This window comes from Melanotaenia boesemani, chromosome 16 (genome assembly GCF_017639745.1).
Source record: "Melanotaenia boesemani isolate fMelBoe1 chromosome 16, fMelBoe1.pri, whole genome shotgun sequence".
Classification (NCBI taxonomy): domain Eukaryota; kingdom Metazoa; phylum Chordata; class Actinopteri; order Atheriniformes; family Melanotaeniidae; genus Melanotaenia; species Melanotaenia boesemani.
In genome coordinates, this window is record NC_055697.1 from 3,309,625 (window position 1) to 3,381,505 (window position 71,881).

The window sequence follows — 71,881 nt, forward strand, 5'->3', positions numbered from 1 at the left end:
TCCCAATCACGCCCCTCCAAGTCTCGTGGTCATTGCCCATGTGAGCATCGAAGTCCCCCAGCAGAACAAGGGAGTCCCCGGAAGGAGTACTCTCCAACACCCTCTCCAAGGACTCCAGAAAAGGTAGGTACTCTGAACTGCTGCTTGGTGCATGAGCACAAACAACAGTCAGGACCCGTCCCCCCACCTGAAGGCGGAGGGAGGCTACCCTTTTGTCCACCAGGGTAAACCCCAACGTACAGGTGCAAAAATCGGGGGACAATGAGCATGCCCACACCTGCTCGGCGCCTCTCACCGGGAGCAACTCCAGAATGGAAGAGTGTCCAGCCCCTCGACGCCTGAAATTAAAAACCAGTTCACTATCTGTAACAGATCTGGCTCTAAAGAGATTTTTTTTAGAGATTTTTGATGAAACCTGTGGGCAGGATGTCCAAACAGCAAGAGGAGTTCAACTGAAATAAGATGTTGCCCAGATCTTTGCTGTTAATGGGATTAAACTGTGTCATGGTGTTTAAACTGGTTTTCATGAACACAGTATGTCTGTTGAACCTGCTGCTGATGAACCAACTGCTTGTCTGATATTCTGGATTTTTTCTGTGAAGAATTTGGCAAACTCATTGCAGCCTTGGTGGAATAAAGTTCAGGTGCTGCTACTGACACAGGAGGGTTTGTTAATACGTCGACAGCAGCGAATAAGACCCGAGCTTTATGATAGTTTTTGCTAATAATGTCAGAGAAATAGGACTTCCTTGCAATCCTCAGTTGTAAATTATGAGAGTGAAGTTTCTCTTTATACATGTCAAGGTCATTGGCTGAAGCCCCTGACAAGGCAGGTGTTAAAGAGAAGACCTGGTTATACATCCCACTCATGTTTTCAACTACAACGTTCTGTGATCACCTCCATTGAGACATTAGTGTGAACAGGAACTGTACGCTCAAAGAAAACACAGTAATGATTAGACTGGCTCACATCACACACAGTAACCATGGAAACGTCCAAACCCTTGGAAATCAGTAAGTCTAGAGCAGGGGTAGCCAACGTTGGTCCTCGAGGGCACCAATCCGGCAGGTTTTCCAGATTTCCCTGCTCCAGCACACCTTACTCAAATTAAATAGATCCAACAGCCTATAAGGATCTCCACAATGACTCGTTAGTTTAAGTCAGGTGTGTTGGGGCACGGAAATCTGGAAAACCTGCCGGATTGGTGCTCTCAAGGACCAACGTTGGCTACCCCTGGTCTAGAGTGTGTCCTTTAATGTGTGTGGGCTCTGTTATATGCTGTGTCAGCCCAGCGTTGTCCAGACTTTTACTCAGGTCTTTAGTCCCCTTATCCTGAGGGTTGTCTACACGGATGTTAAAATCAACAACAATAATTACAGTCAGAATCTACACAGATTGTAGCAGCAGTTTACTCATTATAAAATGCTGTGCAGTGTCCTGGTGGCCAGTAAATTTCTATAAACATTTATCTGAGAGCGTTCAGCTGAAGAGCCACATATTCAATAGAAATAAAACTTCCAGGAGACAACTGTATAATAAATTCAAGAGCAGCTGTACTGTTATCTTGGTTTAACCAAGTTTCAGTTAAAAACATCAAATCAGTGTTGGGCTCAGTAATAAAATCATTAATTAAAAATGTTTTCCCTCTTCCACTGAGCCGCCACCTTATCGTGGTGAAGGAGTTTGTGCGTCCTGACAATCCTAGCAGCTATGTTTTCGGGGGCTTCATGCTCCTGGGAAGGTCACCCATGGCAAACAGGTGTCATAGGGAGGTACCAGACAAAGTGTGGCTCAAATCACCCCTATGCTGATGACAAAGCAAGGACCAGGGTTTCCCTTGCCCGTTCGTGGTTCACCGGGGCCCCCCTTTGGAGCCAGGCCTGGAGGTGGGGCCTTTGCCAATGGGGCCCGGTCAGGCTCAGCCCGAAAGGGTGACATGGGCCTCCCCTCCCGTGGGCTCACCACCGGCAGGAGGGCCTATAGGGGTTGGGAACAGTGTGAGGTGGACGGCTGCCAGAGGCGGGGACCCTGGCAGTCTGATTCTTGGCTGCAAAAGCTAGCTCTAGGGACGGGGAATGTCAGCTCTCTGGCAGAGAAGGAGCCTGATCTGGTCCGTGAGGTTGAATGAATCGGGCTAGATATAGTTGGATTCACCTCGATGCATGACTTGGGCCCTGGAACCACTATCCTTGAGAGGGGCTGGACCCTCTTCCATTCTGGAGTTGTTCCTGGTGGGAGGCACCAAGCAGGTGTGCACATGCTCATTGTCCCCTGACTTGGCGCCTGTATGTTGGGGTTTACCCCGGTGGACGAAAGGTTAGCCTCCCTCCATCCTCAGGTGGGGGGACAGGTTCCTGACTGTTGTTTGTGCTTATGCACCAAGCAGCAGTTCAGAGTACTGTGATGGAAATTATTGTGTGATCTTGGCCTAAATTTTATTAGAGCTGTCATAATTTGAAAACATAATTGTAATGCTTAGGATATGATGATTATGTGGCTTTTCATCATCATGTGGCCTCTTCACACTAAAAACAAAACTTACAGATGCTGGCCAGTTCTCTTGTAGCTTCCCCTTTTTCTGTCTACTAGCAGGGTGAAATAAAAGGCAAGGATCATGAACTGTCTCAAAGTTTGTCTAGTTTCATTTTATGTAAAACTCTCTCCAAATAGTTCAGTTTTACGAAGAACTCTCTCTACGTTGCCCCTAGCAACAGCTATTGATAGATATCTCTATTAAGTCATGATGATGATGATGACAGTTGGTAAAGGCGTGATCAGAAATCTATATAACTGTGTGACACTTCCTTGTTTGTCAGAGAGATCTCTCTGCATGCTTGACTGCATGATTTTTTTTTATATATTTCTCTTTGCTATAATAAATTTGTAAAAGACAGCTTGACTTGGCATCATTTTTGATTCTCCCCACGAAGATTTTTTCCAGCACAGTACCTACCCTTTTTGGAGTCCTTGGAGGGGGTGTTGGAGAGCACTCCTCGTTCTGCTGGGGGACTTCGATGCTCACATGGGCAATGACAGCAAGACTTGGAGGGGCGTGATTGGGAGGAATGCCCCCCCTGATCTGAATCCGAGTGGTGTTTTGTTGCTGGACTTCTGTGCTCGTCATGGACTGTCTATAATGAACACCTTGTTCAGACATAAGAGTGCCCACATGTGCACTTGGCACCAGGACACTCTAGGCCACAGTTCGATGATAGACTTTGTAGTCGTATCGTCGGACTTGTGGCCGGACACTCGAGTGAAGAGAGGGGCGGAGCTGTCAACTGATTACCACCCGGTGGTGAGTTGGCTCAGATGGTGGGTGAGGATGCCAGTCAGGCCTGGCAGACCCTAGCATGTTGTGAGGGTTTGCTGGGAATGTCTGGCGGAGTCCCCTGTCAGAAAGAGTTTCAACACCCATCTCCGGCAGAGCTTTAACCCTGTCCCGGGTGAGGCGGGGGTCATTGAGTCCGAGTGGGCTGTGTTCCGTGCCTCTATTGTTGAGGCGGCCAGCCGCAGCTGTCACTGTAAGGTGCCTGTCGTGGCAGTAACCCCCAAACTCATTGGTGGACACCATCAGTAATGGATACCGTCAAGCTGAAGAAGGAGTCCGGGCCGTTTTGGCCTGTGGGACTCGAGAGGCAGGTGATGGGTATCGGCGGGCTAAGCGGTGCACAAAAACTCAGGCATGGGAGGAGTTTGGAAAGGCCATGGAGAATGACTTCCAGACGGCTTCGAGGAGATTCTAGTCCACCATCATGGCTGCCGTTATACACGCAGCCTGGACCCTCCACACATCATACATCCGAAACATGAAGGTGGCATGGTGGTACAGGAGGGGCTGGGTGCCCTCCCTTTAGCTGCTCAGGTGGGGGGGTCTATGAGGGGTCTGGGGTGTAGATCTGAGACTATCATCAATCTCTCCATCATCTGCTTAGTGAATTTAAGGTGAGGGGAGGGGGGAGAAAGGAAGAGTAATGACGCCGATGACCTGTTGGGGGTTTGGTTTCGTGAAGGTCCACCTTCCTGGTTCTTGGTGCTGTTGAGGGAATTGGGGGCAAATAAAGACCTTTCCCCTTTCCTCCGCTGATGTCTCTGTTTTTGGAGGCTCCTCCTCTGGGTTTCCACTGGGTTTGGTTGGTCTATCCTGGGAGATAACTCCTCCTGGATCACAGTCTGGGCACCGAATGCAGAGGGATGACGCAGGAAGTGAAAAAGGTTGGAAGTGAACAGTTTCCCCCCTGACTTGTTAAAACTTAATCCATTTGCCTTAAAAAGATTACTGTGTTCCCAAATAATGTAAAAATTATTAATAAAATGCAGTTTGTTGTCAGCACATGCCGATATAAGCCAGTTATTCAGTGGCAGTAATCTACTGAATCTTTCCTGTCCTCTTCTGATGGCGGCACAGGTCCACTGATAAAAACAGCTGCTTTCATAGAACAGTCCAGTAAAGTCCCAGATTGTTGTTTCTCATATTTGGGTGAATCCTCTCCTGCAGGTCACTGATCAGATCCTTTGGAAAGCAGAGGACTTTGGTGTTCTTTCCATTCATCCACTGAACATCATTTACAGTTGAATCACCAATAATCAGAGGGACCTTTTCCTTTCTGACTGGTTTTTAGTCCTCACCTCGCAGTCCTGGGATAGATGGTCGTCCAGTAAGGATCCAGAGTCTTCTGATAGCGGAACAAATCTGTTCTGTAGTTCCACATTCAGGTGCGTTAGAGGTTTCTTGTCAGTCTTCCCAGTCTGGGTTGTCCAGTGCTGTTTCCTAACATGTAGAGGGTAAAAGAGGTCCTTTGTTTTGTAGGGAGTGGAGGCCAGTCGATCTCATCATAGACTTCAGCTGGCTGCGGTGGCCTGTGATACGTTGTCTTCCCTTTTCCAGAAGGCATGGTTTACTTTTTGGCTTTGCACCGAGACAGTTCCAGGGAGGGTTGTTACCCGATGGTTTTATTGTAATTCACAGAGGCTGCCTCTTTCTTGGTCGTGTTATCTGTGCCTTTTAGCCGTCTGCTAGCTTTCTCATCTCCGCTGTTTTGAATCAATGGCAAGGTTGTTTAATGTCCACATAGTCCATTTACTTCAATATTGACTTCAAGGCAGCAAACTTTCACCTTCAGCGCTGTTATCTACTCAAACAGGTCTTGTTAGTCATCTGTGGAGATGGAAGGCATCTTGCTGCTCATTAGCCTAGTGTTAGCACCTTTCCAAGTCTTAGCTTTAGCTGAGTGCTACGTGCAGGTTTTAGCTGTGTATAGGCCAAGCACACGGAGCACTGAAGATAAAAGAGCTATGAAAAAAGTCTCCAGTTTCAATCAAAAATGCTTTAGTCCCAGTGATTCATAGGTAATAAAAACCTACTGTGGTTTATTTGTAAATAAAAAAGGAAGGGAAAAAAATCTGCAAAAAATAAAAAAATCAAAGCAAAGAGCAAGCACAGCAGCAAGCAAATGTACAACGAAGCACTTGTCCAGCACTTGCTGCTCCAGAGCCGCAGGTTGAACACCCCTGATTTAGAGTTTGTAAACCAAAATTTACTATGTCCTCTTCATATAGCTGTAGGCTTTCTTTTAGAGGATACAGACATTTTGCACATAACAATGTGATTAATCATGATTAAAACTTAAAAATTCGAATCATTGCCCAGCACTATATATTTATCCTGTATATATATATATATATATATATATATATATATATATATTTGTATGTATTTGACCCACCATTCAGTTGGTCAGAAATAATTTGAAGATGCTATAAAGTGTTTATCAGAGCTGTTTAAGGTAAAAAACCCTGTGAAAGTTAAACTTTGTGTACTTGGAACTGTGTTCAGACAAACACAGAAACAAACCAAAATGCTGGACTTTGGACTTCTTCAAGCCAGGAGAGCTACTGCACTACGCTGGAGGAGTATGGAACTTCCATCTTTGGGACTCAGATTGTATTGGAAAGACTAACATATATTGCCAAAGGGAAACAGAAAGATTTTATAAATATTTGGGAACCGTATATGAGCATTATAGAAACTGGAAACAGGGTCCTCCATGAAACGAAGATGTATTTTTAGCTTTTATGGCTATTTCTGTGTTTTAATTTTGAAATATCGTATTTTGCTTTCTATACTAAAGTTTAAGTTTAATGTGTGTTTATATGTGAGTGTTGGGGTAACTGTAGCAGTTTGTAAGTTGAGATGTTTGTGTTTACATAAAAAAGAAAATCCAATAAAAAAAAAATCACAGGTATCGGATCGGTACTCGGTATCGGCACCTAAACCTAAATCTAAACCCCAGTATCAGGACTGGTATCAGACAGGAAACAATGGTATCCGAACATCTCTAATCTGGAAGGTTGTTCATCCTACAGCTAGAATTTATGAATGTTAAGACCAGTTAATGACCTGATGATTTTTTTTTTTTTTTTTTGTCGCTGGTTACTCTCTTCAGAAAAGTTATCAGGAAATATATTTTATTATTTTATTAAAGTTCCTGCTTCATACTAGATGTTATGGGACTGGATCTTTAATATAGTTAGATTATAGAAATCCAGACAATATGTCTCAGAGGTAACAAACAGAAGATACTAGGCTAGTTAGCCTTTAGCTATAAAGAGGAATGATTTAATCAATCTTATTTTGCAGTCGTGATCTTTCAGTGTAAATCCTCTAAATACTGTACAGAGGGAGCTGCTGGAGCCGTCCAGCGTGCTGCATAAAGTAAGTAAACTAGTTTGAACTAGTTAATCTTAGCAGCAGCTGTTAAGCTTTATTTTCAGGGTAAAATAGGAAATTCACAAAACTGGAGAGAACTTCTGGACTAATCTGATCCTGTTCCCGGTGGATGAGATTCAGTCCGACTCCCCCGTCCCGTCCTGTAACAAGGTTATTGAGTCCTGCCACCAGCCCATGTTTCCAGTAAATTCTGAATCTATTAATAGATTCTGTGTGAGAGAAAAAGGGAAGGTGTGTTGGCAGGCAGAATAAAACCAGATCGTGTTGGCAGACACTTGTCGGGACCGTGGTGAGGTAGGTGCTGCTGCTGTCTGATACTCAGCTGAGCTGAATGTTTGGCTGCTAATTGTTGGCCTGCTGTGTTTCTGAGCAGCACTTCCTGCTGGTTCAGTGCTGCCTTCTAGGACTTCTTCCTGTTGAGTTTTGATGGAAACATGGACTGACCAAACATCTGATCTCATTGATCAGTTTGATGACTGAACTCCAAATATTTGGTTTTTGTAGAACGCCAGGAGACAGAACTTCATGCTGGGAGTGTGTGGAAGTAGAAGCCACACGTTGATCATAATATCTTGGGTAAAAGAGTTCTGGGATCATCTGAAGTTTAGATCATCGTGTCCACATATTCAGAGCTGGTAGAAACTGGTAAAAGCTGGTAGAAACTAGTAGAAGCTGGTAGAAGCTAGTAGAAGCTGGTAGAAGCTAGTAGAAGCTGGTAGAAGCTGATAGAAGCTAGTAGAAGCTGGTAGAAGCCATGGTTAATGTTTGAGATGTTTCACTAAGTTTGATAAAGAAGATGTGTTTATGTTTATCAGTTGGTCACTCAGTTATTTTTAATCTACAACACCACTGCCCTCTTCATCTGGTCCGCCTTCTAGTACTGGGTCGTCCTCTTCCTCTGGTCCGCCTTCTGGTACCGGGTCGTCCTCTTCATCTGGTCCGCCTTATAGTACTGGGTCGTCCTCTTCCTCTGGTCCGCCTTCTGGTACCGGGTCGTCCTCTTCCTCTGGTCCGCCTTCTAGTACCGGGTCGTCCTCTTCATCTGGTCCGCATTCTAGTACCGTGTCGTCCTCTTCATGTGGTCCGCCTTCTAGTACCGGGTCATCCTCTTCATTTGGTTCGCCTTCTAGTACCGTGTCGTCCTCTTCATGTGGTCCGCCTTCTAGTACCGTGTCGTCCTCTTCATGTGGTCCGCCTTCTAGTACCGGGTCGTCCTCTTCATTTGGTCCGCCTTCTAGTACCGTGTCGTCCTCTTCATCAGGTCCGCCTTCTAGTACCATGTCGTCCTCTTCATCTGGTCCGCCTTCTAGTACTGGGTCATCCTCTTCATTTGGTCCGCCTTCTACTACCGTGTCGTCCTCTTCATCTGGTCCGCCTTCTAGTACTGGGTCATCCTCTTCATTTGGTCCGCCTTCTAGTACCGGGTCATCCTCTTCATCTGGTCCGCCTTCTAGTACTGGGTCATCCTCTTCATTTGGTCCGCCTTCTAGTACCGTGTCGTCCTCTTCATCTGGTCTGCCTTCTAGTACTGGGTCATCCTCTTCATTTGGTCCGCCTTCTAGTACCGTGTCGTCCTCTTCATCTGGTCCGCCTTCTAGTACCGGGTCGTCCTCTTCATCGGGACTGCCTTCGAGTATCGGGTCGTCCTCTTCATCAGGTCCACCTTCTAGTACCGACTCGTCCTCTTCATCTGGTCCACCTTCTAGTACCGGCTCGTGCTGGCTCGTCCTCTTCATCAGGACCACCTTCTAGTACCGGGTCGGACCTTTTTAATCCTGGTGTGATAGATGAAGCAGGTGGTGGAAACCTTCCTCAGAGGTTTTCTCCATATTAACATGACAGCATCACACAGTTGCTGCAGGTTTGTCGGCTGCATCCATGATGAGAATCTCTCGTTCCACCACATCCCAAAGCTGCTCTACTGGACTGAGATCTGGTGGCTGTGGAGGTCGTTGGAGTCCAGTGAACTCATCGTCATGTTCTAGAAAGCAGGTGGAGATGATCTGAGCTTTGTGACATGGTGCATTATCCTGCTGGAAGTAGCATCAGAAGATGCTCCACTGTGGTCATAAAGGGATGGACATGGTCAGCAACAATACTCAGGTAGGCTGTGCTGGTTAAACCAGGCCACGTTGGTACTAAGGGGCCCAAAGTGGTCCAAGAAAATCTCCCCCCACCATTACACCAGCAGCAGCCTGAAGCGTTGATCCAAAGCAGGATGGATCCATGTTTTCATGATGTTTCCAGCAGATTCTGAGCCGATCATCTGAATGTGGAGCTGAAATGGAGACTCATCAGACCAGCAATGTTTCTCCATCTTCTATTGTCCAGTGTTGGTGAGTGTGTGTGAATTGTAGCCTCAGTTTCCTGTTCTTAGCTGGCAGGAGGCACCCGGTGTGTCTTCTGCTGCATCCTGGTCCAGACAACTGCTGCTCTGGATATTTTCTCTTCTTCAGACCATTCTCTGGAAATCCCAGTAAATACTCAGACCAGCAACCATGCTACTTTCAAAGTCTCTTAAATCCCCTTTCTTCCTCATTCTGATGCTCAGTTTGAACTTCAGCAGGTCTTCTTCACCACGTCTACATGACTACTTGTTGCCATGGGATTGGCTGGTTAACAGGAAGTTGAACAGGTGGAGCTGATACGGGGGACTATGAGTTTATATAGATGCTAGAAACATGCTATCAGCAGGTAGAATATTATTTCCTATATTTCTGTTCACATTTTCTAACATGAAAATTGTTGGGGAGTAAATGTGAACCGCTTTTCATCCCCCTACTGTAAGTGAAACTCTGAACTCCAGCCTCGTCCTCCACTGTGGCACAAACACTGAAATGGTGAGCCAATAAAAAGTTGGAGTTGGATTGTTTGTGTCCAGCCAGGCAGCAGGATGTGCTGTCACAGCTTTTGTTTGGGCAACATATTTAGAACCTCAGAGACAAAACAATGTGAACGACGTCATTACAGCAGATCATGGGATGATGGGTTGACCCTTTCAAACAAGCACACAGCAACAATGTGCTCCCTCCACCCTGCTCGTCAATTACCGCAAGCTAAACTCTCCACTGTGTTGCATTCACTGACCAGTGTTATCACGGCTGACCCTGCTGCAGGAAGACAGAGAAACAAACATGGACATGCTCACAAGCGTATTGTGATTCATTTCCTGCTTTAGTTTTTTCCACTCTACCTTGTGTGGGTCTAAATTTAGCCCAGTTCAACCAACGCTGGCAGGAAAACTAAGTTGGGAAAGAATTGGAGGAAGTCTAGTGGTGGTTTAGACAAACAGACTCACACAGGGAGATCTGAGGAGTTGAGCCCAGCTTTACTACAGGAGGCTGAGAAGGACGAAGAGCTTCAGAGGTCCAGCTGGAGAGCTCCGCTGGCTGTAGCTGCTTGGATTAAACTGGCTTTTTATTGCAGATCTACATGTGGACTTTATAAAACACTGGATCCGTGAGTTGTGCAGGTTGATCTTGGTGACTGATGAGGTAAGGATGAGGTTCAAATCACTGCGTGTTGCTTCCACTTTGCACATTGATGAAAATGTATAGACTCTACTGTTTTTGTTTGTTGGTGTTTGTGTTGTTGTCTTAACTGTGCTGCATGGGAAGCCCACTAACATGAATACAATTAGTATTTATGAAGTATTCTTGCAATTTAACATAAATACATCATCTCAGTGGGTTAAATTTCCACAGTTCCCCAAACAAAAACATGTGAATTTTTGCAGGCGCTGCACAGTCAAATAAGTAAAAGAAGCCACACTAATATTTGACTGGACCTCCTTCAGCTTTGATTTGAGTGTAAACTGTAAATAAATCAAGAAACCAATGATTTATAAATCCTATCAACATATTTTATCCCCAGTAGAAGATCAACAACACATCAGATGATGAAACAGACATTTCACCATGTGATGAAAGTATGAGCTGATAGTGAATCTGATGCAGCAACATGTCTGGAAAAAGTTGGAACAGGAGCAACAAAAGGCTGGAAAAGTAACTGGTACAAACCAGAAACACCTGAAGGAGCATTTGACAACTAATCAGGTTAACTGGCAACAGGTCAGTAACATGACTGGTATAAAAGGAGCATTTCAGAGAGGCAGAGTCTCTCACATGGAAAGATTGACAGAGGTTCACCAATCTGAGACAAACTGGATCTAAAGCTGTGGAACAATTTTCAGATAAAAGTTCCTCAGGCTGATGATCCACCATCTACAATGTAAAATATCATCAGAAGATTCAGAGAATCAGAAGGAATCTCTGTGTGCCGGATGCTGGTGATCCTCTGCATTAAAAGCAGACATGATTCTCTACTGGAAACCACTGCATGGACTCAGGAAGAATTCCAGAAACCACTGTCTCTGAACACAGTTCACCCTAAAACCCAGAAATGCAGGTTAAAGCTCCATCATGCAGAGAAGAAGTCAGATGTGAACAGAATTCAGAACCAGCGCCATCATCTCTGGACCAAAGCTCATTGGTCTGAGGCAAAGTGGAAACCTGGGTGAAGATGTGAACTAGTTTGTGGAAAGCATGGACGGCGTGTCCTGCAGACTAAAGAGGAGAGGGAGCATCCAGCTTGTTATCAGTGGACAGGTGAAAAGCTGCATCTCTGATGGGATGGGGCTGCATTAGTGCCTATGGCGTGGGCAGCTTCCACATCTGTGAAGCTCCACCAATGCTGAAAAGTACATGGAGGCTTTAGAGCAACATCTGCTCCCATCCAGACAACGTCTCTTTCAGGGAAGGCCTTGCAGATTTCAGCAAGACGATGCTGAACCACATCCTGCATCCATCACAGCAGCATGGCTTCACAGGAAAAGAGTCCGGCTGCTGAACTGGCCTGCCTGCAGTCCAGACCTTTCACCAGTACACAACATCTGGAGCTTCATGGAAGCAGGAATCCAGCAACCAAGGTCCAGGACTGTAGAGCAGCTAGAATCCTGCATCAGACCAGAATGGGACAACATTCCTCTCCTAAAACTCCAGTAACTGGTCTCCTCACTTCCCAGGTGTTTCCAAATATGTTAGAAGAAAAAAGAGATGCTACACCGTGCTGAACACCACCCTGGAACTACTTTTTATACCATGCTGAACATCACCCTGGAACTACTTTTTACACCATGCTGAACATCACCCTGGAACTACTTTTTATACCATGCTGAACATCACCCTGGAACTACTTTTTACACCATGCTGAACATCACCCTGGAACTACTTTTTATACCATGCTGAACATCACCCTGGAACTACTTTTTACACCATGCTAAACGTCACCCTGGAACTACTTTTTATACCATGCTGAACATCACCCTGGAACTACTTTTTACACCATGCTGAACATCACCCTGGAACTACTTTTTATACCATGCTGAACATCACCCTGGAACTACTTTTTACACCATGTCGAACATCACCCTGGAACTACTTTTTACACCATGCCGAACGTCACCCTGGAACTACTTTTTCCACCATGCTGAACATCACCCTGGAACTACTTTTTCCACCATGCTGAACATCACCCTGGAACTACTTTTTACACCATGCCGAACGTCACCCTGAAACTACTTTTTACACCATGTCGAACATCACCCTGGAACTACTTTTTTCAGGCATGTTGTTTCATCAGATTCACTATTATATATATAGCTCATATTTTCTATCACATGGTAAAATGTCTCAGTTTCATTATCTGAAATGTTGTTGATCTTCTACTGGGGAAAAAAGATGACCTGATGAGGTTTATAAATAATTAAATTCTTATTATTTATGTTTTACGCAGTGTCAGAACCTTTCAGGCAGCAGACTGGATTTGTATTTTGATCCTTTAACAGTCCTGTTTCAGGTTATCCATGAGAAAATCAGATCCTGATAAATGTGTTTTACTTTATTTTAGCTGAGTCAAAACTTACCGGGTCAGATTTCAGTGGAATGTGGAGTTCACCATATTGTGCTGTATATGTCAAAATGAGTCCTGGTTTTGCTGCTTTGACTTCAGACTCAAAGTCCAGACATCCTGATAACGAGATTCAATTATTTATTTGTTCAGATGTTTTCCAACATGCATGTCTAAGTGTTTCCTTGTCAGTAAAAGGGTATTGATATTAGCACACAGTCATTGTTGAATTGTTAAATGTCACATCATTATTCGCCCAGACTTTCACCATCCCAGCATGCATTGCAGCTCTTTGTGGCAACAGATGAAGCATTCATCACCTCCTTGCAACGTTGTTAACACCATGCTGCAGGTGCAAACAGCCACAGCCAACAAATGTATCACCTAATCAGAATAATTTCTTCATTGGCTGTCTCCTGCGTAGCCACCGATGGAAATCTGACTCTGGATTCATTTATTCATCCCGTCAGGAGCCTGGCAGCAGTCGCATGTGGTTTTACGGAGTAACACACATCCAGTCATCTCCAAAACAAACCTGCTGACATTTTAGAAAATATCAGCCTGAATGAAAGCAGCTGTTTCTGCTTTAGTCTCATATTTATGGCTTTTTACACGTTGCACGGTTGCTTGTGTTTTGAACAGAACTGAATTGTGTTTCTTTTAAATCATCTAAAATAAACTGGCATTAGCTGGTGCAGAAAGCATCCTGGTTCAACCCTACAAGAGAAGTTATCAAAAATGATTTAATTCACTGTAGAAACACTAATAATGTTCCAGAAAGAAGTGAACCCAAAGCTTGTATATTGTTCAAAGAGTGCTTATTACGCTATAAAACCCCCTTCCTCTTTTTCTAAACTTTTCAACACAGAACAGCAAAAGAGAGACCTGGTTTCTGATTCTGGCTCTGAGTCTCATGCTAGCCCTTCTGTAAAGAGCTATTCTATCATGAAGACGTTAAGCTTTATTTTTATTGTCTCAGGGTAAAAGCTCATCCAGCCCTTTGGTGCAGGCATATGCATTTACTTTCATTATGAATGTCAACATCATGTGGAGTGTTTGATAAAAACAAGTGTCCTCAGATGAAGAGGCTGTTATCAGGCATTGGTAAATCAGCGCAATGACGAGTGAAGCCTGATGGAAAGGAAACCAGAGCACAGTGAAGAGCAGCAGCTCTGGTAATGACGTGAAACTGTGAGCTCCCCTTCCATCTGAGTGATGAACAACAAAGCATCCTCTCTCTGCAAATGTCAAGAGCTTCTGTGGAACAGTAGCCAGGGTCATTAATCTGCAGATGAACATGTGTGTCAACAGAAAGTAATAATAGCCCGTATGGGTTTACCTCGGAGCTACTGTTGGACTGTATGACAGCCGATTCATCGCTCCGTTTGAGACAAGAGTAGCACAGTTCAAACAAAGTTGAATCTCAGCTGTAATTTATGGCCGTTGCATGCGAGTGTGTTTCAGGTGTATCTCACATACATCTGATGTCATATTCTGAAAATACACAAGCTGGACAGCTAGAATGTGACAGACTGAATGACTGCAGGTTGGTTCAGAAACACATGCAGAAGCACACGAATGATAAGCTGACAAGTACAGCACTGACCTTATATGTGTATAGCAACCCCTCTTCTTCTAACAGCCATCTGTAAAAAGTAGTTCCAGGGTGACGTTCGGCATGGTGTAAAAAGTAGTTCCAGGGTGATGTTCAGCATGGTGTAAAAAGTAGTTCCAGGGTGGTGTTCAGCATGGTGTAAAAAGTAGTTCCAGGGTGGTGTTCAGCATGGTGTAAAAAGTAGTTCCAGGGTGGTGTTCAGCATGGTGTAAAAAGTAGTTCCAGGGTGGTGTTCAGCATGGTGTAGCATCTATTCTTCTAACATATTTGGAAACATCTGGGAAGGGAGGAGTCCAGTTGCTGGAGTTTTAGGAGAGGAATGTTGTCCCATTCTGGTCTGATGCAGGATTCTAGCTGCTCTACAGTCCTGGACCTTGGTTGCTGGATTCCTGCTTCCATGATGCTCCAGATGTTGTGTACTGGTGAAAGGTCTGGACTGCAGGCAGGCCAGTTTAGCAGCCGGACTCTTCTCCTGTGAAGCCATGCTGCTGTGATGGATGCAGGATGTGGTTCAGCATCGTCTTGCTGAAATCTGCAAGGCCTTCCCTGAAAGAGACGTTGTCTGGATGGGAGCAGATGTTGCTCTAAAACCTCCATGTACTTTCAGCATTGATGGAGCTTCACAGATGTGGAAGCTGCCCACGCCATAGGCACTAATGCAGCCCCATCCCATCAGAGATGCAGCTTTTCACCTGTCCACTGATAACAAGCTGGATGCTCCCTCTCCTCTTTAGTCTGCAGGACACGCCGTCCATGCTTTCCACAAACTAGTTCACATCTTCATCCAGGTTTCCACTTTGCCTCAGACCATTTAAATGAGCTTTGGTCCAGAGATGATGACGCTGGATCTGGATCCTGTTCACATCTGGCTTCTTCTCTGCATGATGGATCTTTAACCTGCATTTGTGGATTTCAGGGTGAACTGTGTTCAGAGACAGTGGTTTCTGGAAGTCTTCCTGAGTCCATGCAGCGGTTTCCAGTAGAGAATCATGTCTGCTTTTAATGCAAAAGATCACCAGCATCCAGCCTTGTCCCATGCACACAGAGATTCCTCCTTGATCTCTGGATCTTCTGATGATATTCTACACTGTAGATGGTGGATTTTCAAAGTCTAAGTAACATTTTTCTGAAATTGTTCCAGTTTTTAGAGCCAGTTTGTCTCAGATTGGTGAACCTCTGTCCATCTTTCCATCTGGGAGACTCTGGCTCTCTTATCAGCTCATATTTTCCATCAGATGGTGAAATATCTCAGTTTCATCATCTGATATCATGTTTATCTTCTCCTGGAAATAAAATATGTTGATAGGATTTATAAATCATTGTGAAACAAAAACATTCTCTAAATTCCTGAGCTTACATCTGGAGCTGAGACATGCTGATAAAAGTCTGTAGCATTATTTACGCTGTCTCTACAGCATACATATGACCAGGCAAAGCTAAAGAATTATGATGCAGGCTATTTAACACATGAGTCATCTACAACTGTATCTGTGTGTGTTTCCTTAGGATGTATGGATGCTTTATTTAAAGCTGTTTCAGTATCCAGAAGGTTTCAGTTCCAGATCTTCTGTAAACTGTGCCCCCGGCTTATTGTAGATGATCCAATCAGCTCAACCATTTTACACTCAAACCATGTCCACACAGTAAAAGAACAGCTGTTAAAAAAAGTTGAGTTAACTTAAAAAAAATAAAGCACCCGGATCCAAAGCTTTTTGAGTAAACTCATGGAAGAGGTTCTGGTGTTGTGTGAAACTAAATTAAGAGGGTAACCCAAGGTAGAACTATCTAACAAAGTTAGGACATATACTGAGGTCCTCTTATGTCATTGAACTGAAACAACTGATGGTTAAGTTGAAATTATCTAGAAAGTAGGGATGTGCACGACTAGCTAAGTATTCAAAAATCAACTGTTTTTGTTTGGAGGAGAAGCCGAAGTCTTTATAGCCTTGTGTTAAAGGCATGTTGTGGCCCATTTGAGACAGAGCTACAGACAGACACCAGCTGGTCTGAATTAGAGAGGAAGTTGTGAGAAACTTCCTGTTTAATAGTAAATATTTTGCCACCAGCTTTAGCAATAAACACCACACAGCTCTTCACGTTCCAGCAACCCCAAGTCTCGAAGCTAGCAGCTGCTGGGTAAAGAGAAGGGAGCTAACCTGGAAGCAGATGCTGCTAGCTGCTGCTGGGTAAAGAGAAGGGAGCTAACCCTCAAGCTAGGTACTGCTAGCTGCTGGCTAAGGAGAAGGGAGGTAACCCTGAAGCTAGCTGCTGGGTAAGGAGAAGGGAGCTAACCCTCAAGCTAGGTGCTGCTAGCTGCTGGGTAAGGAGAAGGGAGGTAATCCTGAAACAGGAAGGAAAACCTCCAGCTTCAGCTGCTATTTATTATTTAATTCAGACTTCCTGTGCTGCACAGTGGTTAGCACCGTTGTCTTGCAGCAACAAGGTTCCCTGCTCCCTTTCTGTGTGAGTTTTTCTCTCTGTAATGGACCGGTGACCTGTCCAGGTGGACCCTGCCTCTCACCTTGTTGCCGCTGGGGTAGAATCCAGCTCCCTGTGACCCTGAACTGAAATGTGTGGTATTGAAAATTAAATGGATGCATGGACTTTGAGTTACCCTCTTAATTTAGGTTCACACAACACCAGAACTCTTTGGGTTTACTCAAAAAGTAGCTGGATCCCTTACTTTTTAAAGTTCACTCAACTTTTTTTTTTATTTTTTACTGTTTCTGTTTTACAGTGCAGTTCCTCCAGGACTAACACAGCCAGAGTGGAGCTGAACTGTGCAGAAAAACAGCAACAAACTTGTTATTATAGATGCATTTTTCAGCTTTTCACCTGCAGATTTACCAGCTCCACATTCATGCTGTGAACCTACTGTTCTACCAAAGCCCAAAGATTCAGATGGAGTCATGTTCATGACTTCTGCAGCCATTAGAAGATGCTGGTAAACAACAAACATGGAGAGGATGTGCAATTAGACAGTGATTGTCAGGTATTAAAGAGCCAGGAAGTGTGGTAAGAAAACAAGTCTGATATTATTGTACAACCAGCAGCAGCCTGGTCTGAAGCATCAATATTTGAAGAAACACATTTTCAGTGGATTTCACAAGTTACATTACATGTCCAAATGGTCAGCATTTATCTGAATTATTCATGCTTTCTGAATATGCATTCAAATGTTTAGGCCAGAGGCCATGAAGACACTCAGAGGCTCTTTGGCTCCACATCCCTCTCTGTCCATCTGTTTGTCTGCTGACTCAACACCATCTTCTTTTAAATGGAACAATAGAGCTAATCTATAGTCGATTCTACCTGGCTCAGACTCTCCTTTCCTGTAGTCTCATCAGGCCAGTTGATCTGTGAGTCGGTAAATGAAAACAGTTAAGGTCCATTTATGCTCGACGCAGAAAACAGAGATGCAGATGGAGGACAGTTTCGTCCATCTTCTACGTTGGATACGCATATAATTCAGGGACGTGATGCGACGCTTGATGTAGCAGACGAAGTAATACCACTCTGAACTCAGCACTGCCCGCTAGTGGAGGAATTGACTTAACAACCATGGCAACACATAATACGCATGGAAGTATGAGGACAAGGATGTATGACAGCATTTAAAACTGATGTTGCTATTTATGTATGTGAGGAAACATGGGCCTTTGGACTTGGCATACAGAGAATCAGGCACAGGGTCACTGTCAAGGGTCAATCAGTATATGATGCAGAAAAAAGGTCTAAAATAAGACTATGGCAGCGGCTACAGACTTGATAGCAAATGAGTGGGCTAGTTAAAGCCTCATTTCTGCTGCCTTTAATAGTCATTCATTCATTATCTTGACCGCTTGTTCTGTTACGGGCCGCAGGTGAGCTGTAGTCTATCCCAGCATTTTAACAGGTGAGAGGCAGGGTACAGCATGTACAGGTCACCAGTCTGTCGCAGGGCCAACACAGATAGACAAACAACCATTCACATGCACACTCTCTCCTAGGGAGAATTTAGAATAACCAATTAACCTAGCATGCAAGTCTTTGGGTGGTGGGAGGAAGCCGGAGAACCTGGAGAGAACCCACGCATACACAGGGAGAACATGCAAACTCCACACAGTAAGGCCACCACCCCCCAGGTTCAAACCTCCCCCCAGCCGAGGCTCGAACAGGCGACCTTCTTGCTGTGAGGCTGCGGTGCTAACCACCACACCACCGTGCAGCCCCCTTTAATAGTCAAATGTTGTCTAACGTCACATGCTTCCATGCATCCCTTACGTTAGCATGGTTGTTAGCCACCAGAGGGCAGTTCAGAGTTTTGATGTCAGTTCAGACAATAACAAACATGGAGATGATGGAGAATCATGATAGAGGCAGAGCAGTAGACGGAGGTGGTCTGTGAGGATATTAAATACTTCTTGGGTTCTTCTTTGTTTCTTTCACTTGTTGCTCACCAGCTACACTGCTCAACACTGCCTCCACGGTTTCTTGTGGTACTGCTCCATTTGCTTCAACTGGCTATGCATCCGAAAGTTCTCTGAAAACGGGCTGAGATACAAACGTAAAGGATGAAGCAGAAAGACAGAACCTGAAAAAATAAACCTCCATCAGGACCAGAACCAGGAAGGAAAACCTCCATCAGGACCAGAACCTTGAAGGAAAACCTCCATCAGGACCAGAACCAGGAAGAAAACCTCCACCAGGACCAGAAACAGGAAGAAAACCTCCATCAGAACCAGAACCATGAAGGAATAACTCCATCAGAACCAGAACCAGGAAGCCAGAACCATCTCCCTGGACCAGTTGGGGGTGGAGAGGACAGGAAAGAGGGGATACCTGCAGAGAAAGAAGAGAAACCCAGAAAGTGTCATGTCATCCCTTCATGGTGGGCTTTCTTACCTGGGAAGATGTGATAGTTCTATTTCCAAATGCATTGAACACGGAGGATTAACCGCTTAATGCCTGAATTTATTTACAAAAATATCAAAACAAAATAGATACAAAACTAAACAAGAATAAAATAAAATTAAATATTAAATAATTTAATAACAATTGATAGATAAAATATTTTGAAAATAAATACAAAACTAATAGTAGATAGCTATAAATAAATAAATAAAATAATTTATTAGATAAATATGTACTGGGTCTGGCAATGGGAAAGAATTTAACCAACTTTTATCAGTCATTTTTATTAAAGCCCACACAAAATCAGAAACTTTATGTCTCTGTTATAATTTACTTCCAGGGACACTGATGGGTGATAATAAAAGCAAACTCACCATGAGAAGATGAAGGCGGGGTTCATCACGGATGCAGAAACAAACACAGCTTATTTAAAGCTAATGAAGGACTGTGGGACTAGCAGGAATAATGACAGGCACATGAACACACTGCCACAAACACAGAGGGAGATCTGCTTATGCAATCCTGCCAGCTGTTTGAACATCTGTCTGTATCAGCAAAGTCCAACCTGTTCAGTCTCTTCTGAACATCGTCTTCATTCCCAGACCGGGTCACATTTCTGTCAAGCAGCTGCTGGAGTTTAAATCTGACCTACAGGTCAAATCTCTCAGCTGCAGCAGGATCCATTCCTACATCACTGCTGGGGTTTCAGGTGTGTATCATCTGAAAAAGGGAAACATTTAGCCATTAAAATCCAAATATTTTTTATCAGGACTCAATCAGAACAGAGTGTTATTAAAGAAATACACGTGAACTCAAATCACAAAGTTCTACATTATTCATATAATTTAATCTCAGTCTGAAGGCTGGGACTAGAATCAGCGTCAGTGGAAGATCCTGACGACTTGTGTGTGAAGTCACATGGCAAGCTGCTGCTGCTCCAGGCTGCTGTGTTTACCAACAGGAGGCGGAGGCTGTGGAGGAGGTCAGAGCGGAGTACGCTCCACCATGGGAGTCGGTCTGAGCTGGTCAGCCTGCAGCAGCAGCAGCACTTTATCACTGCATGGACCATATTTAGTTTGGATAAGAGCCCACATGCTGCTGTTTGAGCGGTAAGAGCGGATTCTGTTATTTTGTAGTTCCTCAGATTTCTTGTTTACTCTAAATAATCTTGCAGAAAGAAGCTCAGTGCTTAGTTTGTTTTCCTTCGTAGTGTTTCCGAAGAGCAGATCTTATGTTTACAGCCCAGCACTGGCTGTGTTTGGACCAGTATCCTCGCTATGGCTTTGTATTTGTATTAGACACATTTACCTTCTGTGTGTGTGTGTGTGTGTGTGTGTGTGTGTGTGTGTGTACCCCTCAGCCATGCATGTCATTGGACATGAGGACAGAATAATGCATGTGTGAACGAGCGCCGCAGACACTGTGACCCATTGTCAAGCAGAACAAGCACAAGTTCTGCTAAAGGGCACCGCTGATTAGAACATGTGCAGCTCAGCGGTGAATCCAGAAGCAGGAGAAACACAGCAGCAACTGACATATAACACGTTAATGTTTGAAACACCATGCAGGCGATGTGATGTCCACACTTTCAGTTTCAGAAAGGCCTCTTTGTTGTTGGCTTGTCGGTGTGTCACGCTGTCATGAACTTGTCATGATTATCCTCTTCTTACTTTTACTCTCCTCACATATTAATTCATAGCTTCAGCTGGAAAAGTAACTTGACTGTTTACAAATCCCACTCCCCTTCGAGACCAAGTACGCATGGAAAAGTTCAGGTGTTTATTTAAGTCGTGTGATCACAGAGCCTCAAACAGCAGGCTTATTTATGCACAAAGAAGCGTTTGAAAAACATCAGTTACCTGAAAGTGCAACTGATGTTTGAGAACAGGAACTGAATCCTTGAAGGGTCAAATTTAATCTCATAAAGGGTAAATAAGGCAGATAAATGTCTGCTGCTATTAGCACCTGAAGGCTAACGGTCCCAGGAATGACTTAAGGTAGTCCTAGGAATGAGCAAACTAGTCCTAGGAATGAGTAATGTAATCCTAGGATGAGTAAAGTAATCGTAGAAATGTGTAAAGTAATTGTAGAAGTAAAGTAGTTCTAGTAAAGAGTAAAGTAATTCTAGGATGGGTAAAGTAGTCCTAGAAATGAGTACAGTAATCCTAAGAATGAGTAAAGTAGTCCTAGGAATGAGTCAAATAATTCTAGCAATAAGAAAAGTATTCCAAGGATGAGTAAATTAATCCTAGGAACAACTAAAGTAACTGTAGGATAGGCAAAGTAGTTCTAGGAATGAGTAAAGTAATCCTAGAAATGAGCAAAGTAATCCTAGGAAAGTAAAGTAACTGTGGTACAGTAGAAGGTAAAAGTGAACCTGAGCAGTTTTCCAGGTGTTTAATAGGTGTTATGCAGGTAAATATCTCAGGAAGATATCTGCCAATAATGATGATGATGATGATGATGATGATAATGATGATGATGATGATGATGATGATGACGACGACGATGGACTATCAATGGTCAGAGTCAGGAGGATCCAGGGATAGCTGCCACATTCACCTTAGAAACACCATGAGGATCCAGAAAGAAGTGAAGCCCAAGATAGTCTATGATGGGAAGAGTGAACCCTTCACTATAAACCTTCTTCATTGCCATGGAAACCAGCAAGACCTTCATGGTTCATGTCAAACAAAGGCAGAGTCATAGGAGAACATGTTAACAGAGTTTTTAGAGCTGGAATCAAATTTCACCACAAACAGCAACAGTAAGACCTGGTTCTGGTTCTGGCTGCTAGCTCCAGAGTTTCTGTCCCACCGTGATGAGACAGACGTCTCTGGAACCAGCAGAGTCTCTGCTGTCATGTGACTCCTGGTTTGTGTGGAGAAATTAGCAGAAGCTCTAAAGTGGACAGAGCTGTTCTGGTTTCTACATTCCCATAAAACTGCTGGGGTCTGAACTGTGTTTGGTTTGGATGATGATGCTTGGTGGAGTCTTTTAGCTGAGTTTCTCCTTGTCATGTTGGTATGCTACATGTTAGCATCGCTGCGTCCTTGTGTTTGCTAACATCTTCTGTACAGGCTAGTCAATAAAGAGTCAAACTTTTAAAACCTGAGACCCCCCTCCCCAATGGGGGGACTTTAAAAACAGCAGGTGTCAAACTCAACCAAAATGTCCACTTTAGAGACTAGTCCTAAACTATCTGGACGTAAACCTCTTTAATTTTGTTTTGCTTCACTTGATCAGAGTTGCAGAGATATTATTCCCATATTGTGCTGTGATCTGATAGAGGTTTACATCTGCAGCTGCATAAATCCAAAGAGATATTCAGAGTCAGATCGTGTTTGCTTTAGGCAAATCTGATTTTTTTTTCATTTGTGCTATGTACCATCTTCATTTATTCGTCATCAGTAACACATATACTGATATTTACACATCTTGTCTGTGGGCTCAGTATAAAGTCATAAAGATGTTGCAGCTGTAAATGAGTGTTTACAAATCATTTCAGAGTTTATCAAATTTATCATCCTGCAAAAAAATCTGCTGGAAAAATTCCAGTTTAAATGTTCAGAAAGGCTCTGCATGGCTGTAAAGAAGACTTGTATTTGTGGAAAATAATGCAAGTTCTTTTGCAAACATCCTGTCCAGTCTGTGAGACTCTGAAGTTGCATCTGAGAATTTTGTCCCTGTCTTTTTACTTTTATCTTTTTTTTTTTTTTTTTTTTTTTTTTTTTTTAACTTGTCCTGTCCAGCATCATAGCAAGCAAAATGATAATCTGGTTGCTGTATCGTGTTGAACAAATTTGCTCTACCAAGGGGAGGCCTATGGGTAAGGCTCCTCTTGATAATGTGATTAATGTATTTATTTATTTACTTTGAATCATGGAATCTATGTAATCTTGCTGGACCTGACCGGAGGGGACAGAAAAAGATGGAAAACAGCAAAAAAAGAGCAAAAGGGAAAGAAGAAAGGAGACAAAAAGATCACAGACAGAAGGAAAACGTCCCTTCAATCCACACCATCACCAGATAACAAACTGTTACACCTGTACATGAACACACCAGAAAACTTCCTACAACTTTTATAAAAGCAGAAACACACACACAGAAAAAAACAAACAACAAAAAAAAAAAAAAAAAAAAAAAAAAAAAAAAACAGGGCTGCCAGTCATTAAGAGTTTTTAAATAATAACCAAATCAAATCAAAAAGACATAACAGCGACCAGATACTAACTCACAGGAAAAATACAATTTTTTTTTTTTTTTTTTTTTTTCCTTTCCCTTTAATAATTATCGCTTAATATTAAAGACCCACTAGACAACTCAGTGACTGTGTCAGCATGCAGAGCATGAGAAACAAGGAATGATCAGTGATGAAGAGCGGCGTGTGAGATCATGCAAATGCGACCTCGCCTCCACGGAGGCCAGAGGCAGACCAGGGCCTGGGCCGGGCCCTCAGCAGCAGACCCGGAGCACCAACCCATGCCACCCCACCACAAAGACAACTCCAGCCCCACCCGAAGGGCGGCAGAGGAGAGCCCCAGCAAGAGCCCCCCACAGTCCCGGGGCACAGGCCCCAGTGGGCCAAGATCAGCAGCCGCCAGCCCCGCCAGGGACCGGCCCACCCAGGGCAGCCCAAGCGAAGGGCCCAGGGCCCCAGGAGCCCAGAGGCGGCCGCCCCACCCCCCAAAGGCAGAGGGCCCGCAACATGCCCAGGAGGACCAGGCCCCCCCAGACAGCCACCTGGCGTAGGCCAGCACACACCCCGATGTTCCAGCCGCACACCCCGGGAACCAGGGTGCTATCGGCCCCCTCCCCCCACTCCCCATCTACTTCAACCTGCATCCCATATAACCCCACACTCACACCCTCCCCCGTGCCGCACCCACAATCGCTCACCACCACACAATCACGCCACACCCAACCCTCCCACCATGCCCCGTGGGGGACACCCCAGGCGGACCAGCGGACAGCGGGCCCCAACCCCCATAGAGCCAGCAGCCCACCAGCGCAGCCATCCCGGGACCCGGCCCCGGGGCAGCCCCCCCCCCCCCCCCCCCCCCCCAGCCACACACAGGAGGAGCAGGGGCGTAAGAGGTCCCCAATACCCTCTCCCTCCCCGCTCCTGACTGTTTATGTAGTGTGTGTTGTGTGCAATTAAAATTGAGGGGCAGTGACTGCAATGAGCCGCGAGCCGGGCCACCTAAGTGGCCCCGCCCGCCATGCACCGCATGCCATGCCCCCCAGGTGTTGTTTGTGTGTTGTGTTTCTTGTGTTTTGGTGTCTTGGTGCAATTAAAACTGAGAGGCGAGCAGCCATGGGGTGCATCCAAGGAGACCACTGAATGGTCTCCTCCGTTCCACCCCGCATGGCTCCACGCCTCCCAACTCCCTAAGTGTGTGTGTGTGTGAGACAGAGAGAGCGGGAAGTAAGAGGGGTCCGGGGATGTACGTCCAGAGGGAAGCAAGACAGGGCAAGACAGGCCAGGAGAGGCCGCCCCCCACGACCGGGCCATTCAGGGACCGCAGCCAGTGAGCCGCCACCCACCCCAGAAAGTTCCCACCCTCCCACACCCCTAACGGGGAATGAGAGGATGGGGACAGCGGCAGACCCACGGCCCACCACCCCCAGGCCTGCCCAAGCCCCCCCCCCACAAGTGCACTTAACCCCGCCCCAACCACACACAGAAACACATGCACACACCTATTTCCTTGCATACTCCTACTCATCATAACTCACCTATGCCCTCTCAGCCCCACCCAAAAAATTTAAACACTCGCACAGCATCCAACCCTCCCACTCTCACTCCCCAGACACACCCCCACTCATCCTAACACATGCATACGCACGCACACAAACATACCCCCCCATTCACACAAACATCCACAGTATAGACACACACACAACATACAAGCATCCCTGTCTCACACCCCAGCACCTCCCCCTATAATCCCCCGAATCCCACTCAGCCCTCCTTCAAAACCCTGTACCCCCCCTGCCCCCGGGCCATACCCTGGGTCCCAGGGTGTCAACCAGACACCAGGGCATGCACCAACCCACACCATGGCAGCACATCCGGGCAGGCCCAGACCCCAGGCACATACGGAGCCCACCACCCCAGAGGGAGGAGGACCACCCCCAGGCACCAGAGCCCAGAACCCCCACCCAGCCCGCCCCAGAATAGCCCGGCCACCTGGCTCAGGACCGACGCCCACCAACCCAGGCACCACCAGTGGCCTCACCCCCCGCCACGAGACGACTCCAACTGCTGGCCCCCACAGCCCCCGACGGGGACAGACTCAGAGCCACCCCCACCGCAGAGCAGCCCGGTCCCGCATCACGGGCAACCACAAAGAACCCGCAACCACCAGTCACTCCTGGCCATTTCTCAAACCCCCATAACAACGAGGTCACAGTCCTCCACCTACACTAAGTGATGGAACTAAGCACAGGGGACCAGAAGGAAGGAGATTCAGCCGAATAGTTATTTAAGGAGGCAGACATTGTCTCATTACTGATGTGGTCAACTAAGAGATTCCTAAACTGCTGAATACACAGATTATTTTTGTTTTTCCAGTTCACAAGGATAGTTTTCTTTGCGATGCATAATGCTGTGCGTATCATGTGTGCAGAGTTAATTGCCATATTAATGTCACCCAAGTCACCTAGTAGACATAGTGCGGGGATTATAGGAATATTACATTTAAACCATGTTGACATGTCCACACATACCTGAAGCCAGAACCTGCGGACAGGTGTGCAGGACCACAAGGCATGGAGGTAGTTATCTGGTGTGTTTTCATTGCAGTGTGTGCAGATGTTTGATTGTGACAGACCCATCCTGAACATCCTTTGTCCTGTATAATGAGTTCTATGCAGAATTTTGAATTGCATTAGTTGCATATTTGAATTTTTAGTCATTTTAAAGGTGTTTAAACATATTTGTGACCATTTATCTTTATTAAAGTTACTGGATAAGTCACCCTCCCATTTTGAAGTTGGAAGACAGATTGAGTCTTCTAGTTTAGATAATAGTCTATATGTTTTTGATAATAGCTTTGGGGCATTGAGATTCATGAATTCTGCCACCCTAATAGGTAGCTGTAAGTTTAATTGATTAATGGTATATTTTTTACATATAATAGATTTAAGCTGGTGATATTCTAAAAATGTTTTGCTACTGATTCCATATTGTGAAGTGAGAATATTAAATCATAAGAAGTTTCCATTTTCTATTATATGTTCTAACTGTTTTATTCCTTTATTTTTCCATTGAGTAAAATTGATAAGCTTTTTGTTTTGCAGGATGTCAGGGTTGTTCCAGAGGGGTGTAAACTTACATGGAAAAAGTGAGGATTTGGTTATTTTTAGAAAATGCCACCAAGCCACTAAGGAGGAACTGATATTGATGCTTTTAAAACACTTATGTGTTTTGATGGTTGAGCTGATGAATGGCAGATCAGAGATAAACACATCCTCACACAATGCTTGCTCTACATCTAACCATGTTTCATCCAGACTGCTAGGTTTAAGCAATTTGGAGATATACTGCAGCTTGTTAGCTAAGAAAACATGATTAAAGTCGGGTAGCTCCAATCCGCCTCTATCTTTAGTCTGTTGTAAAGTTTTTAGACTGATACGTGAAGGCTTATTTTTCCATAAAAATTTAGATATATGTGAGTCCAGTGACTTAAACCAACTGGAGGATGGTTTAGTGGGTATCATTGAAAACAGGTAGTTTACTTTAGATAGAACCATCATTTTAACTGTGGCAACCCTCCCCATGAGTGATATGGGTAAGCGCCTCCACCGTGAGAGATCATCCTCTATTGCTTTAAGTAGCTGGACATAATTTAGCTTTGTTAGTTCTGATAGCCTGGGGGAAATGTTTATGCCTAGATATCTAATGTTTCCAGACTGTATTGTAGTATTGGGTATGTTTTGTAGGTCACAGTTGATGGGCATAATAATAGTCTTAGACCAGTTAATAGAGTATTCAGATATTGATGAGAATGTGTTAATAAGTGTGGTTGTCTGGGGGAGAGATGTCGGTGAGTTCTGGAGGGAAATTAATACATCATCAGCATAAAGACTTATCTTGTGTTCTATATTTTTAGCATGGATTCCTTTAATCTCTTTATTTTGTCTTATGGCAGCAGCTAGGGGTTCAATAAAAATAGCAAAGAGTGATGGAGAGAGTGGGCAGCCCTGTCTGGTGCCTCTCTGCAAACAGAAGCTTGGAGAGGTTTGATCATTGGTCTTCACACATGCATTTGGGTTGTTATATAATATCTTTATCCAATCTATGAAAGATGACCCAAACCCAAATTTGTTCAACGTTGCAAATAAAAATTTCCAGTTTACTCGGTCAAACGCTTTTTCTTCGTCTAAAGAAATTACTGTGGATTCCAGATTATGTAGAGTAGAATAATCTATGATGTTAATTAATCTACGCATGTTAGTAGAGGAATGTCTACCTTTAATAAAGCCTGTTTGGTCAGGATGTATTATTAGAGGGGTTATTTTTTCTATTCTTCTGGCCAAAGCTTTGCTAATTATTTTGAGATCTACATTTATAAATGAAATTGGACGGTAACTGGATGGAAGTGTCGGGTCTTTACCTGGTTTTAATAGTAGAGTAATATTGGCTAGGTTCATATTTGAAGGTATTTTTTGTTTTTCCTTTATTTCTAATATCATATTGTAGAAAGTGGGTGCCAGCATTGTCCAGAATTCTTTGTAGAATTCTGCTGGGTAACCATCTGGACCTGGAGCTTTATTGTTGGGCATATGCTCGAGAGCTTCATGGAGTTCGCCGACTGAAAGGGGGGAATCCAAGACCATTTTATCTTCATGTTTTAATTGTGGAAGATTGATGTTACTAAGAAATTTATCAATATTGTCATCTGTTGTAGTTAGTTGCGATGTATATAATGTTTTATAGAATTCTTTGAAAGTGTTATTTATCTTGTCAGGGTCGTGGCTGATGTTTCCTTCTGGATCTCTGACAGAGGAGATGGTTGTTTTCTCCTTATTTGTTTTTAACTGATTAGCCAGGAACCTTCCAGATTTATTTCCATGCTCAAAATTCTCCAAGCGAAGTCTTTGCACCAAAAATTGCGTCTTTTTATCTATTATTTCATTAAATTCAAGTTTAGCTTTCCTTATAGCATTTAGTGTGTGTTCTTCTGGGGAGACATGGTAAGCTCCTCTAAGGATTTAATTCTGAGTTCTAACTCTGAAATTCTCAAAGTTTCCTTCTTTTTCTTATGAGAAGAAAAGGAAATAATTTTCCCTCTCATTACTGCTTTTCCTGCTTCCCAAAGAACACTTGCTGAAGTTTCTGGCAAGTCGTTATTTTCTAGATATAAGGACCATTCTCTTTTGAAATAGCTGATAAACTCAGGATCTTTAAGTAGTGACGTATTAAATCTCCAGTTTCTAGTTGCTGGTTTATTGCTCTTACTTCTCAGAGTGAATGATACTGGTGCGTGATCACTAATGCTAATAGGATGGATCTTGATTTCTGACATGTCATTCATCAGCGAGCTGCTAGTTAAGAAATAATCTAATCTAGAATAGGAATGGTGAACTGAAGAGAAGAAGGTGTATTCTCTTAGTGTGGGATGGTGAGAGCGCCAAGCATCACAGAGACCAAAATCCTTCATGTACTGTTTCACAGTTTCTGAGGATTTCCAGACTCGATGAGCTCCTGTGGTACTTTTTTTCTCCAGTATAATGTTAAAATCACCTCCTACAATTAATGTGTTATCTGAGTGACCATAGAGTGAGGCGAAGACGGAGTGAAAGAAGGATGGATCATCAACATTTGGACCATATATATTTGCGATACATAACTTAACATTTTTAATAGATAATGTAATTATTATAAATCTGCCTTCTGGATCTATGATTGTATTATCTATATCAAAATTTAACCTTCTATTAACAAGAGTTGCTACTCCTCTCTGCCTAGAATTATAACAAGCTGAATACACGTGTGGAAACTGGGTTGTTGAGAGAAGATCTATTGTTGAGTTTGATAAATGAGTCTCTTGGAGTAATATTATATCTGCTTTCATTTCTTGCAAACGGTTAAAAATGTTTAACCTCTTTTCCCTTGTGCCAGCTCCACGCACATTCCAAGTGACAAATGTGAGTTCGTTCATGAACCAACCACAGAAATGAGGGCTATATGCATATTACTGAAGCGTGTGTGCGTGCATCCCACTGCTTCTCTGCGTGCATGTGTATGTGCCTGTTGGTTGTGACAGTGATGTATGTGCACTTGTGCTGTTCTGTGTGTGTTCCTGTGAATCGTGAAAAGTGCTGATGTGTATATAATACAATGACAAGTGTTACCGGTAACCGTTAAAGGGTCGGAGAGAAGAAGTGTAAAGAGTGAAAAGAGCGACAGTGCCAAATGAAAAAAGTAATTTAAAAAACTCATCTGTGCTGAGAGCAGTGTAGTGGAGACGGGCAGTGGATTTACTGTTAACTAAATTATCTTTTATGGCAGTTTTATGGATATAACATGATCTAGTGAGAAAACAGGAAAATTAAAGCACATACCAAGTCAGTAGAGCCACGGAGTGATGTCCGGGTCGCGGTACAGCTGTCCATTAATAAATAATTTATCCACCGCGATGACAGCGCGAGCACCTTGCGTGATGAATTTCCTCCTGATGGGAAACAGGACTCTCCGTCGGTCCAGAATGTCTCTCCTTTTTACTTCTATCTGATTGGATGGTGCCTAATCAAACTGTCCAATCAGAGAGCAGTCAGCTTCCTGTCCTTCCACACCGCTACAGGCTCTTAACATGGAGTAGAGACATTTTAAAGATGGATGGTGGTCCGACTGTGTCTCAAAGAGAAGATGATAAACTGATATTTCTCAGTCAGAGACTCCAGATGCTCTCTGCAAACCACCTCTTTCACCTTCTAACTTCTTACATTTTCCACAAATACAAATCTGTTTAACAACCGTCCTTTCTGCACATTCACAAACTTGAATTTTTCAGGCAGATTTTGTTTGCAGGATGACAAACTTGATTCACTAACACAAAATGAAACAGCTGGTAAAGACAAAGTTGAGGCGTAAATGAAAACCCTCCTGCTGTCTCTGCTTTCATACTCAGGATTTTAAAACAACTGAAATCCTAGGAAAGCCTCTTATTGACATTATCAGCCCTCAATCAGAGACTGAAATACCAACAGTTAAGACTCTTAACCAGCAATCACAGATTTCACATAATGAACATCGTAGGGCAGGGCGACATGACCCTAATTTCATATCTCCATATTTTTACCTGAATCACGATATACAATATATATCTAGATATAATCTTTTCTGTCAAGTAACCAAAGAGACAGTTTTAATTTACAGCCCTGAGCTCTAAATACACTTTTATTAAGAATCAGCAGCACATGTGCATTAAAACAGCTGACTGAAATTAAAGTAGCTGTAAGTTAACGGTAGAATTACAGAATTTTCATTTTCTCCTGCAGTCCCCCCTCTCTCTCTACCACACTTATGGTGCATTCCCATTCTCCTCAGAATTCCGAGGAATTTTTGCCAGAAATGACTAAGTGAAGTTGTTTTTCCGAGTAGTGAGCTCATAAGTTTTGGAGATCCCCGCGATTTCAGATTTAAAGATGGCTGCACTTAGGAACTGTTGTAGTCCATAGTTGTCTTTATTAAAATGATTTGTAATATATTTAATGTCCGTTAAGTTTGTACAGTAAACAGCAGCGAGTTGTTATCAAAAAAAAAAAAAAATCGATAACAATTACTTTACTGGACTACAATAACGTGTTTTTCTGCATTACTCGAGCCGTGTTTGCCTATGTGTAAAGCTCTGATCTGTTTTAAGTGATATGCTACTGCCTGTGTGTGTTCTTGCTTGGACACGTTGCCATAGAGATCGATTTGCGTGACATAGCCTTAACAAGCAGCCGACCCGCCTAAACAAGCAGCCAACCCGCCTTAACAAACAGCCAACCCGCCTAAACAAGCAGCCGACCCGCCTAAACAAGCAGCTGACCCGCCTTAACAAGCAGCCGACCCGCCTAAACAAGCAGCCAACCCGCCTTAACAAACAGCCGACCCGTCTAAACAAGCAGCCGACCCGCCTAAACAAGCAGCCGACCCGCCTTAACAAGCAGCCGACCCGCCTAAACAAGCTAAGCTTTTTTCAACATTTTCATATATGTGGTTAATTAATCATTATCACCAGAAGTGGCTGTTGTTGTCATGGTGACATTTTTACACTTGGTTTGTGATTTTCGAGTCTGTCGCCTTATTTATTTAGTCTGAATGGAAGTTTTGTTCCACAATGACAGAACTTGTTTTCCTGGTCATGCTCCTGATTAATAACAAACGTCTGCTTTTCTTTTACATACTGATTTTTTTTTCTGATTGTGTGTGAGCATGCTCTTTCAGGAGTATTAAAATCAAATGTGTCTCTTTATTCATGTTTGCAAACGGCTTTAATATCAAATATGTGGTATGAAAGGTAATAACATTGGTGTTGCAGTTTCTCTGGCCTTCAGAGTAGCCGTGGAGGTAGGAACATTTTCCCACCCAGTTTGGTTTTTATAAATCCCAGAAGTTGACTAGAACTGGTGCATGCCAGTTTCTGTACATACACCAGTTTAGAAGTAAGGATCCTGGTCTCTTCTCCTGCTGCAGCAGACTTTGCCTTATTTGCTGCAGGTGTTACGAGTTTTTCTTTTTCCAGCTTTGTCCTGCAGCCACTGCTAGACTTTATAGAATAAAACAAGACGGTTAGAACTTATTTGAGTTTTTAGTCTTTTATTTGACTTTACAGACCATCCATCCATCCATCCATCCATTCATTTTCTGCTGCTTATCTGGGTCAGGTTGCAGGGCAGCTGTCTAAGCAGGGAAACCTAGACTTCCCTCTCCCTGGCTAAATTCACCAGCTCATCCAGGGGGATCCCAAGGTATTCCCAGGCCAGCCGAGAGATGTAGTCCTTCCAGCGTGTCCTGGGTCTTCCCCGGGGCCTCTTTTTGGTGGGACATGACCGGATCACCTCACCAGGGAGACGTCCAGGAGGCATCCTAACCAGATGCCCGAGCCACCTCATCTGGCTCCTCTCAGTGTGGAGGAGCAGCGACTCTACTCTGAGCCCCTCCCGGATCACCGAGCTTCTCACCCTATCTCTAAGGGAGAGCCCGGCCACCCTGCGGAGAAAACTCATTTCGGCTTTTTGTGTTTGCGATTTTGTTCTTTTGGTCACTACCCACAGCTCATGACTATAGGTGAGGGTAGGAACGTAGATTGACCAGTAAATCCAGAGCTTTGCCACACACACACACACACACACACACACACACACACACACACACACACACACACACACACACACACACACACACAAAAGAGAAAAAAAAGACATAAATAACATGTTACATGATGTCCCTTTGAATTTTATATCAAAGAAGATTTGACATGAAAACGAGTTCAGAATTACAGCTGACATGAGGAAAATATGAGCATGTGGTTCTGGAGACAATGTGGAACCAAATTAACTATAAAATACTGTTTACCTACTGTTAAGCCTCAGCTGCTGAACGCTTATGATTTATAGACGTTAGCTTGTGTTTGTTTCCTGTCTTAGAGGATGTGGAAACTTTCGTTTCGTCGATTCGCATCAACTGGGGTTTAGAAGTGAGTATACACAATGCTGACTGAAGAAAAGTTGACTGGGCTACACCACTGTCTCTCTCTCTGACCACCTTTCTATTCAGCTTCTTTCAAACAAAGGCCATAATGTGTTTTTAAAAAAGAAAGAAATGCTTCTCAACAACTATGAGTTTGACTCAGGACACCTTGTTTATCATGGACCTGTTTAGGAGAAAAAGTCATTTATAAAATCAGCCTTTTAATCATTTGTGATATCATGTAAAGTGGATTAAATTGAATAATTATTACTAATCGTTGTGTTCCATAAAGATTCAATAACTAACTGATCATTAGTTAGAAAGTCTAAAACTCTACTATGTAGAGTTGTAGCTGAAGAAGCCTCTGTCTGAACACTGTTGTTTTCTCACTGTGTTGTGTAGAGCTGTGGTTCCCAATGTTGGGTCCCTGAGGCTTCGACTGTTCAGATCCAGTGTGATTTAAATGAAGTCCATGTCCACACATAGACGAGATGAGGAGGATTCACTTCACATGGAAGCAGAGTTCTGGGAGCCTGAAAACACTTTGCTTCGTTTTATTAATGAGACGTGTCTGAGAAACGCCACTGTGCAGAGGATTCGTATACATTTCTTTTTTTTAAAAAAGTAAGCCAAAATGTTGTTAATTTGCTTAAAGGAAAGCATTCAGCCAGAATGCATCATTTATGGTGAGAAGCAGCTAATAAAAAACCATAATGGTCTCAACGTGGGGCGGGCGGCAGGTCCACAGCTTTCTGGTAGTTGCATGAAGGGGTCCTCTGGGAAAATAGTGTACTTCACTGATGTAGAGCAGCTTGTGCAGCATTCTTCTCTGGACAGTCAGCTCCAGGATCCAGATCAGTTCCCAGAACAGAACCAGAACTTCTGGATCAGTTTGTTTATTTAAGTCTCTGGTTCTGGTTCTACTGGCCCAGCAGAGGCTGCAGAGCAGACTGAACTCTCCACCACAGACTGATGGATGCAACATCCTGGTCCTGAAGGATCTCAGCTTCCTCCTGACGTAGTCTGCTCTCTTCCTTCTTATTTTGTAATTTTATTACTATTATTTTAAGAATAGTTCACGTTCGCTGTGATAAGTGATAAGTGTACAAAATTAAAGTCAATTGACAGCAATATTTCACATCTGCAAAAAAAAAAAACCGTTGTGGACCTCTTAAAAACTTATCCTCATTTCTAATTCTGGCTAACATTTGTTCATAGGATTCGAACATAAAATCGAACCTCTTCTGGGGGTTCTGGGAGGGTTGTATATTCTCATAATTTGAGGACGTGCCAAAGATCTCAACAAGGTTAGTATTGCTGACCATCTGGCAGGGAAGCAGAGACTGGAGAGTGTTTAAGTAGGGCGTGGAGCAGGTGAGTTATCAGAGCAGGTGGAGCAGTTGAGCTTGATGAGGAGCTGGAGGCTCAGCCAAGCAGCAACCATGACAAATTAATCATGATTAATCATCATTCGTGTCTATGCCTGACATCTGTCCGTTTTTACTGTACTGTAACCCCAGAACGAGCCGATGCTACAAAAATTTACTGTTAACTGACCTTCTCTTGGGTAAACGTCAGATGTCCAATGGACAGTAAATGCAGCATGTAATGTTCTTTTAGATTTATCATCAACCCACCAACCGTCTCCATGGTGATAATTTCTGTCCTAAAACCAGCAGATGTGACGACTGAAGTTAAACAGCCGACATTGATGAAGAAACTCTGATCAAACTGATAATCTGGATAAAAACAGCTTTTTTCTTTTATCTTTGAAGTGTGAGTGTTTGTGCAGCAGTGATAAAAGTCCTACAGCAGCTTCACCCAAAATAAACACCTGCTGGTAAAACACTTCATTGGCTGCTTGTTTTACTAGTGTTTCTTCTTTTTTTTTTTTTATTAGAGGATCACTTTAGTTGTAATAATCGGTTCAATATTTCATAAAATCTAGACCCCAAAAAAGGACTCATCTGTGCCCCCCTTTTCCTGGTTAGTGCTCCTGCCAGGCCCCCTATCAGAACTTTTCTAGACCCGCCCCTGCATAGCTGAAGTATAAACCCCGTCTACCACCAGCACCTACTGTGTTAGAGAAGATCCTGCCAACAACAACACTTTGGGGTAAATGTGTGACGTGTGAACCATGAAACGCCAGTTTCCTCCTTCTCAGCTGATCCACAAACACACGCAGCAAGAGAGAAAAGCCGATCAGCTGATCACCGACAGCCGCCATGATTCACGGAGCAACATGAGAGGAGAGGGAGGAAGCAGCTGCTGCACAAACAGAGAGACCAGAGATCCTCTAGAGCAGCCATGTTGGTGCAGAACGCAGGATGAGTTTAAAAAAAAATACAGGAAAAGTTCAGATGTGGTTTATCTCTTCCATCTCTCCACGTCCTGTCATAACAGAGAAATGACGGATGTATGGGGCTCGTCATGCCAAGCACACATTAACTGCGTTAAAAATATTAAAGCAGTTAATTACATAAATTAGTTACCACCTTTAACACGTTATTTCTGACAGACCTAAGTTGAATAGCTTTGGTTTCTCTGTTCTTGCTCTTGGATATCATAAAAACCAGTCATTTTCCTTTATGTGTGAGGACTGTGGCGTGGATGAGAGGTGGACTCAAATGCAGGCAGATGACGGGGCAGAAGGCAGACCGGTGCAGGAACAGGGTTTTAGACTCTGACGTGACATGAACAAAACATGACATGAAGACTACGCTGAACTGGCAGCGTGAAAAGGAAACCAAGGGATGGACAGTATATACACACAGATGGACTAACGCGGAAACAGCTGAACTAAACATGACAAGAACATAAAAAACCAAAGCCAAAAACACAGATCATGACAATATGTTCAACCACTTTTCTCCAAAATGAAGAAACTTCCCCTCCCTCGATGGTACCAAGCGTAGTGGACTATCAGGTGTTAATGCACCTGCTGAACTAGCTGCACAGATCGGGCCTCAGATCCTGTCGAGCTGCTGAATGTGAACATTTAATCCAAACCACAAAATCTCCCAGAGGCATATCTAGGCTGCTTTTCTTTTACATGATGAGAAAGCTTTTGGGTTTCATACATTTTCGTATTTACCAGCAGCTGAATAAATCTGAATCTGAATAAAAAAGAACTCGATTCTGTCGGTCTGGTAACTAAATAATTTATATGACTGTAAATCTGTAAATCCTGCTTACAGTCTTTTTTATTAATGGAGACTTTTCTCCAGAGGCGGTCGTAGAAGGGGGCTGGGCCAGCAGAATAACCCAACTAGCATCTCGGATGTTACTCGGTCTTATGACAAACAAATGCTTTCTCGACCAGTGGAGGGGTTACTTCAGGTCACCGCAGTCACATGATCAAAGGAAGAGCTGAATCATCGCATCTAATCACCTCCCTTATCCATACTCACCAGTTCAGTCAGGGAACAATGCTTTCATTCACACTCACACACACACACAAACGCATGCACAGACACACTCGCACACACCCACACATGCACGCATACACACACACGTTAGAAGATTTAAAATCTCAAACTAAGCAAAAAGTTGAGACAACACACCATCACTTACTTGGAACGCCAAGACACGTCTCCTTTTCTCAAGCTGGAAGCTTTTATGTTTACACTCATCATCAGTGATGGCGTCAAGATAAACAGCTGTTACCGTGGTTACAACGCTGTTATTGCTGGCAGGGTCAACCAGGGCCTTTATGGGGTCACAAGCTGAATGTTATTGGGGGGCCCACCTAGACCACCTCAGCACCAACAGTGCCTGTACAGAACGATGCTGCAGGCATTCGGCCAGAACGGTACGGGAAAAAAATTTAACTGTAATGTTTTGTTTTTTTTTTATCAAATTTGCGGTTTGGTTTGTGATATTTTAAATCCCTGCACCCGTACCGTCTTCATGCATAAATATATTTTTACATGAGTAAATATGAACTTCTCTATTTTCTAACAGGGGCGTAAAGCTGAGCACTTACCAGCTACATGATGCAGCCTGACGTTTCCTCTGGAGCAGGTCTCTGTTGTGTTCTTGTAAGAAAAACTAGACAGTCTGGTGTTATTGATCTGGTTTCAGCTCCTCATCTCTCTCAACCCGATGTCTGCATCACACATCCAGGCGATCAGCTCCAACCATGGGGGACCGCATGGAAATCCTGGTTTCTAAACTCTCCCAGGGAGCTGAAGATGCTGAGAACTGTGCGTCCATCAGGGAGACCCAGCTGAACAAGCAGAATCTACGTCATTGTAGGAATTTCTGAGTCGTGTTACAGCTCAAAATGGATCCAATATTCGTTGTAGTTTTGATTTACGCCAACACGTTATCTGAGATCTGAACTTTAAAAAGATTTAGAGCGACTCCACTCAGTAGAACCGTCTTTATTCACTTCAGGACATTTCACATGGTCTTTTTGTGTCTTTTGTCAGCAGCTACCTTTACATGGACAATATTTCAACTATCCGACTGAAATCAATCTGATCGGAGATTCCAGCTGACATGTTGACATGGACGCTGGATAACGTGATCCGATCAGCTGTATTTACATGATGAACAGATTTAATACGATCATGAAACCTTTGACATGCGCAGTGCTGCTAGTTGGGAAGAAGAGTTTTTTTTTTTATTTATTTAAACTTTTGACCTTTGAAATGCTCATTAATCATTAACTTGTTCAATTTCTAACAAAAACCTTGCATCCGCCACAGTCCTGTTCTGTCATGCTGCCGCCATGTTTCAAGTCTTCTCTGAAGCTCGTTAGTCATGTAACCCCACCTGGTTCAGAATGCGCAGGAACAACGTTTACCGCAAGTGACGCCGCGGTGACCGTCCTTGTCGGGGTTGCTGGGGGCTGCAGCCTTACTGCAGTGGTGCAGACCCTGGTCTGCCCTGATCTGGGTGGTTGCTATGGCGACGGCATCTGTGGACGTGGATGGACTGGCTCCTGGTGTGGACAGATCCCCATGATATTGTTTCCTTACAGCAGCATCAGGACAGAGGGGGGCGCTTTGTGTGTGTGTGTGTGTGTGTGTGTGTGTGTGTGTGTATGTGAGAGAGAGAGACTATAATGAGTGTTTTTAAATGGCTATATTTTGTATTTTGGTGTGTGAAGGCTGCATGAATTGCTGTTTTAACATGTCATTCGTGTTTTCTTCGGCATGAAAAGCATTTTATAAATAAAGTTTGATTTGATTTGATAAAGTCGAGTTTTTGTGTGTTTTACTATTTTTATTTATTTTATTTATAGTTATTTTCTTAATTCTTTTAAATCCAGATATGTGGACATTTGAAGCACATTTGACTGTGGCCCCTCCTCGGGTGCGGGGACCCTCAGAGGCAGCTTGTTTGCTTATAACTTGGGCTGGCTCTGATCACTGGCAGTAACATGTGGTGCATTATTACAGCCTAATTAATCACGCTGAACCATCTTCATCTGGGTATTAGAATTGTTAAACTCAGCACTGTTTTTTTTACATGAGAAAATGTTCTTTCCTCAGTCTGCAGACATGTTGTGTTGTTGGTGCTTCGGACTTCGGATGATGTAACAGACCCCAGTTTGTTTATATTTTGAGTGTAGCTCTGTTGTGTTTAGGGAAGCAAGAAAGTTGATTCAGTCTTGAGAGGTGAGGCCAGGACCTCTCATTTTTGTTGTTTTTTCTTTGTTTTTTTTTGCTAAATGTGGCCAGAAGTTGCACAAATCTGTCAACAAGGCTGAATTCTGCTGTATTATTAGTTTTATCTCAGGAGACGACAGGCAGGCGGAGGATCAGCCTCGGTCCTGCACCTCCTGCAGCAGGTCCAGCTGCAGTCTTCAGGAGTGTATCTATATCCCGTCTCTGGGATTTCTGTCCACTCTTCCCAGTCCAGCTGCTCCAGCTCTTTCAGGGTTATCTTTGCTCTCCATGTTGTCTTTCTGATTAATGTCCTCCTTGTCTGTGAGCTGTGGTGGATTTTCGTCTCTCGGCAGGTTTGTTGGGGTGTTATCTTGATGATTGGTTTGATGAAGCTCTTTGGGGTTCAAAAAGTTTCAAATATTTTTTAAAACCCTAACCTGGTTTGTTCTTCTCCACAATGTTTGTCCCTGACCTGTTTGGAGAGCTCCTTGGTCTGCAAAGCCACAGATATTTTCTAGCTGCGTCACGTCTGTTGTGTTTCTGCTTCATTGACTTGAAGAAGGATCATTTTGAGTGTCTCTGCTTCCTTTCAGCCATACTTTGCCCAGCGAGCAGCTGCTTGGTGAGAAAGCTCATGACTCTCACCAAACACCGTCTCAGCTGCAGGACGTCAGAGCTCAGCTTTGCTTTAAGACGAGGATATTGTTGAAAAGCTAATCTCTTTGTTGTGTCACCATGGTTACAAATATCCCTGCCTGAAATGTTTTTCTAATAAAGTCATGCCATGGATGGTCCTGCAAATCTTAAGCATGTTGTCCTTTGCTGTCGTATTTCATACCTTCAAGAACAACACGTTGATATTTTAGTAGAACAAATAGAAAATGAACGAACGAATGACAAGTGATGGCAGATGCAGAAGCACCACTTTACTGAAACTGTATCTGCTACAGTTTCATCAGAGATTTTTTTAGTTTGGTAGCTCCCTGTCTAACTATTGACTTTCTGTTGCTCACAGGGAAGCCCCGATCAGCAGGAAGTGTTGACTTCTGTATTTCCAGCAGTTTGGCATGATGGGATCATCCACACTGGGGAAGGCAGCATCTCTGGATGCTCTCCTGAATGAATGCATTCATGCATTTGGTGAGTGATGAAGAACATCCTAAATGCTGCTCTGCAGAGGAGCCTTGAGCTGACATCTGCCTTAAATTTATTGATGTTTTAGGAATGACTTCCCTTCACAGATGACGATGGCGATCTGAATGCCAGCCTGCTTCCTCGCAGACTCCTGCTGATGCATCGCTGGTATGTTACATCATCCGAGCTGGCAGGAAAACTACTGAAGATATATCCCAGCTGGCACGAGATAGAAACATTATGGAGAATTGAGCATATAGTAAGATGTTTCTCACCTAATAGGGTGACTGTTGCTGGTGTTCGGCCTCATGACTCATGTTGATGTCAGACGAGCAGAGAAGTGATAATGTCATTTTTTCCCCGCCTCCTGTCAGAAATGAATTACTCTAAATCATTTGAAAAACATCTTCACTACTACCAAGGCTGTATGTATAATCTTGGAATCTACAGAACACTGAGACAATTCAGGTTACTACAGAAATCAGAATAAAAATGCGTGTTTCTGTGTCTCAGTAAATTCACCTGGAACACAGTAGAACATGTAAATGGTTAACTCCTTCTAAATGAAAACAACATTACCTCTGGTAAAAAACCAGATGATAGCAGCCTACTTCATCAAGGAATGAGTAAAATAATCCAAGGAATGAGTAAAATAATCCAAGGAATGAGTAAAGTAACTGTGGTAGAGTAGAAGGTAAAAGTGAACCCGAGTAGGTTTCCATGGGTTTAATGGAGGTGTTAAACAGGTAAGCGTCTCAGGAAGCCATCAGATGATGATGGAGAAGATGATGATGATGATGGACAACTCTATCAATGGTCAGAGTCAGGAGGATCCAGGGATAAGACCTGGTTTCTGGTTCTGGCTGCTAGCTCCAGAGTTTCTGTCCCACCGTGATGAGACAGACGTCTCTGGAACCAGCAGAGTCTGTGCTGTCATGTGACTCCTGGTTTGTGTGGAGAAATGATCAGAAGCTCTAAAGTGGACAGAGCTGTTCTGGTTTCTACATTCCCATAGAACTGCTGGGGTCTGAACTGTGTTTGGTTTGGATGCCGATGCTTGGTGGTCTTTTAGCTGAGTTTCTCCTCGTCATGTTGGTATGCTACATGTTAGCATCGCTGCGTCCTTGTGTTTGCTAACATCTTCTGTACAGGGGGTCTAGTTAAGAAGAAGTTAAAACTACGCCATATTCTGCAGGTGTATCCTGTATGGAATCCATTTTGGGGGTTACTGTTAAAAATTAACCATAAATTTCTGGAATGGCCAATCCAACATTGTCTGGTTCTAACTTCCTGTGCTTTAAACTCTATCAGTCTCTTGAATCTCTCTAAAAGTCCTTAACTTAACTTCACGTACAGAGACTGTAAAGGTGACAGCTGCCAGAGAGCCAGGCTAAAGATCTGTTATTTAATGAGGTAAGGTAGCACACACACACACACATCCCTCCCTCTTCTTTTAACTCAGGATTCTTTAGCTTTTAAGCAGCAAACCCATAGAAAACAGTCAACATTTCAATCTAAACTCTCCTCAGAGTTTTTCTGTGGTTTTAATCCAGAACTGAACCCTGTTCTCCTTCCATACCTTCAGAACTGCTTCTGTTTCCCCTCTGAGTCAAACCAGTGAATAAGTCTGTGTTTTAAAGTCAAACACCAGTATGTACTCAGGTGTTCTCGCTGCAGCCATCTGAGTTCTTCTGCTGCCCTCTTATTCATCCAGGTATTGGATAGTGACTTTTCCAGCAGAGTTCAACCTGGATCTGGGACTCATTCGGATAACAGAGGAATTCAGGGATGTGGCGGCTCGGCTCGGCAGTGAGGAGCATTTCAATCTCATCGACATCTCCGCCATGTAAGCCATCAGTCAGACACACAGAGACTTGGATTCGTCCGCCAGTCAGATAATCACAGGATATTAGTGGTACATAGATGGTGGTACAGAAGTGTTTTACTAGCAGGTCTCGTAATGAACACCCACCAAATGTGGGTTAAAATTCAACTTACTGTCCATTTCAGTTCTTTTTCCTGGCTACGCTATCGCTGCATCAACATTATTCCATCCATCGTTTACCAGCTGCTGCCTGAACAAAGTGCAGCTCAATGAAGAGAGAAGTTTAAAGTTAGGGAAAACACACATTTTCTTTTTAAACTTGTTTTTATTTAGCTTTTGTTTTTATACATACATATATATATATATATATATATTCTTGTTTCATGACTCTCTTTGTGAAGCACTTAGTAGGTATATATTAAAATGTGGGTATAAATAGTTTGATTTTGCAGAAATGAGGTGGTTGGATGGTGGAAAGAACGAGGTAGAGGAGGATTTCTACAACCAAAGCGGAGGTGGAAGTAATTGAGATCTAAGATGAATATGGGGACGTGAAGTAAAGTCACATGATGGAGTGGATGCTGTAAAACCAGTAAAACCTGGATGTAGGAGTGAAACCTGGATCAGACACTGTGCTACATAAAAATGAATCGCTCTCCTTTGTAATTTGCGAATTGCATCTTTTTAAATTGTGATTTTAAATGAAAAAGGAAAAATCGTTCAGGCCTTTAAAGCAATATTTACTAAGTAAAACCACTCGTCCTTTAGTGGCTGTTATTTCAAGTGATTTGTTGTTAATTTTCTGATGATCAGAGATAAAAGTGACATCCTTTTATTGATTAGTTCATCTAAAGCTCAAATGATTCAAACAAGTATAGATTTGAATTATTGGAATACTGGGAAACATAAAGAAACTAAATGTGGATGAATCACGGATCCAGTAATCATCTGTCAGACGTTCTTCATCTGGAATTATTTCCATTTTATTTCTTCTAACAGCCAAAATAATCCTGAATTCAGGAGGAAAAGTAGATTTTCTGATTTGCTCTGATTGGAAGTGACAAAGTCCTGATTTTGTCTCGTATTGATCAAGTAGCTCATCCATCAACAGTTATCTACCTCGTCCTGCCTTGCAGCCCATCATATGACTGGATGCGGAAGCTGACACAGCGAAAGAAGCAGGCTAAGAAAGGCAAAGCGTCCCTGCTGTTCGACCACCTGGAGCCCATGGAGCTGGCGGAGCATCTCACCTTCTTGGAGTTCAAGTCTATTCGGAGGATATCGGTAGGACTTTTAGTGTTTCCATCCAGCTGAAGTTCTGACAGCTGACAGATTTACTTGGTACGATTATTGATTAATCAGGATTTTACAGCTATTATGTTAATTAATTTCCCAACACTATTACATCCTCCTTATTTCTGAAGTTTCTGAAGTTTCCAGCCATACATGTAGAGGAAGCTGCAGGACGACCCGTCTGACATGACTTAACCTTGTTTTCTTAACGTGTGCACGTTGCACTGATCTCTTGTGGTTCAGACATGATACTTTATGGAAGGTGACAATACTGAGGAAACTTTATGTATAATTAATTGTGCCGTTTAAAACCGCAATTAATTGTGAAATTAAATAATCATAACATCCCTTCTTCAGAGTTTTCAGTAAAATGTGGTATCACAGGGAATGAGGTCAGAGAGGGACAGAAAGTCAGAATTATTCTTAAAGATTTCTTTACAACATCAAAAGATGTTCTGATATAAAACTTTATCCCAACTCTGCGCTCTCACCAAGCAGCTCAACGTTCCCTGAAGTCTGGAACATTTTCTAAAAACACCAGATCATGATAAGTTATCAAACACCTGTCTGTCTCAGGTCACTTTTCTAAGTTTAACACCAGCTAGTTTAAATCTTTCCAAACTAAACAAATTTACTGTTATTATTTTAAAAAGATAAAGAACATTTTACAGTTTCCCTGTCCTGCTATCAGATTCTCTGTGTCAACAGGTCTGAGCTGAAATTGGACTCACTGCCCACTTCACAACCTTCCACCTGTTTAACTTCCTGTTAACCAGCCAATCACAGGGCAGCATGGAGTCATGTAGACGTGGTAAAGACGACCTGCTGAAGTTAACACTGAGCATCAGAATGAGGAAAAATTTTAAGAGACTTTGAACGTGGCATGGTTGCTGGTCTGAGTGTTTACTGGGATTTTCACCCACAACCATCTCCAGGGTTTCCAGAGAATGGTCTGAAGAAGAGAAAATATCCAGAGCAGCAGTTGTCTGGACCAGGATGCAGCAGAAGACACACCGGGTCCTCCTGCCAGCTAAGAACAGGAAACTGAGGCTACAATTCACACACACTCACCAACACTGGACAATAGAAGATGGAGAAACGTTGCTGGTCTGATGAGTCTCCATTTCAGCTCCACATTCAGATACTAGGCTCAGAATCTGCTGGAAACATCATGAAAACATGGATCCATCCTGCCTTGGATCAACGCTTCAGGCTGCTGCTGGTGTAATGGTGGGGGGAGATTTTCTTGGTCCACTTTGGGCCCCTTAGTACCAACGTGGCCTGGTTTAACCAGCACAGCCTACCTGAGTATTGTTGCTGACCATGTCCATCCCTTTAGGACCACAGTGGAGCATCTTCTGCTGCTACTTACAGCAGGATAATGCACCATGTCACAAAGCTCAGATCATCTCCACCTGCTTTCTAGAACATGACGATGAGTTCACTGGACTCCAACGGCCTCCACAGCCACCAGATCTCAGTCCAGTAGAGCAGCTTTGGGATGTGGTGGAACGGGAGATTCTCATCATGGATGCAGCCGACAAACCTGCAGCAACTGTGTGATGCTGTCATGTCAATATGGAGAAAACCTCTGAGGAAGGTTTCCACCACCTGCTTCATCTATCACACCAGGATTAAAAAGGTCCGACCCGGTACTAGAAGGTGGTCCTGATGAAGAGGACGACCCGGTACTAGAAGGTGGACCTGATGAAGAGGACGACCCGGTACTAGAAGGTGGACCTGATGGAAGAGGACGACCCGGTACTAGAAGGCTGACCTGATGAAGAGGACGACCCGGTACTAGAAGGTGGTCCCTTCAGTTCTGGGAGGATAAAAACAGACGTGCAGGTCTAATGAGGGTTAAGAAAAAATAAAAAGAATAAAATCTTTATTAAACGTGAAAATAATGTAATTAAAAGTTAATGAGAAAAATAATGAAAGAGTTATGGAAACAAAGCTTATTTAAACCACCCTCGTCTACACTTTGCCGCTGGTAGAAAATCATTAGAAGCCTTCGTAATTTTCTCATAATGGTTTTACACGATGCATAAAAAGAAACATTAAAAAAACCTTAGTGGTGGTGGTTTGCAGAGCAAAGCTTCATGCACTTTATGTTCCGCATATTTGGCAGCACTGATAAAAAAAAAAAATGCAGCTGGTGGGAAGCTGCTCACCTGCTGCAGAGCTCTGATCTGGTTTTTACTGGCTGAGCTGAAGCAACACCAGACCCTGATCTGGTGTTTGACTGGACCCTGTTGTTTGTTCACCCTGGAAAATCTAAAATAGGAAAGCTGCTGCTCTGATTCCCAGAAATCCTTCATATTGTCAACTAATCTAACACATCCGTCACCGTGACTCTTAACTTCTTCCAGTGAGACTTTAATGCTCAGCGGGATCATCTTCCAGGCCCGAAGCAAGGAAAACATTCTCCGATAGTTCTGATGTAGCACATATTCACTGGGGCATCAACCTTTTGGAGATTTCCATCATTTTTCCTCCTACATCTTGTATCAGTGAAGAGCCGCTGCATTCATTTTTCTCTAGAATTTTCCCAAGATTCATAATGTAGTTCAGGTCCAGACCCTGTGGTGCTGATCCATGTGTGAGACCTATGAATCCTGGTCAGCTGACCTCATCTCAACCACAGGATGAAGTATACTCCTTACAGGGATTTTGTGAATTCCATCTTGTTGGAAAAATGACGACTGGTCTGGTCCGAGTAGAGATAAATCTTAAAATTAAAGCATTTTTAGCTTTTCCCAAACTCAGTAAACGTGAAGAGCTTCTCACATCCAAACCACCAGAAGAGTCATTCAGGAGCTGCTCTCGTCAAACTCCTCATATGTTTTCTAGTCATTAAGTTTTCAGGCTCAGGTATCACCTGAGCAGCAGGCTGAAACGGAGCATCTGAAGATGAATTTGCTGAATTCTCTCTGTCCTCAGTTCACTGATTATCAGAGCTACGTGATCCACGGCTGCCTGCTGGACAACCCCACTCTGGAGCGCTCCATCGCCTTGTTCAACGGAGTCTCTCAGTGGGTCCAGCTGATGGTGCTCAGCAAGCTCACCCCTCAGAGTCGTGCAGAGGTCATCTCCAAATACATCCACGTGGCTCAGGTAAGTCAGACAGGCTTCTCCACCGCTCAGCTTTTAACCTTTCTAAGTCATTCTGGATGTTTCTGTCCTTCCAGGTCAGTTTATGGTTTTGTTTCCTCATATGAAGGTTGAAGGATGTTTCTCTTGAAGGACACTGAGGACAGATTCACTTCAGGTTATGACTAAAAATCCTGTCCCAAAAGACTCATGTAAAAACACTACAGATTCACTTTTTTCCTCTCTTTTGCTGAAATCTTTCAGTCAGCTTCACTCCTACCAAATATGTAATTATTGAAATTATTTTAATCCTTTAAATTTCTGATTACATGATCTCACTGATCACAAAAATAATAGTTATTTAAAAGATAAAAGATTAAAATCAGTGTTTTTAAATTGGCATCTTAATTGTTAAAATCATCTGAAATGTGAATATTTGTAGTTTTTATGAGGACTGAACCTGATTTAAGCAAAAAGAGGAGGGAAAAACTCTGAATCTGTAATGTAATAATGTAACTTTGGTGTTTGAAAATTCAGATTTTTCATTTGGTGTGAGTAATAATTTTGTTGTTTACAAAATTAACATGTTCATTTTGAAAGTCACAATAAAAATCTCACATTTATTAGATAAACGTTGGCCATATTTTTGTATACTGAACTGAAAACCCCCTGAAATTATCTTGGGAGCAGTTTGGAAAAAGCTGCTGTAGTGAATCGAAGTGACTCACATGGGTTAAATAGTCTTTTTATCAGAAAGAAAACAAGTCCAGACTGCAGCCATGCTCAGACTGGCCGTCGACAGTAAAACCATCAGGGAAATATTTTATTACACGTTGTCGTGACTCAGCGTGGACACGCGAGTCTGTTCACGCTGACATGAGCAGGGTTATCAGTGGACCGTTCTCTCATTGTTCCAGTGGGGAAGCATCAGGATTTACTCTGTTTCTGCCATCAGGACGTCTCCATCTGAGGAGGACACGGCCATTACCTACCTCCACCCACTATGAAAGAATGGATCAGTGCTGAAAGATAAAAATTGAGTTTATGAAAAGTTCCCAGTTATCCCATTTAGACTGATGAGTCCGATAAAATGCTCAAATATGGAAACATAAAGCATAAATGACTATAACTGCTGCTAAATAAGCTCTGTCTAAATATTATCAGAACATGATAGTTTGCATTTCCACAACATGCGTAGATTTTATTATTTTTAACATTGTATTTATTCAGTTTAACAATCCACACATGATAATACAGAATTATTACACAGGAAAAACTCCTTTATGTTGAATAAAGTCCCAAAATATTTAACACCATTACTCTGATGTAAAACGTAAAAAGGAACCAACACGAAATTCTGTGTTTCAGTAATACAATCAGTTTAAATCAGCTTTATTTATACTACTCCAACTCACAACAAAGTCATCTCAAGGCACGTTTACAGACGCAGTCCAATTTATTTTAGATTTCAGTATAATGTATAAGAGCATTTCAGTATAGCATATAAGAGGCCTTTTCAGTATAGTGTAGGAGAGGTTATACGATATTGTGTGAATGATTTGAGTAATTTCATAAATTTCAACAGTTTGTTTTACATGTTCACTGGGATTAAGAGAAAGAGATTAGTAAGGAACAGACATGGTGCCTCACTTTTTGGGCGCACTAAAAGAATTTGTTATCTGTTATTGTTTATCACCATTGAGTTGTAAAAGGTTTTCGGCATCTAACATCAGTAATACACTGAATGAGATCATTTACTGGACTGGTGGTCAGCAGTATCAGATATGTATAATTGTGTGTTGTAATCATAGGAATGATATGAAATGTTGTGCTTACAGATTATGAAACCAAGTGGGAGCATGTACAGATTGAACAAGAGGGCCAAGAACAGACCCTTGGGGAACACCATATGAAATCCTAACTTTGTTATGTTATTTAAAGACGCCAACAGGAACAGAGTGGGATCTACAGGTTAGGAAGGGAGAAAGCCAGCTTAGAGCAGGACCTTTGAGGCCTACACATTGCTCAAGGTGCTGAAGCAGGATACAGTGGTCCACGATGTCAAAAGCGGCACTGTGATCAAGAAGAACTTAAACTGAGACTTTGTGGCTGTCAGAGTTGATTTTAGGATCATTAACAACTTGGACAGAAGTCGTTTCTGTGCTGGGGTTGACTCTAAAATCAGACTGATACATGTCAAATAGATGGTTTTGTAGCAGGTTGCTATGTAACTGCTCATATACAACTTTTCCTAGAATTATCCCCATGCATGGAAGGTTTAAAATAGGCCTGTAATTACCAATAACAAGTGGATCTAGGTTGGGCTTTTTTAACATTGGAGTCACAATAGCATGTTTAAGAACAGGAGGGAAAAATCCAGAGAGCAGCGAAGTATTAACACTAACAGTTTCAAGCACATCTTCCACCAACAATCAAAACACTTTTAAAACTCTTTGCACTTCACACCCAATTTATGTACAGCACTTTGTGACTTTTATTCGTGAAAAGCACTTTATAAATACATTTTACTTACTGCAGTCACATGACTGCAAGGAATCCTGGGATATGGAGTTCACATTTTTTCTCCTAACTTTTTTTAAAAAATAGGACAGCAAAAGAAATTAAGACATAAAACTCATTAAAAAATTTTTTAAAAAAGGAAAGAAGACTATTCCAACATTTCCCTGTGTGTCATCAGAAACTGCTGCAGCTGCAGAACTTCAACACTCTGATGGCAGTGGTTGGTGGGCTGAGCCATAGCTCCATCTCTCGGCTGAAGGACACTCATGCTTACCTGGCCCCAGAAGTCGTTAAGGTACATTTTTAATAGTCCTTGACTGCACATTACTCTTGTTTCCCTGACTTTTTTCAGTCCAGAAAACTCTTATGTAAATATATATATAAATATATGTATATATATATATATATATATATATATATATATATATATATATATATATATATATATATATATATATATATATATATATATATATTTTTTTTTTTTTTTTTTTTTTTTTTTTCATAAAACATAATCTTCACCTTATTTATGGGTAAAAGGAATTTAAGATATTATATCAGGTTTTCATAGAGTATAATCTAATTTGGATTTTATTTTTTGGCTAAGCTTAAATTAGAGGCTTGATATTGATGAATCAAGAAACGCACACACACACATATATACAGACACACACACATATATACATGTATATATATATATATATATATACATATATATATATATATAGTACCTTGGCATACTACAAGCAAATAGCAACCACAAAGAAGCCACAAGGAAAGCTGCCACAGCCACATATCTGCAACGAGTAAGGCAAGTCCTGAGAAATCAGCTCAATGGCAGAACAAGATCCAGGTAAATAACAACTATAACCTGCCAATGATCAGATACCCTGCTGGGATAATAAGCTGGCCAAAGAAAGAAGTTCAGACCACAGATGCTAAAACATGAAATCTGTTCACCATGCATGGAGGGTTCCACCCCACATCCAGTGTCCAGAGACTATACACTAAGCACAAAGGGGGAGGCCAAGGACTAGAGAGCATCAGGGCCTCGATCCAAGATACAACAAGCTCCATGAATACATCAGGAAGATGTCCCCAAGGGATGAAGCATTGAGTGAATGTCTCAGGCAATAGAACCTGAAGGAGAAATGGAGGAACCATCATGGGAAGACAAGCCCCTGCATGGGATGTACCACCGACAGATAGCTGAAGTGGTGGATATGAACAAGTCCTACCAATGGCTAGAGAGGGCTGGACTGAAGGACAGCACAGAGGCGCTAATCATGGTAGCACAGGAGCAAGCCTTGAGTACCAGGGCAATGGAGGCCCAGATCTACCACACCAGGCAGTACCCCAGATTAACCACACCAGACAGGACCCCAGATCTACCACACCAGACAGGACCCCAGGTCTACCACACCAGAGAGGACCCCAGGTCTACCACACCAGGCAAGACCCCAGATCTACCATGCCAGGCAGGACCCCAGATCTACCACACCAGACAGGACCCCAGATCCACCACACCAAGCAGGACCCCAGATCTACCACACCGGGCAAGACCCCAGATCTACCACACCAGGCAGGACCCCAGATCCACCACACCAAGCAGGACCCCAGATCTACCACACCGGGCAAGACCCCAGATCTACCACACCAGAGAGGACCCTAGGTCTACCACACCAGACAGGACCCCATGTGCAGACTGTACAAAGAGGGCCCTGAAACAATCTAGCACCTCACAGCAGGGTGCAAGATACTGGCAGGCAAAGAATACATGAGCATCATAACCAAGTAGCCGGCATAGTGTAGACACATCTGTGCAGAATATGGACTGGAGACCCCTAGGTCACAATGGGAAACACCTCCCAAGGTGGTGGAGAATGAGAGAGCAAAGATCCTGTGGGACTTCCAGATACAGACAGACAAAATGGGGGTGGCCAACCAACCGGACATTGTAATCATGGATAAGCAAAAGCAAAGGAAAGTGATGGATGTAGCCATCCCCACTTATATCAGGAAAAAGGAACACGAGAACCTGGAGAAATAACAAGGACTCAAGGAAGAGCTGGAGAAAGCCTGGAAGGTGAAGGCGACAGTAGTACCAGTGGCTATCTGAGCACTGGGGGCCGTGTCCCCCACACTGGAGAAGTGGCTCCAACAGATACCTGGAGAACCGTCAGACCTCTCCATCCAGAAGAGAGCAGTCCTAGGAACTGGTAGAGGACCCGAGCTGGAGATGAACCCATCGCTGCCCTCCTCCAGCCAATCAACAGGCAACATTTGTGCATATGAAATGTTGCATTTGTTCACGTAGATGTGCACATGGGGGCTAGCAACACCATATAGCCATAGCTCCAGCAGATGGAAGGAGGTCACTACTGCCGTTGTTTTTTGTTTTTTTTTCCTCTTTCTGTCCCAGATCTGGAGTGAGATGACCAATCTGGTGTCTTCAAACAACAATTATTCCTGCTACCGAAAGGTCTTCACCGAGTGCCGGGGTTTTAAAATCCCCATTTTGGGCGTGCATCTGAAAGACCTGATTGCAGTGAATGTGGTCTTTCCTGACTGGCTCGGTGACGGTGAGAAAGTGAACCTTGCGAAGATGCATCAGCTTTACATGACCTTCAATGAACTGGTTTCACTGCAAAGTGCAGTAGCCCAAGTGGAGCCCAACATGGACCTCATCTACCTGCTAACGGTGAGAGATTACCACTAGTAGTATTTTCAGAGGGAAGGATCTAATAAAACATGTTTATTGGCCAATCAGACTGAACCTGATTCTACAGTATTAAATAAAAACTTAGAGTTGTTCTTTGATAATTTAACTGATTCTACCCAAATGCTCATATTCTTCAGCTTTCTTTAGACCTTTATTACACAGAAGATGAGATTTATGAGTTGTCGTTGCTACGGGAACCTCGTAACCCCAAATCAGTGGTAAGTTTCTGCTAAGGTGATAATCAGCTGTACTCTATCATAATATTTTATGTGAAAAGCTTATATATGTTTCAGCTGCTGTTTAACATGAAGGACAGGTTTTACTTCTTAGCACAAGATTTTTAAATGGTGTTTTGTGTGTGTGCATCCTCTCCACAGCCGACCTCTCCAACGACTCCCAACAAGTCCTTGGCCCCACTGGACTGGGCCTCAGGTGTCACCACCAAACCAGACCCCACGGTAGTCAATAAACACATCAGGAAGGTGGTAGATGTAAGGAGAAATGACCCCATGCTTTCAGAAAACCAACATATATTTCCAGAGAGATAAGTTTCATGTCTGTCTTGTGATAGTCTGTCTTCAGGAATTACGACCATGACCATGATGGTTATATTTCTCAAGAAGACTTTGAGACCATTGCGGCTAACTTTCCCTTCCTGGACTCTTTCTGTGTTTTGGACAAAGATCAGTAAGTGTGAAAGAAGCAACAATAAATTAGCAAGCCAACTTTATTTTTAAAGCACTTTAAAAACAGCAGCAACCAATGACCAAAGTGCTGAAGAGAGGAATAAAATGCCTTAGAAAAAAGTTTTTAAAAAATTTAAATCAAATAAAAGTAAATAGATATGTAGAAATAAGAGAATAAATTGGGAGTTATGTTTTCAGGACATCAATCACAGAATGAAGAACTGGATTATGGGAGTAGATGTTGGATTGGATGGTGAATTCTGAAAAGTTTGGATATGAAAAGTCAGATATAAACACACCAGTCATTTTAAAAGTGCACCAGCAAAGAATCACAAGCAAGAGATAAAACAAGAGTCAAGACTGTGTTTTACTGGCTGAAGAGAGCTCACAGTACAGGTAGGATGAAGATGATGCTGGATTAGCCGTCTTTAAAAATGGGAGGTTTGAGATGGGCCTGTAGGTTAATACATAGATGGGTTAACCAACTGTTCACTCATAGCTGAAGTAATAAAATGTGTGTAAAAATATGCTCTGAGAATCCAATCTGGAAAAACAACTACACTTCTTTTTTCATAAACTGGTTGGTAACTGTAAGATTCTTTCTTTCTTCACCTCAGAGATGGATTGATCAGCAAGGATGAGATGATGGCGTATTTCCTTCGGGCTAACCCTCTGCTCCAGTGTAAGATGGGACCAGGATTTATCCACGACTTCCAGGAGATGACCTACCTAAAGCCCACCTTCTGCGAACATTGTGCTGGATTTGTGTGTATCAGCGTTTCTCACCTCTTTAGTTTTACTGCTGTAACAGATTAAAGTGGCTGATTAAACATGCCCCACTTCATGGGAAATGTTATTGTTCTGTGGATGCTTGTGACCTGTATTTTCTTTTCTGTCACTGCAACCTGGTCTCCTCACATACCTGCAGCTCTGGGGGATCATCAAACAGGGATACAAGTGCAAAGGTACCAAAGTCCTTCATGTCATATTGAATATTTAATTGTAATGCCACCTTTTAGCATTTTCTAATGCACTTAAAAGATCTTCTGAAAACATCTTTCAGTCCAACTATCAGTGCTGACAATTGGAATCTAGAACAGAAAAAACACAATTTGATGTTTCATTTATTTCCATTTCCTTTATATTTAACAATCTTCTTTATGTCCTTTTCAGACTGTGGCGTTAACTGTCATAAACAATGCCGGGAACTGCTGGTTCTGGCCTGCAGGAAGCTGATTCGCTCCAGCTCTCTGAGCAGCGTATCTCCAGCCAGACTGACACACAGCTCGCTGCCCAGCAGCCCTGCACTTCCCACCTGTAAAGGTCCCCGTCATTTACTCAAACACACGCCAAACACACAGCAAAACACTAGACTGATTGAACGGCTGATTATAGCCCTTTTCAAAATGATCATAATCGGCTGGAGGTTTACAGATTAAACACCAAAATATTCTTAATTTATCTTAAAACAGTAAATGATGTCAAGTGTCGGAGTCGTGCAGAATGATGTTATTGCACTGTTTGTCCACTAGATGGAGCTCTGACTCCATCCTCAGTCCTCCCTGCTGTTTGTTTATAATAATATTGTGCATGTCCAGTTTTACTTTACCTCTCTTTGTGTCATGACGGCCTGTGCTTTGTTGCATCAGTCATGCTTTTCATTTACGTTACATTGCTAAAATTGTGCTAAACTATCTATCTAAGTTACTCCCTGTCCGTGTATGTTAGCAATAACATCGCTGTGGTTATGCTATCCTAGCATAGCATTAGCTAACAGCTTAAAAGCCAGCAAGTAACTGCAGAAAAAACATAAGTGTAGAAATATCTGAGAGTCCAGAACAAGGTTCATCCCTCCATCAACTGCGTGTTGCGACGCATTTAAGGAGGATGGATGTGAAGCAGAGAGAAGGAAAAGTTAAAGTGATGGACATTACTCTCTGTCTTCAGCTGTCATGATGTCACTCCTAGTTTTGCTTTGTCAGAAAATCCTAGAACATGGCTCAGGCTGCAGCAGCAGCTTACTGTGTTGTGGAGAAACATGAGTTCCAGACATTTTGTGACCATTAAATGTTTAAAATGCAGCTCTGTAAAAGATGACATGTTTTAACATATTAGAAAAGCGTCTCTGGTTTTTTCTTTGGTTCACATGATTCATGACTTCATGGCAAAGAAAACAATGGAGTAGAGAAAATAGGATTTAACGTTAAATGGCATCAGAGGGCTGCATAAATAATGTTCTACCAGTAACTTCACTCATTATATTGCTTATAGCAAACACCACTGGTCTAAATCTAAAGACATTAATCAGTACAACTGGTAGCTGTATTAATGCTCCATAGAAAGAAAAATTCACAATGCGTATTTAAAATAAATAAAATAAAACTTATTTTATTCATATATATTTTTTAAATTAATCGGCCGATTATCCGATTTTTTTCTGATAAATATTGAAATCGCCCTCAAAACATCCATATTGGTCGGGCTTTATAAAACACATGTCAAACACACAAAACACATGTCAAACACACAAAACACATGTCAAACACACATCAAAGACACAAAGCATACGTCAAACACACAAAACACGTGTCAAACACATGTCAAACATATGTCAAACACAAAAAACCGTCACGCATCACACACACATCAAACATGTGTCAAACACATGTCAAACACACAACACAGGTCAAATACACTAAACACATGTCAAACACATGTCAAACATATGTCAAACACACAAAACACACGTCAAACACACAAAACACATGTCAAACACATGTCAAACATATGTCAAACACACAAAACACATGTCAAACACACAAAACACATGTCAAACACATGTCAAACATATATCAAACACACAAAACACACGTCAAACACACAAAACACATCAAACGCGTCAAACACACGTCAAATACATTAACCCATAACAGCTCTCTTTGCTCAAAAATTCTATTGAACACAATCTGACCCTCGTCTTCTGTCCCCTAATAGATATCCAGAAGCAGAAAACCACATAATATTTTTAATATATCACATGGTAATAAATGGTAGATTACCTCCCTCCCTCACTCCACTACTGTCCTGGTCCACAGCCTGGTAACCTCCCGCCTTGACTACCTTATTTTCAATCTGCCTGACAAATCACTCCATAAACTTCAACTGGTCCAGAATTCTGCTGCACAGATAACCACTAAGCCCCTCTTTGCTCCTCCATACCTGTCTGCTCTGGTCTACACTGCTTTACCCTCCTGTTACCCCAGATCCTCTTCCTGTATTTGTCTTGCTGTCCCATCCCATTGTCTTTTTACCATGGGGACCAGGGCTTTAAGCTGCTCTGCTCCCAAACTCTGGAACTCTCTTTGTCCCGACCTCCTTAAGGTTGACTCCCTCACTCTCTTTAAATCCCTTCTGAAAACCCACCTGTTCAAACTCGCCTTAAACCATTAACCCTTCTTCAGTTCATCTGTTAGACTGCTGTATTTCTGTTGCTTTTTAACTGTTTTAGTCCACTCCTTTGTTTTATTGCACTTAGAGTGCTTTGGTTTATTATTCACTTTGATTTGTTGATATTGTGAAGTGACCTTAGATTTTCTAAAAGGTGTTTTAAATAACATGTATTATTATTATTATTATTATTATTATTATTATTAATATTATAATTATTATAGCTGTACCAGTTTTATTTAGGTCCAAAACCTAGTTAACAGGTAAGAAACCTCTGCACTCTTGGGGTGTCCAAACATTTGCTTATTTATTTATTTTTTATTTAAAAAATTGCAAGACACCAAATGAAGCAGAAATTCCTCAAAAATGTCTGAAAACAGTGTTTTATCTGGAGGCTGTTTTCTTACAGTTTTTTTCTGTTTCCTCCTTCAGATGAGGACGATGTGTTCGAGTTTCCAGCAGTCACACCAGCAGGTCCGACTGTGGACACGCCATCCATCACCCTGATGACCGGATCAGCTCAGAGGATCTCTGTGCGCCTGCAGAGGGCCACAACCAGCCAGGCCACCCAAACCGATCCTCTATGGCCCGAAATCAGCTGGGCAGCCACAGAAAGCGGCTGCCACACCTTCCCCAAAATGAAATATAGGACTCACAGGAAAACATCGAAAAACAAAGGTTTTGCTTGCTGGGAGAACAGGAATGATGGTCAGGACCAGCCAGTGCCTTCACTGTGCAGAGTGGCCCATCAGAACCAGCCAGAGATCTCTAAAGAAACTACACAGAATGGGGTGACGCTCATAAGGAAGGTAACAGACTCACCAGGGATTTAACTCAAAGTTTCAACTTCCAGCTTGAAGCTGAAAGTAGGAAAAAACATTAGTAAAAGCTACTCCAATGTTTTGGGTTCAGACAACTATCAGACCTACATGATGTGCAGTGTCGCAGCCAGACCAAATATTCGGATTAGCAAGGCTAACCTTAAAAAAACTTTTTATCAACATGTCACATGTGCCACCAGAGGGAATAACATCTTAGATCACTGCTACACACAATTCAAAGAGAGCAACAAAACCCTATCCTTGCCTCCCTTTGGAAAATTGGACTACAATGCCATTTTCCTCGTGCCAAAGTACAAACAAAGGATGGAGCTGGAGGGGGTCTCCACGAGGCAGGGGAGGTGCTGGATTGACCAGGCGGAGGCTACACTGCAGGACACTGTTGAACGTCGACTGGGACATGTTCCAGTCCAGCTTGCAGGGCGTCAGCAAGTTTATGGAGGTAACAACGGATTCATTGCTAAGTTGGTAGATGATGTCGTTCCCATGATGACTGTCCGAGTTTTCCCGAGCCAGAAGCCACGGGTGGATAAATCTATCTGCAAAGCACTGAGGGAGCGCGCTGCCACCTACAACTCAGGACTTCTCACTGGCAAGATGGAGGACTACAACATGACGTCATACAGACTGCGATGTGTGGTGAAGGATGATAAGCGGAGGTACCGAGACAGAGTGGAGTCATAGTTTTTCCACCATTACGACTCCAGGAGGCTGTGGCAGGAACTGCAAACTATAATGGACTACAGGAGGAGAGCCCCGCTCTGGTGGGTGCAGACGCCACTCTGGCTGAGGACCTGAATAGTTTTTATGCACGGTTTGTGTCTGCTGGCGTTAGCATGCAGATTATGCAGTTTATGCACTCACCCTCACCCTGTACACCCGGCGCTGAGGTCAGCAGAGCGTACCATGGGTAAAACACTCCCCACCCTCCAGGACATCTTCATGAGAAGAAGAGCAGCCAGAGCGAACAGGACCATGTGAGACCCTTATCATCCTAACACACACACACACACACATATATATATATATATATATATATATCACCAGCTCATCCAGGGGGATCCCGAGGCATTCCCCAGGCCAGTCACAAGATGTAATCTGTCCAGTGTGTCATGGGTCTTCCCCGGGGCCTCTTTCCGATGGGGCATGCCTGGAACACCTCACCAGGGAGGTGTCCAGGAGGCATCCTGACCAGATGCCCGAGCCACCTCATCTGACTCCTCTTGATGCAGAGGAGCAGCGACTCTACTCTGAGCCCCTCCTGGATCACCGAGCTTCCCACCTTATCTCTAAGGGAGAGCCCGGCCATCCTGCGGAGAAAACTCATCCCTCACCAGAAATTACTCTGATTTATCGCGGCGTTGCAGACCAAGCTCTGACACCGGTCGTACAGGGACCGGACAGCTTGTACAAGGGGTCTGGCCCGCCATACCAGGGGACATAGTCGAACGCCTTCTCCAAGTCCACAAAGCACATGTAGTCTGGTTCAGCTTTAGTTGAAGCACACCCTCCAGTCACCCTTTTTGAAGAGGGGGACCATCACCCCAGTCTGCCAGTCCAGGGGAACTGTCCCCGATGTCCATGTGATGCTGCAGAGGCGTGTCAGCCAAGACAGCCCTACAGCATCCAGAGCCTTAAGGAACTCTGGGCGGACCTCATCCACCCCTGGGGCCTTGCCACCAAGGAGCTTTTTAACCACCTCAGCGACCTCAGCCCCAGAAATAAGAGAGCCTACACCAGGGTCCCCAGATTCTATTTCCTCATTGGAAGACGTGCTGGTGGGATTGAGAAAGTCTTCGAAGTATTCCCTCCACCGCCTCACATGTCCTGAGTCGAGGTCAGCAGCCCTCCATCCTCACTGTACACAGTGTTGGTGGAGCACTGCTTTCCCTCCTGAGCCGCAGGATGGTGGACCAGCCATCCGGAAGTCATTCTCGATGGCCTCTCCAAACTCCTCCCATGCCCGAGTTTTTGCCTTAGCGGCCACTGAAGCTACACTCCACTTAGCCCGCTGATACCCATCAGCTGCCTATGGAGTCCCACAGGTCAAAAAGGCCCAATAGGACTCCTTCTTCAGCTTAACGGCATCCCTCACTGCTGCTGTCCACCAACGAGTTTGGGGTTACCGCCACGACAGGCACCAACGGCCTTGCGGCCACAGCTTCAGCTGGCCGCCTCAACAATAGAGGCACGGAACACAGCCCACTCGGACTCAATGACCCCTGCCTCACCTGGGACATGGTTGAAGCTCTGCCGGAAATGGGAGTTGAAACTCTTTCTGACAGGGGACTCTGCCAGATGTTCCCAAAAGACCCTCACAACACACTTGGGTCTGCCAGGCATCCTCCCCCACCATCTGAGCCAACTCACCACCAGGTGGTGAACAGTTGACAGCTCCGCCCCTCTTTTCACCTGAGTGTCCAAGACATGCGGCCGCAAGTCCAACGATACGACTACAAAGTCAATCATCGAACTGCGGCCTAGAGTGTCCTGGTGCTAAGTGCACATGTGGACACTCATATGTCTGAACAAGGTGTTCGTTATGGACAATCCATGACGAGCACAGAAGTCCAACAACAAAACACCACTCGGATTCAGATCAGGGGGGTCATTCCTCCCAATCACGCCCCTCCAAGTCTCTTGGTCATTGCCCATGTGAGCATCGAAGTCCCCATGGGAGGGGGGCCCTATGTCACAATTCGGGATGAGCTATCATCCAGCTGAAAGCCTTGGACATTGGATTTAACCATACCCCGCACCGAGTTCAAAGCCAGCATCGGCTGGTGCAGAAGGATGATGTGCCATAGTGGCCTTGCATTACGGAGCAAAACCAACCTTGCCTAGCATCTGCCGTCCGACTTTGGAGAGAAGCCGAAGCTTTTCAGAGATATGTGATTGGCTTGAGGACAAAACACTAACACCCCCTTGATCAGATTGGAAATGCTGACCAAACACCCATGTTTTTTTGGCAGGCCTACACCTGTAACTGTGCACAAAATAGGGAGAAGTCTGTTATTGTAAAGTCATTTGGAAATTATAGGAGCCGGGTCACCGTCATGTTGATGTGCCTGGCAGATGGGACAAAGTTGCCCCCATATGTGATTTTAAAACGCATCAACACTGGTGCTAGCAACTAGGATGGGTTAAATGCAAAGAAAGTATTTCCCCATTGTGCTCCCTTATAACATAGGATTATTTTTAAAAAAACTGACGGAAAATGTGGAGAATTTTAAATGGTGTGGAGAACACGGCACTGGGCTCACAGAAAAAAGAGAAACAAGGTCATTATGGATGCCTTCCACAGACACCTGACTGATGCTGTCAAAACTCAAGTGAGGAATATGAAGCAGGGGGATGACAAGCCAGCTACAGGTGTTGGATGTGGTGGTTAACAAGCCTATCAAGGATAATCTGAGGTACACCGAGTGGCTCCTGTCTGGTGGTCACACACTCACACCTTATGAAAAAATTCAAAAGCCAGCTGTACGTACATGGGATCAAGAACCACCAGAGACCTTCATCAGTAGATTTAAAAAGTGCTGCATACCAAATGCATTGGATGTTAGCAAGGATGATGTTCTGTGGGAGGAGGCAGGACTGCAGCATGAGGGTGGGAATGATGGTGAGCCCAGTGAGGCAGAAGAAGTCTGTGACTAAAAGCCTCATGAAGACTTTTGATAAGATGAGCAAAGTTCTGACAGTCTGCATTCTAGTTGCAGCAGTGCGAAACTTTAAAGGGAAAGAAGGCTGTAATCATTATTTTAAAAATTTTCTCAGTTTCAATTAAAAAAATAGTTTATTTAAACAAAGTGAATTTTGTTTTTTTTTCTGAAGATGGAACAGACCGGGTGTGTTTATTTAGCCAACTCAGTTCCCAAACTACTTTAGAACATAGATTTTTAGTCTTGATGCTTGGTGCAAATTTGAACATTTCTCCTTTTCCCCCTCAAGGACAGCTGACTTGGTTGCAGTGATCTGGACCGGTACCACAGGACCATAGGGCCCTTCACCACCAGGACCAGGAGGCTCTTCTCCCTGGGGAAGGCCCTGGGCTGCTTGAGGCCTCCCTTCAATGAGCTGGAGTGATCTGGACCTGAGCATGGAGCTCGGTGGATTCTGTTGGTGGTCTGCCTTCGTTTGTGGGATCACTAAAGAAAGGTGCAACTTAGACCTAGTCCCAATCCCTCCGTTTTCCAGAGGCAAGGCACTCTCTGGACAAACAGAGGGAATGACCAGGACTCCTGCATCCCTAAAACAAAGGGAGCCCCTCACCTCTGCACAGGGGCAGAACCAACCAGAGGAGCTGGGACTGAGCCTTAAGGCCCATTTATGCTTGACACAGAGGACAGATACACTTTCATCCATCTTCTGCGTCATTTAAGCATGTAATTAGTTCATTTTCAGGGGTCTGCAGAGCCATCACTTTCAAACCAAACGGAGCAATACCACCAGAACCTGCGGGGCCAGTGTTGAGCAGGATAGCTGACATGTGACCAGCAAAAGAAACAAACTAGAGAAGAAGAGGAACAAGAGAAAGAAGAAGAACAAAACGAAGAACAAAATGTATGGGATAAGCTTTGTGCCACTGGGGAGCGAATCTGAATTCTTTTTATCTGAATTTGAATCATTCAATTTGAATCTGAATATGCCTGTTTGAATAATTGCTTTAAAAAACTGAATCCAAATGACCATATTTGATATTGAATCTTTGTTTTTTGAATGTGTATATTGGTAAAATTAAAACTTTTGTATTTGAAAAAATTCATTCCCTAATTCATTTTCATAGTTCAGTTTCAGTTCTCTCCATTCAAATTCAGATCTGAAATACAAATTCAGATCTGAAATTCAAATTCAGATCTGAAATTCAAACTTTTGTGCCACACATCCGGGACCTGACGTGAGGCAAAACAAGTCGATCGCAGATGGAGTAACGTCAGTTTTGTGCAGTTGTTCTCAACGGCTACAAGCAGAGGGAGGGCGAGGGGAGGGTGGCGGCGGGGAGAGAGAGAGAGAGAGAGAGAGAGAGAGAGAGAGAGAGAGAGAGAGAGAAATGGAGAAACGCTAAGATCCAGGCCAGCCACTCTCGCTACAACGGCAGTTACCGTTCCTGCAATGGCACTTACTGTTTCTGTAGCGGCAGTTACTGTTCCTGTAGCGGTAGTTACTGTTCCTGTAGCGGTAGTTACTGTTCCTGTAGCGGTAGTTACTGTTTCTGTAGCGGTAGTTACTGTTTCTGTAGCGGTAGTTACTGTTTCTGTAGCGGTAGTTACTGTTTCTGTAGTGGTAGTTACCATTTCCTCAACGGTCTCAGCGGTTTGCTGTGGGCTGGTTGCAGACTTTTCACATTAGTGGTAACTCCTAATACAAGAAAAATATGCGTAGGTTTGCACAGATTAATGAGCACCTCAAGTGACGTACATACACCATGTAGGCTATAAGGGGCCAGCTTGATCTTTTGCATTGGTTTGGAAACATTTTAGTAAGTAACTCGCTGGGCTGCAGACACGCCAGATCATGTCTGTGACGGCGCATTGTTGTGAAAACAGTGAAATTGAATGATTCAAATTCAAATATAAAGAATTCAGATTCACTCCCCAGTGGCACAAAGCTTATCCCATAAAAATGTGTCAGTGGGTTGCAGACAACTTCATAGCGGTGTATTACCACCACCAACCGGTGTCCGAACCTGATGCACGCAGGAGTGAACTCTGCACTCAGCACTGTCCACTAGTGGATGAATGACTGAACAACTATGGCAACATAAAAGATGCATGGAATATGAAAATGCTTGAAACGGACGTATCTATTTACATACATAAGGGAGCATAAATGGGCCTTTAGACTTGGATTTGTTCCCAAATTTCCAGAAACTTCCAATGCAGCCGCTCTGCTGAGACATTTTACTACACGCAGCTTGTAAATTCAGCTCAGGCACAAAGTGCAGAAGTGGAAACCTTGGAAAGCATCTCCTGCTGGATCTGAAGAACACAAAGAGGAACTTTCTGATATTTGAGCTACAAGTAAAGGGAAAGGTGAAATGAAAGTGAACATCAAGAGAAGCTACTGATGGACAACTGAAAAACTCTTGATTCTTTTGTTTTGTTTTTTTTTCTTTTTCTAAATTATTGACTCCTGCAGTCTGGTCACACCTACTTCTATCATACAGGTTTGCATGTTGTTGATATTTCATCAGATATGAAAAATGTTCATTATTTAGATAAAACAAAATCGAAACCATATGCAGAAAATAAAATAAAATACAATAATAAACCTGTTGAATTTGCATTTACCTCTTTTCAAGTCCAAGTAAATATGTTTGAAGTGTTAAAACTATCATTGTATGAGTAAAGCGCAGTTTCTGGTTCCAGATCAGCTGCTTTTAGTCACTTCAATCAAGTCTGAGTACCTTAACCCAGAGTTAGGAACCACAATAAAAATCCGTCAACAATGGCACGACAATGCCTGAAGTCACCATGGTAACCACTGCGGTCACGCCGTTGCAGCAGGAAGCTCTCATACAAGCGTATGAGGAAATGGAAGAAAATGGGAGAAAAGTGTTGCCCACTGACTGAATATTTCATTTTATTACAACTATTATTTATATACACACACACATATATATATATACACTACTGTTCAAAAGTTTGGGGTCACTTTGCCGTGGGATTCAATAGAGAAGTGACCCCAAACTTTTATAAGTGTATATCACTTATAAATGTGACTTTTGTTTAGTCCCAGTGGGGGAAAACACACATGGTGGAAACTGAAGATGAAGAATAAAAACCTCCTTCAGAAAGGTGAGATACGTTGTTTTAGACGGTGATTTTTATTTCTCTCTGATATGCAAAGTAAATATTCAGAGGCTGTTAGTGGGTTTTGGTCACTCCCTAAAGTTGCCCTCTTCCTCAGCAACCAGATTAATCACGCTGAAATGTCATTTTTATTGATGGGTGTGGTGCATTTTTTCACCAATAGGAAGGGGGTGTTAGTTTTCTTTTTAGGCTGTTTGTTTTTCTTGCTTTCTTCAGAATGGGCTGTTTTCACTGTTTTTCTGGCACCAAACAGGACAAAAAACAGTATGACAGGTGTAAGCATTGCAGAAGATAGAGAAGCTAATTTAGCTACAAGGAAATAACTTGGATGATAATCTTGGTCTTTAAGGTTTGTCCAGTTCAGCTGAGCTGTCAAGCTAAGAATGCTGATTATAGAGTTAATAGGCAAGAAATATGGATGATTCAAGGTGTGAGGGATGAAAATGTTTCATGTGCAAGTAGAGTCAACATGTAACAGAGTTAAACCTGGACGCACCACCCTGGGAAAAATTATAAATATAATTCTCGTTTGAGCTGACCTTAACACCACACGAGCAAACCACACACAACCCGTTCATATATTTATTAACTACAAAAGATCAAATATGAACATTTAACCCTTGTAGGTTGCTATAATTTACTATCCTCTCAGATCATAGGGGGACAAAAACTTTCCCTCCAAAAAACTGCCATAAAACAATCTAATAATTTTTCCCATTTTATTTGCTCGGATGTTTTAGTCCTCTTCAGTCCTAATCAAAGCCAAAAAACTAGATTATCACCACCTCTGTGTTTCTACTTTTTAGCCAACCTTATTCCACCTCATTACCTCATAAAACTAACTTTTTAGAATAAAACCACTGAATGTGCCCTCAGTTTCAGTGTGTAATCATGTGATCTTTTGGCACATTTTCAGTGTTTTCAGATCATGTACATCTCCAACTCCCCAAAAAATTGTGATGCTGTGTAAAATATAAATAAAACCAAAAAGCAATGATTTATAAATCTCATCAGGGAATACGGGAAGTCAAGACTGTACTTAACAAGAAGAAGGCTGCCTTCAGGAGCAGAGACAGGGAGTCCATAAAGGCAGCATGGCAGGAGGTGAAACACTGTGTGAGGGAAGCCAAGGACAGCTACAGGAGGAAGGTGGAGCAGAAGCTGAGGGACAACAACATGAGGGAGGTCTGGAACTGGAGGAGCCACTACAACGGATCTTCAGCCTTAGTCTGCAGACTGGGAGAATGCCCACCCTCTGGAAGACATCCTGCATCGTTCCAGTGCCGAAGAAGAACCGGACCAGCGAGCTGAATGATTCCGACCTGTGACACTCACTTCACATCTGATGAAGACATTGGAGCGGCTCTTCCTCAGCCTCCTCAGACCCCAGGTGCAACATGCTCAGGACCGCCTGCAGTTTGCCTACTAGCCAGGTGCTGGTGTGGAGGATGCCATCCTCTATTAGCTTCATTGAGCCCACTCCCATCTGGATAAAGGAAATGGCACAGTGAGGATTCTTTTTCTGGACTTCTCCAGTGCCTTCAATACCATCCAGCCCTCTTTTCTCTGGGACAAACTGAGCAAGATGGGAGTGGCCCTCCACCTGATGGACTGGATCTCTGACTACCTCACTGACAGACCACAGTACGTCAGGCTGAAGGTCACCACATCTGACACGGTGGTCAGCAGCACGGGACCCCCCCCCCCCCCCCCAGGGCACAGTGCTGGCCCCTCTTCTCTTCACCCTGTACACCTCAGACTTCCGCTATAACTCAGAGCTGTGTCACATTCAAAGTACGCCGATGACACGGCCATTGTTGGGTGTAACAGGGATGACAGAGAGGTTGAGTATCAAAGACTGGTGGGGGACTTTGCTGCATGGTGCCACAGTGACCACCTACAGCTCAACACCTCTAAGACAAAGAGCTGGTTATTGACTTCTGGACCAGTCCTGCTGGAGGAAGGTGAGGTGGAGGCAATGGACTCTTATAAATACCTCAGGCTGTGGCTGGACAATAAACTGGACTGGACAACACACACCAGCCATCTGTATGGGAAGACACAGAGCAGGATGTACTTCCTTCAACATCTGCAGCAAACTTCTGCGGATGTTTTACCAGTCTGTGGTTGCCAGTGTCCTCTTTTACACTGTGGTGTGCTGGTGGGGCAGCTTATCCAAGGACACAGCCAGACTGTATAAACTGATCAGGCGGGCCGGCTCTGTGGTCGGCATGAAGCTGGACTCTCTGGTGACGGTGGCAGAGTTGAGGTTTCTGGATAAACTGCTGGATATTATGGACAACGCCAGCCACCCTCTGCACACAGTCATCAGTAACCAGAGGAGTCTGTTCAGTGAAAGACTGCTCCTTCCCAAGTGTAGGACCGACAGGCTTAAGAACTCTTTTGTACGTCATGCCATCACACTCTACAACTCCTCACATGGGGGAAGAGGACAGAGAGGAGGACATTGAACATAGAGAACAGTTAAAAGGTGGGGGGTTATCCATATACATCTACTTGTGCAATACAGACACACAGAAATGGACACTTTCCCTGGTGCAATAACCTCATCTTCATCCGTAGTTTAATAATTTCAACTCATATTCTATACAAGCCATATCTGGCTCTTCTGCCTTTATTTATCTTTATTTTTTTCTTATTTATCTGTGTGTTGCTCTTTTTACTCATTTTTCTCTTTCGTACCTGTGTGCTTATTTACCTGCTTTTTCTACTGTTTTGCTGGAATTTTGAATTTCCTGAGGGAGTCATCCCAAGGGATTAATAAAGTTACCTTTAAGTCTAAGGTCATATTTTATTCCCAGTAGAAGATAACCAACACATCAGATGATGAAACGGAGACATTTCACCATGTGATGAAAATATGAGCTGATAGTGAATCTGATGCAGCAACACGTCTGGAAAAAGTTGGAACAGGAGCAACAAAAGCAGAAACACCTGAAGGAGCACTTAACAACTAACCAGGTTAACTGGCAGCAGGTCAGTAACATGACTGGTATAAAAGGAGCATTTCAGAGAGGCAGAGTCTCTCAGATGGAAAGATGGACAGAGGTTCACCAATCTGGGACAAACTGGATCTAAAACTGTGGAACAATTTTCAGAAAAATGTTCCTCAGACTGAAGATCCACCATCTACAGTGTAAAATATCATCAGAAGATTCAGAGAATCAGGAGGAATCTCTGTGCACATGGGACAAAATATTTTCCATGAAATGGTAAAATGTCTCATTTTCATCATCTGATCTGTTGTTTATCTTCTACTAAGAATAAAATATGACCTGATGAGATTCTGGTTTATTTACATTTTACTCAATGATGCAACTTTATCAGGTTTTATGGTGGGGACACAAATCTACAATAGCTGGAAAGCAAAGCTGACAACAAAATGTTTCTGTGGTCCAAACAAACCAAGTTATAAGTACTGACTTCTTTAGATACTAAAGATAATAAAATATTATTGTTTAGAGTTTTAAAGACATTTTATCTGTAACTTGATGCCCTTTGGAGATCATTTCACCTTCTAGTTCCTGACTTACACTCACCGAGATGTTTGTCATGAAGTACCCAAACGTTTTCATGCTTGTTTTTTTTACAGTTTTTACACGTTGAAGAAGACTCAGCAGGCGTGGGCTTATCGTGAAGATTTCAGTCCAGAGTTAAAGGCAATAAAACCCAGTTTTGACCAAAGAGAATAAATATTTTCAGTTAAAACAATAGACTGAGATCATGTGACCCTTACAGTCACCTCAAGACAAGAAAATCTGTTTTTTTTTTTCAGACACAATTCCTCCTATTGCCTTACTTTTTTTTAAAACAGCTGTGCAGCTTGGAGATCAAGGTGGTTGGTGGTTAAATTCCAAGCTTCCCCTGACTGCATGGCAGTGAAGTCTGCATTGCCTCCCGATGTGTCTATTGGGGTATGAGTGTGTGAATGTCACAGGCAAATTGAGTTGTCAAGCTGACTGGAAAAGGGCTGTATAAGTACAGTTTATTTACCATTTGCTAAGTTTTGCATTAAAGCCAAACCTCACAGCGGCCATCTTTAAAAAGTCGCCAATTTTGCTTTGGCGTTCTTTTTCTGCTAATGCGACATAGCTGAAATTTCCCTTCAAGGTAGAAAAGGCTTCAAGGAACAAGTGGTAGAAATTTGGGGACCCTAGCTTAAAGTATGACCGAGTTATGACTGATTAAAAATACATCCGTACACGTCTAATACTTTAACATTGGGCATCAAGTCGGTGCCGAGTGCAGCGGTTATAGCGTGGTCATTTCGGGACGGATCGAGCTGAAATTGATGTCACACAAGCTTGGGGGGCTTAGGAACATAAATCTGGAGTCTCAGCCGTTTTGGTCCAGGAATGAGGGAGTTATGAACTCAAACGTGACGGCTGCCATATTAATATGCAGACATGTCCAATGTACAGTTTAACAATCTTTTTCTGCTCGTCTGATCGGACCAAACTTGGAAAACTTGTTGGGCATGGTACAAGGACCCCCAGTTTTAATTTTCAGCCATTTATCTTCAGATTTGGGGAACTTATGGCCTTTTGAACATTTTGTGTACATGTGTAAGACTTTATTATTGGGCGTCAGGTGAAGTTTGTGTACAGCGGTTATAACTTGGTCATTTCTGAACGGATCGAGCTGAAATTGATGTCACACAAGCATTGGACCTTCAGGAGTCTGAATCTGAAGTTTCAGTTTTCTACATGCAGGTATGACCGAGTTATGAGCCACGTACTTGAACTCGACCTGAAGCTCAATGATAAAGCCTTACATGTGTACACCTGTTTCAAACTGACAACAACTGGACTGTACTTGGTCCGAATTTCTTCAAACTTGGAACACTTGAAGAGGGGTTTACAATGGACAAACGCTGCAAATTGGAGCACCCTAGCATAATGTGTGGCCGAGTTATGACAGATTGAAACCCACAGTACATGTGTAAGACTTTATTATTGGGAGTCAGATGAAGTTGGATAACTTGGTCATTTCTGGACAGAACGAGCTGAAACTCACAGGACACACTCTGTGGATGTTGAGGAAGACATGTAAAAAGTTTCTGACCAAGGATTGGCTTGTTATGAGTGAGAGAAGGCTATGGCAAGCCAAAGTGGTCAAAATTCGCCACTTTATTGGCACGTTTGTAATAAAACAGCGTTAAATATGCTGTTTTGTGGTTAAAAAAACGGCATTAAAAGCATTGTTTTATGTGGCAAAAACGGCGTATTTTACGCCGTTTTTTAAAGCTTTGGTAAAAGCCGAAAAATACGATGTTTTGGTGTATGGAAAGCTGTTTTAGCCAAAAACGTGCGTCCAAATGCACCTTCTGAGTGCGTTCAGAATGCCTTAACTTAGAAAACGTGTTAATTCGTGGTGAATCTTTGCTGAATCGCTCCCATTGGCTGAGGACTCTGGGTTAAGCCATTTCATTGACAATCGTGGGGACAGGTTGCAGAAATGCGGAGCTGTTATTCCGAAAATAACCAGCAGATGGCAGCATGCCGTCATTAACAAAACACATGGCGGACGTCACTTCTGTTTTCAGTGGAAACTGCTATATTTTAAGAGAGATTGTGACTTTAGCTTTGTTTTGATAACTTTTCTAGTAGCAAATGTACACTTTATTTTCATAGTATCTAATATGCTTCGTAGTTTTTTTTTGTTTTCTGTGTACATTCTTTCTGGTCTCTCAACGAAATTGTAGGAATAAACACTTATTTATGTCCCCGACAGGTCATTTTGAACAATAAGGCCAGGATGAAAAAACGTTTGGAAAATTGATCTTTATTGTAATTTCAATAAATGAGCTGTGGTAGTACACAACATAGGTTTAATTCACTAATAACGTCATTCTGCTAATATCCACAGCCACTGCATTACTGCAATTATCCACTTTCTTTCGCTTTTCCCGGCCGGGTCCAGTCTCGGGCTGGCTTTATTTATAACACACTTTAAAACACCAGGTAGATGAAACAAAGTGCCATAATGTGCACATAACATCTTATTTAAAAATATTTAAAAATAATAATAAAGGTAAATAAAATAAAATAAAATAAAATAAAGTAAAATAAAAATAAATAAAATCATATAAATCTAAAATCAGGTCTAAATGTCAACATCTCATTTGGTGTTAAGCAGATGGGTTTTAAAAAGAGATTTAAAAATAGATCTAGAGGAGGCCTGTCTGAAGGCAGCTCATTCCTCAGTTTAGGTGCTGCCATCGCAAAAGCCTGGTTCCCTCTGAGCTTCCGGCTGGCCCTGGACACACTCAGGAGGAGCTGGTCAGCCACCTCAGGGCTGGAGAAGGTACATGGGGATGGAGAAGAGAGGCACAACGGGGCAGCACCTCAAGGTGTTTCCTTACGTCATCCTCGTGTCCGAGGGATTCTCCCCTCTCCACTCTCTCCATAATAACGTTCAAGGTTCACACTTATCCGTGACACATACTGTAGGTTTTATAGTTTTACATGAAATTCTTCCGACTGACCTCAAAGCCCCAACACTGGCCTATTTTCAGGAGAAACAACGGGAAGTTAAGTATTTTAAACTGTGACTGAGTAAAACAACAATGAAAAAGTTGCTTCTTATTCTCAACGGTCCAACAAATGAGTTTATTGAAAAAAAAATCTAAACAGTATTTATTTGTAAATATTTTTATGTCTAGTGAGATCGTTGCTAAGTTGGTTGCTATGGACGCTGCATTTTATTTCAAATTACCGTCAGCTAGAGGTAGTTTTAAAGACTTTTTCTATGTCTATGTTCATGTATATTTCAGGAATATGTGGGAGGGTTGTCCCTTTTTCTTTCTTTTTTACAGTTTGTAATGACATTCAATAATTAATATATAGATTAGTATTTTTTTCCTGGGTTTGATATCACGTGGTGACTTGAAATGACACTTAGCCTATTTATTCTATTGCCCTGTGTAAATAGTTCATAGTCTATACCTTTCTATATAATTAATGAATTAATGAATTATTAAGTCCAGACTCTGTGGTGAAACTGTTCTGCTCCACAGAAAGGTTTTCCACTTTGCCTCAGACCATTTCTTGGTCCAGAGAAGATGGTGGTGTTTCTGGGTTTCTCTTTGGAAGTGGCTTTTTTTGTGCATGACAAAACGTTAACCTGCAAACTCTTGCAAATTTTATATTAAGTAACCTTTTTTCTGACATTGTTCCACAGTTATTAGATGTATAACATCTGTCCAGCATCTGAGACTCTGCCTCTCTGAAATGGGGTGACATAAATTAGGCCACACAAATAGAACCTCAGCCACCTCCTTATATGTGTTGATAAATGTGGATATGATGGTTTACTTGAGATATAAAAGAATTTATAAAATAAAATGGGTGCAGCTAGCCCTTAGTCGACGAGGAGTGAGCTGCAATTTGTTGCACTTCCACAGAGGCTTACATTTTCCCGCCGGAGGTTGCCGCTTGTGAAGAATTGTGCTAGTTTCAAATGGCCTGGGAAGATGTCTGAGTACGTTACCTCACTGAGCCAACGGTTCAATACAATTATAAATCGAATACAGCAGCAAGACCAGCAGCCAAGCTCCTGAAATCTAGCTGAAAGGTAGGTTTTTATCTGTGTGTAAATGTTCATTTTGGAGGTTGGTGAAAGATTATGCTTGCTTAAAGCAAGCAACACATTGTGGGTTCACTTTTCATTACTTTGATTCTCTATTGAGTCTTAACCAACTTGAGAGAACAAGCAAAAAAGCAACCATAGCCTACGCTGAAGTAATTAAAATGAGTTTGTGTGCTGACAGGCTACAGTAATTGCAATTTATTCAGCCTAAGAAGTCATTACAAATCAGATATTTAGCTTCGGTTGAAATACATTGGTCATCTTTAAGTCTCTGCATTTGTTAGGGTTTTGAAAAACAACACGTTCTTTTTCAGACTTTGTTTATTCCGAAAGTCCGGAAACATGCCGGCTAATGCCCGAAGAGGGAGAAACGACAGAGAACGGTTGACGGTCTTTAGGGCCATTCTTCTGCTGGACCCTAATATGAGAAAATTTCATCCACAAAAAGGTAGACATGTTTTTTCAGGATAATTTAAAATGTGACAATCAAAATGTAAACTACATAGAATTTGCTTTAATCGACACATTTATGAAAATCTACTTGTTTTGATTAAATTTGGAGTGGACTTTTCATTATTTCAAATGGTCCATTGTGACTTATTTGCTGCGGAATTTGCAGGTCAAACTGCACTCAGGCAACGATGCACAAAGTCCCGCGCTTTCATTTAGAGGGAAAATGAATGGATTTCATTGATAGTTTTCTTTTGAAGTTAACAGTGATGTTTTGGGCTTCCATTAACCAAATGATATAATTGACAAAACCTCACCGGAAGTTAATTTGATTAGGGGGAGCAGGGGACTGAGCAGGGTATTTTTAGCAGGCTGAAAATAGGTGATGGTAATTACATGTCACAAATGCACTTTCTGTATCTGTGACCTCTGCAACCTGCACTTTTTTCTACCCTTACAAACATGTAGTCCATTACATACATGTGTGACCGATTTTTTCAAGCCATCTTTGAAATCACCATGAGCAGACCTCACCGACGGGAGATACGCTGCACTGTGCCAAAATCAAGCTCAGCAAACCAGAGCCAGCAACTGGCCAAAAATTGCAGTTTTTTTCAAAACAAACCATGCAGGCAGTGTCATGCTGTGGAATGCAGACAATGTAGCAAATTGATGATAAGTTATTACCTGTCAATATACCATCGAGCTTGCTAACAAGAAAGCTAATGTTGTTACACCCCTTGCTAAGTCGTTCATGCTGGAAACAAACCCAGTCGTCCTTAATTTCACCGTTGCTTTACATGTCTTTAGGTGAAATCTTGTCACAATAGAGAGAGCAGCCAGGGAGAAGATGGATAGCAGCAAAGGCATGAAAGTGACTGTTAGGTTCAACTCCACAGTAACTCCACAGCTACTCTTCTTAATTCTATTTCTAATTTTTGCTTTCTTTAATTTATTTGCTTTCTAGAACAGAAAACATTAGAAAGTATAAGAATAAA

At 42.9% G+C, this 71,881-nt stretch overlaps 1 protein-coding gene across 2 annotated transcripts; it reads left to right on the forward strand.

The window, feature by feature from the left end:
• Positions 1-10,070: 10,070 nt before the first annotated feature.
• Positions 10,071-60,558, forward strand: rasgrp3 (RAS guanyl releasing protein 3 (calcium and DAG-regulated)). Of its 2 annotated transcripts, none has more exons than XM_042011160.1 (17): positions 10,071-10,225; positions 39,467-39,591; positions 39,693-39,795; positions 40,936-40,998; positions 41,300-41,431; positions 42,547-42,694; positions 45,647-45,820; positions 48,495-48,611; positions 50,739-51,017; positions 51,176-51,256; positions 51,416-51,529; positions 51,610-51,725; positions 52,342-52,489; positions 52,653-52,689; positions 52,898-53,047; positions 55,604-55,980; positions 59,962-60,558. In XM_042011160.1, the coding sequence occupies exons 2-17, from the start codon at positions 39,519-39,521 to the stop codon at positions 59,968-59,970; spliced, it is 2,121 nt and encodes a 706-aa protein (XP_041867094.1). In that variant the 5' UTR covers positions 10,071-10,225; positions 39,467-39,518; the 3' UTR covers positions 59,971-60,558. The 2 variants fall into 2 exon arrangements, with proteins under 2 accessions (XP_041867094.1, XP_041867095.1); XM_042011161.1 differs by lacking the exon at positions 10,071-10,225 and adding an exon at positions 20,174-20,255.
• Positions 60,559-71,881: the final 11,323 nt, after the last annotated feature.

What these genes read in the sequence shown, in the direction of transcription:
- rasgrp3 (XM_042011160.1), top strand. Translation starts at nt 39,519, where the DNA reads ATGATGGGATCATCCACACTGGGGAAGGCAGCATCTCTGGATGCTCTC. An exon ending in CTCATCGACATCTCCGCCAT is followed by an intron (nt 41,432 to 42,546) that starts GTAAGCCATCAG and finishes CCTGCCTTGCAG; the next exon opens with CCCATCATATGACTGGATGC. An exon ending in AGTCTATTCGGAGGATATCG is followed by an intron (nt 42,695 to 45,646) that starts GTAGGACTTTTA and finishes CTCTGTCCTCAG; the next exon opens with TTCACTGATTATCAGAGCTA.